General features: G+C 40.4%; 1 protein-coding gene across 1 annotated transcript; it reads right to left on the bottom strand.

Moving 5' to 3' along the window:
* Window positions 1-19,652: 19,652 nt before the first annotated feature.
* On the bottom strand, window positions 19,653-28,190 carry LOC143573638 (enhancer of mRNA-decapping protein 4-like). The gene is made up of 12 exons (XM_077058463.1): window positions 27,507-28,190; window positions 26,998-27,047; window positions 26,765-26,921; window positions 26,446-26,664; window positions 24,308-24,436; window positions 22,985-24,238; window positions 22,554-22,910; window positions 22,357-22,476; window positions 21,180-21,350; window positions 20,931-21,095; window positions 20,731-20,856; window positions 19,653-20,048 (listed from the first exon to the last, which is right to left on the bottom strand). The coding sequence occupies exons 1-12, from the start codon at window positions 28,188-28,190 to the stop codon at window positions 19,743-19,745; spliced, it is 3,738 nt and encodes a 1,245-aa protein (XP_076914578.1). The 3' UTR covers window positions 19,653-19,742.
* Between the last annotated feature and the right edge of the window lie 29,233 nt (window positions 28,191-57,423).

A 57,423-nucleotide genomic window follows, 5' to 3' on the forward strand; every position in this document is an offset into this window, starting at 1 on the left:
TTCAGATACATCTTTGGCGCGAGCTGCTTTTAACTTGTCGTTTTCACGACAAAGCAGCTCGACGCGGGGCTGCGTCCGGGCCTGGAGAACCCGAAGCTCATTGGTTAGCCTACCCTCTTGGTAGCTAGCCATGGCTTCCCCCAACGCACCATGAGGAGCAGCGTGGCGAGCCCAGTCCACGCACTCCACAGGGGTACGAAGGGTTGTTCCTCGGCGTATGTTCCATCTTGGAACATACACTTCATTGGAATCCGACACTGCAAAAGAAACAAAGGCAGTTAGGAAAAGATGATAAAAATATATAAGGGAAAAAGAACCCTACGTACCTGTAGGGTCAATAACAGGCCGATAGCCGCCAAACCCATCACCTGAACCTAAAGGAAATCCATCCAACAGGTCAGGCAGACGGGAAGGTGGCATAGATCGGCGGGAAGCCTGGCGCATACCTGATGGTCCGGCCGTCGGTGCCGGTGGCGCAGGTATAGTGGCAGCCGCTGTGGTAGCCATGTTTGGCGCCACCTCCTCAGCAACAGTAACCGCCGGCTCCGTGAAAGATGCTGTAAAAATTGCACTCACGGCCGGCGGAGACACCTTCTCAGCTGGAACAGCCTCAGGAAGGCTGGAACCAGCGGAAGCAGGCGTAGACGCCTGGGTCGACGCCTCGGGAAGGCTGACCGAGCCTACCGTCATTGGCGGGGGAATACTTGCTCCAACTCCACCCTGGAATGCGTCAACATCCACACCTGCACAAGCAAAAGTGTTAGAAAAATTTATTTGAAACAACAAATCTAGACAAGAATTATGGGGGTACTCACGGGGTTTCTTGAGCTTGAACGCACGAACGAGCGGGGGCGAACCCGATGGAGCCGGCCTCTTGACACCGGTAACCGTCGTCGTCGCTGCCTCCCCGGAGGTAACACCTGCAGCCTCCGGAGCGGTGGTCTCCTCACCACCGGGCTTCCCCGCCACCTCTGCATTATCTGACTCCGAGTCAGATAGGACTACCGGGTCGGCCGTAGAGGCCACCTTCTCCTTGCCCTTCCCGACGGCAGCCTTTTTCTTCCGCACCAGTGGAGGACCTTCTGCGGATTCCTCAGAAGAAGAAATGTCATGAACTCCAGCAGCAGGCACAGCATTGAGAGGTTCAGGGTAGAAGATAGGCTTACCTGGCCGTCGGTGGCTCAGGATCTCTTGGCCTGGCGGGTAAACCTCCACGAACCGACCCGCGGTCTGCTCTAAGATGGGCAACTCGTTCTCGTCCAGAGCACGAGTACCCATCCGCGCGGGACCATCTTCCTCCCGTGGGTTCAGGAGCGACTGAAGATCGTTCCCCTCTGAAATCAACAAGAAAGTTAGTAAAAATCGAAGTCAGCAAAATGAAACAAGACGTACCATAAGGGACAGAGTTCGAACCATATTCAAGGACGATCGGAACCTTATCCGCATTCGCCGCCTTCCACACCCGGCTCATCCCCAACATCACCATCGCCGACTCCGGAAAACGGAAAACCGGGGACTGGACCCGGGAAATCTTCGAGAACCATTCCGCCTCCTCGTAGTTGAGGGCGGGAAGGTTCGGAAGCGCCTGGCCATTCTTGAACTTCATGGCGATGGGGATGGCGCGAGCGGATATGAAGAAGAACTCTCTTCTCCATGAGCGAAGACTCCGCTCGGTGGTACAAATCTTTAAACCCTTGATACGGGTTGTAAGAGTGTACCACCCTTGGATGCACCTCCATGTATAGAAGGTCATCAGGCGATCAACGAGGGGCTCAAGGCCCAGTATCCGGCACACCCACTCAAAGTGCCGGACCTTGGCAATGGCCATGGGGTGCACCTCTGTCAGGTGCACACCGTGCCTCTCTAGGACACGGTACACAAACTTTGTCAACGGAAACCTAAGGTTCCCGTAGACAAAGAATGCAGCATAAACCCCGATCTTGCCACTAGGGGCATCGTACACAGTATGGTGGGGTTCAGGAAACTCAGGCTCGAGAGACTCGAGCATGAACTTCCTGATGATATACTGGTACAGATCGACAGGAAGAGAGCACTGGCATTCGCCAGCAGTCTTCTGGTCATCAGCATCATGAGAAGACATGGTGGAAGAAAGACGAAAAGAGATTTCAGGGTAATGCTTTACTGAACAGAAAAATTCGCCGGAAATTACTTGAGAAGAGATGAAAGTGGAAAGTGTGAATTGCAAATAACCCTCTCCCCCTTTATATAGTAATCGCAATTAATGCGGTGAATTTAATGCGGAGGAGAGAGAAATCAAATGTGCAATGAAACTATGACACGTGGCAAAAAGCAAGCTGGCAACAGCTGTTGAAAGGACGTGTGCCAGTAATTTCGCGGCCACGCGCCCGAAAAATCGCTCCCACGCGCCTGAAAAAGCGACTGGAATGACCATGTTCTGTCACGTCACCATAACTTCCTGCACGTCCTGACACAGTCAGAAGAAACCGTCGCACGACGTTTCAGAGGTTTATCTTTTCACCAACTCTTCGAATTTCAAAATTCAAAATTCGAAAGTATTAAAAAGTAAGCGGGAAAATACCCCTTACCCCTTGGCAAGCAAGTAACCGTAAGACGGATGCGGGTACAGTGTAAAGGCAAAACCCTTCACATACCTAGCACCCGCAGGGAATTGAAGCCAAATAAACCTTGGCAAACAAGTAACCGTAAGCCGGCTGCGGGTACAGTGTTAAGGCAAAACCCTTCACATACCTAGCACCTGCAGGGAATTGAAGCCAAGAACCTTGGTGAACAAGTAACCGTAAGACGGATGCGGGTACAGTGTTAAGGCAAAACCCTTCACATACCTAGCACCCGCAGGGAATTGACGCCAGGAATACCTTGAGAGTAAAGTAACCGTAAGACGAGCGCAGGTACAGTGTTAAGGCAAAACCCTTCACATACCTAGCGCTCCGCTGGGAATTGAAACCAAGAAGGATCTTCTGGGCAATGCTTGCGGAAACGGAAATAGCATCCCCGCATAGCGGGAACATCGAGAACTACGTTGTTTGAAGCTCCAGGATGGAATTGGTGGTCTTAACATAATTGATCACTATGTTCAAAACTACCAAAACCTCATGGAAAATACATACAACTGGGACTCAATGCTCCTGACTTGCGAGGAGGTTACAGACCTACCCGCATCATACCCAAAGACCAAGCAGGAAACTCGGGCATTTCTGCAAGTGACAAGGACTTCCGCGGAAAGAATCCCCATGGAAAACCTTACAAAACCCTTTTCAAAACCCTTTGCTCAAGTCCAAAAGTTCACCTCACTTCATTAAACACTCATGAGAAGAACATTGGACTGGGGGGACTTGAAGAGGTAGGTCCCAGCAGAGCCCAGTTGGACCCGCAAGACTCACCTTAAACAGGGACGTCTGCGCAGAGACCAACTGGATCCGCAGGACCAACCATGCTCAGAGACGTGACGTCCTTACGCGCAGTACGCAAGCTGGTCCCGCAGGAAATGCCTCCCAATGGTGAAGGACTCCGCCTGTCCCCGCAGCCTCGGATACAAGCCATTAGGGAAGGCCACCCGCGCAGCATGGCTACACGCACAAGGCACTTAGCTCTCAATCGTTCAGTGTCACCTGAAGGAATGAGCCAAGCCGGGAGCAATCCCGCACAGAGGCGGGAGGGGGAATACTCCCGCCCAAATAAGCCAGTCCGTATACTGAAGGATCTTTTACTGTACCTGACGAGGTATGGGCAAAAGATCTGATCAGAGATGCGACAGCTCACTGACAGCAGCATGGCAGACAGCACGCCACAGCACTGTGACCAATAGCCGCCGCCTACCCACCAACTCCTGCCATACCACGTGCCTAGCCTGTAGTTGGCAGAAGAGGAAGAGTGCACGACACGCCTGCTCTGTGTCAGCCGCCACCTATCCACCACTCACAGGCAGGGCACGTGCATAGGTTACAGTTGGTAGCGTGTTGGGCCGGCTAAACCCCTTGGAAACCTACCTTCGGCTATAAATACCACAAATGGTATGATCATCTCATCTTATCATATCTGATTACATTATCATCATAATATACCTGATATCTGCTCTAGCAATCTCTTAATATACTTTTATATTTAAAGAGCAATCTAGTCTGATTCTCACGCCGGAGGGTGGTCACAAGGAGGAACCCCCCCCTTCTCAGTGACGAGCTCACGGTGTCTGTTTTGCAGGTTATCAGAAGAACCATCTTCCAAGGGTCTAACCCCTCGTGGGAAACATCTCTCCAACCCCCAGGTTACCAGTAACCTGCCCGGGGCCCGGTTAGTGTTTCTTCAGAAATGTTATGTTATTTTACAGGTAACAATCGCAAAGCTTGAACGAAAACACAGGGAGCTACTATATGTCTTTCACCAATGATTGGTAACCCAAGACTTTGTATAATGTTAATTTACGATCTTGAACCTGAAGATCAACCTTTAAGCTCCCTCAACCACAATTATTTTCTCTCAATTCATAGTATTAGTGAAGAACAATGGAGATCGTCAGGAAAAATGAAGTTGGTGGTTATCTGATACAATCGGCTCGGAAGACCCAACAACCAAATCAGGCCCGGCTACAACTGGAAGACCCAAACGTGCAACTATGATTCCAAAAAGGCTCCAAGATTGAAGCAATCATATTTTACAACTATTTTATTTCGTTTCCTAATTTATTCTTTGTATATTTTCCCAGTTCTTATTTCTTGTTTTCCAAGATTTATGTTCTATAAGTACTCTTTTAATTTTGAATAAAAAGATGAGAAAATTGTCCCAAATATTCTGTTCTTCTCTGCTATTTTTCTTGGAGATTGACCGTCTCGAACTAGGTCGTATCAATTGGTGCTTTCATTCGCTTACACCATGCCTCCCCGCCGTGACCCGAATACCGACGAGCACACCCTTGCCGGCCTTAATGATGCCTAACTAGCCGCTAGCCGTTAGAACTCTCAATGTTTTGAGACTCTCACCGCCCAAATCACAGCCCAAGCCGAACAGTTAAACCTCGTTCTTGCCGCCCTTAACAAAGTTGAACCTAAACCTGCCACAACTTTTGACAACCAACCAAAACTCTTCCTACTTTTGATGGCACCAACCATTTGGATTGGTTGTTTCAAGCAGAACAATATTTTACTTTTTACCAAATACCACCAGCCAACCGACTTATCATTGTATCGTTTAGCATGGCCGGTGACGCACTCAGTTGGTACAAATATTTATCCAATAACCAACTTCTCACCACGTGGACCGATTTCAATCGCCAAGTAGAGCTCCGGTTTGGCCCATCCTCATACGAAAACCATCGAGTCGCCCTTTTTAAGCTTCGCCAAACCACCACGGTGCTCGCCTATATCACCGAATTCGAACGTCTAAGCAATTGCGTCGTCGGGCTTCCGGCCCCTGCCTTGCTTGATTGTTTCATATCTGGACTCCGTAAGGATATTCAACAAGATTTGACTATCCTCCGCTTCCATAAGCAATCGGTCTGGTTCGGTTACTCGAAGACAAGCTTAATGACCAACGATACTGCTTGAAACCAAATACACCTTATCGTCCCACCCCATCGGTTGTCCCAACAACAACGGATCTTACCGCCACAACTAAAACTGTGTCCGCACCGCTTTTACCAACGCCCACCGCTACTACTACTACTACCCTATCGATTAATCGCCTTACACCCGAAGCCATTCAACAACATCGTGCCGCTGGATTATGTTTTCGCTGCCCGGAAGATTACCACCCCGGCCATAAGTGTAACCCACCTTAGTTTCACTTGTTCGTTGACTACGACGACACCCATATTGAACAGCCTTTGATAGATCTTAATGACGACCCACCTGATCCCATAAAGCCGAATGATACCACAACACCGCCCGAGTTCCTTTCCCTATCCCCTGCTGCCCTACACGGGTTCACCTCTCCAAAAACCTTACGTCTCACGGGATATATTTCCGGTCATCCGGTCACTGTCTTAATCGACTCTGGTAGTACTCACAATATCATCCAGCCAATGATTGTTTTGTTCCTCAAGATAGCCATGAATCGCATCTCACCACTCTCGGTCATGATCGGTAACGGTGATTTTCTTCAGTGTGCAGGTTATTGTCCACAAGTTGTGTTGCTAGTTGCTCAAGATACATTCGATATTCCGGTTTATGTCCTGCCGATCGAGGGAGCGGATGTCGTTTTGGGTATCGCGTGGTTAAGCTCATTGGGTCGTGTAACACCCCGGCTTAAGCGGAAACGCCCGAGTGTGACGTACAGATTGCTCAAACACACGTGGCACTATTAAGTGACCATAATAACATTAATTCATTAAATAGCCAAGTACACAAGTTCAATCAAGTAAACAATACGAGTTTAAATCAAAGATAAACAATAATCAAAACAAATGTCTCGTTTATTAAATAACCTAGGTATTCTAAGTGTCTTCTAGTCCTTCATCCTCTAATCACGGTACCTGTAACATATGTATAAAATATGGTCAGCTATAAATATTGCTGGTGAGTTTCCACAGTTTAAATACGTACATAAAAAACCATACAATTCATAGACATGTGGTAAACGAGCAAGTACGTCCTTTCCAGTTGGTACAACCAACGTACTTGGATAATCGCGCAAGTGAGGTCCTTTCCAATTGGTAACAACCAACGTACTTGGATAATGAGGCTCTTTGCCACTCGATACAAATGGACCGGAGTGCAAAAGGGGGCGTATGATCATACTTAATGAGGCTTCCTAATCGTGCAAGTAATATTCGTGCAAGTAATACAAGTAACACACAAGTCCATATACGAATTGTAGTTTTCTAATAGAAGAAATAATACTTGAATTTTTTATAAGGATACATATGCTACCCCAAAACATTAAAACATTAAAAGGGGTGGTGAAAAACTCACCTTATGAATAAGGTAATAAAAGAAGCTTGAAAGCATTGAAGAATGCAACAACCGAACACGTCACGCAAGCCGAAGCGTGTGATCAATACCAACTAAAATAGATAAAAAAATAAGACTCAATCGATAACCTTTATTGAATATTTCATGTTATTTTGTATTCTTTAATTATAATATTAACATTTAAGTTTTAATGAAAATTTGGTTATTAATATGATTTAAGTATCTTAGCGGCGAGAAAACGAAGTTTATATGTTCAAAAAGCTTGAACTATTGGTTATAAGTTATAATTATAATTATTACGTTGACTAAACGATTTCTAGGAATTTAAAATTTACCTTACGTTTATTAAACGAGTTTTAGTTACGGTTTACGAAAATGAAAAACTCGGTTTTTAAGTGTGAAATGGTGAGATATATTTTATAGTTAGTTTACATAATTTTTATTTAACTTAAAAAGGTTTCTATAATTTTATTTTGATTTTTAATGATTAAAAAGGATTTATTAATTAGGTGAAAAATTAAATAAAAGTAATATGGCTGACCCAGGTTTCGAACCCGGGTCTTGAGGTTTACATGTGCAGTGTGTAACCAGTTGAGCTAGGATGAACATTTATTTAAGCTTGGTTTCCCTTGTTTAAATATAATAACAGTTTCCAATAATTTTGGGTTAAATAGTAATAATAATATGTTATCAAAAAAAAAGAAGGAAGGCATATGTGACCCGGGTTTCGAACTCGGGTCTCTTATTTGTTATCCTAACATGTTAACCAGTTGGTCTAAAGAGCAATTCAGATTAAGCTTGAAAAATATTATATATATATATAATAATGAAAGTTCATATTCTTCCTTTATCAAGAACATAAACCCTAATTTTAACAATTGGGGTTTCTGTTCTATGTTTGTTCAAATTAGTTTAGGGTTATTGTTTATTGGTGTAACGACATTAAAGAGCATATATCAATTACCTTTAGATGTTATGATTTGGTGAAGAACACAACGATGCCGGAGCCGAAGCTTTGAAGAACAATTATGATAATTATAGAGTGATTTAGAGAGAAAGAGAAGTATGAGCGAGTTGTAAAGGTTGTGTAATGTCCTATTTATACTACTATTGGAGCGTATACACGTTAAATGCTTTAATTTTGATTCCCGTAAAATCCGGCGAGTGTCACGGGATTTGATTCGCGAATAAGTTTGTTATGATGTAATTAATATGCTGATTATCGTGTAATATTGATGATACAACGCGTTAAACAACTTTTTCGGGTCAAATTTTAGAGTTTAGAGGCTGTTTGGGATTTGTCGGTGCCGCCACCGGCAGCCGGCCGGAAAAACAGGGAAGGAGGGAGGGGGGGGGGGGGGCGGGTAGGGTTTTGTTATAATAATTTAAATAAAATTTACAGTTTCAGCCCCTTATGTTTAACAAACTTATTAAATGTAATTTAAATTCTTTTAAGTTAAAATAAGTTTTCAAGTTTTACACTTTTGACCCTAAACTTAATAATCGAATTAAATGGTTTTCGGTTTTGGATTATTTACGCGTTTTAACTCGCTTAACGTTTGAGGCTCGGGGTTTCATAAATAAATTGAACATAGTAATAGATGAACGAACATTGAACGTAAATGTCGGGAATATTTTATTAAAATATTTAATACATCGAAACGACCCAACGGGTCGGGTTTACAAATACGAAAACGAATCGAAAATTGACAAATGTCACAGGTCGTATAACAGCAGACTTCTCGATTCCATCCATGTCCTTCACTGTTAATAACCAACTTATAACCTTCACCGGTGAGCCTGTCGCTTCACCCGCAACCTCAACCACTATCCATTCTTTACTTACCAAAGGGTCGGTCGCATCCATGCACACGTTAATATTTCAACATGATACCAAACCGGCCACATTGATCCCTCCTACACATGAGGATTTGGCTATTCAGACTCTCTTACAACAGTTTGCAAGTATTTTTCAACCACCCAATACTCTTCCGCCGCCTCGGCCGCAAGACCACCACATTCACTTGTGTCCTAATAGTCAACCTGTCAATGTGAGGCCCTATCGATACCCACACTATCAGAAAGAGATAATGACCAAGCTTATCGCTGAGATGCTTGCGGATGGTATAATTAAACCGAGCACCAGTCCTTACTCTTCCCCAGTTCTGTTGGTCCGCAAGAAAGACGGTACCTGGCGCTTCTGCGTCGATTACCGTGCGTTAAACGCCATTACGGTACGAAACCGTTTCCCTATACCAACTGTAGACGAGTTCATTGATGAACTGCATGGCGCAACAATTTTTTCCAAATTGGATTTGCGGGCCGGTTATCATCAAATCCGGGTTAACCCAGACGACATCCACAAAACGGCTTTTCGAACGGTTGATGGACACTAAGAATTTTTAGTCATGCCTTTCGGGCTCTCCAACGCCCCGTCTACTTTCCAAGCAGCCATGAACCACCTTTTCTGTCACGAACTTCGTCGCTTTGTGCTCGTTTTCTTTGATGATATTTTGGTCTATAGTCGATCACATGACGAACATCTTCACCACCTTTGCCACGTCTTTCACATCTTATCATGTAATCAATATTATGCAAAGTTGTCTAAATGTGAGTTTGGAGTCTCTAAGGTTCACTATTTGGGTCATGTGATCACATCTGAAGGTGTCGCAACAGACAATGACAAGATCTTAGCCATTCAAGAGTGGCCCATACCTACATCACTAACCGCGTTACGGGCTTTTCTTGGGCTAACCGGCTATTATCGACGATTCGTTCAACGTTACTCTCATATTGTAGAGCCACTAACTGACTTGTTGCAGCACTCAAAAAAATTTGCTTGGTCAAAAGCGGCCCAGGAAGCTTTCGACAAACTCAAAGCTGCTATGGTTACCCTTCCTACCCTCACATTACCAAATTTTTCCCAAGTATTCGATATTACTACGGATGCGTCCGACTATGGTATCTGCGCGGTTTTGTCCCAAAAAGATAAACTAATTGCTTTTTTTAGTAAGAAACTTCAAAAAAACATGTTGGCCTCTTCGGCATACATCCGTGAGTTGTTCGCTATTACCGAAGCGATTAAAAAATGGTGTCATTATCTTCTTGGACGCCGCTTCCGTGTGTTTACAGACCAGCGGAGCCTCCGGCACCTGCTCACCCAGGTTATCCAAACACCCGAACAACACAAATGGGCCAGCAAGCTGCTCGGTTATGATTTTGAAATTCATTATAAACCCGGTAAGGAAAATAAATTAGCCGATGCTTTGAGTCGCATTGACGATTTGCACATGCTCACGCTTTCTACCCCGATCTTTCCTTGGTTGCACGAATTACGTGACTACTACACGAACTTTCCAGCAGGTCGTGCGCTCCTTACGGGCATCGTTGACTCCACTAATACATTTGATTACACAGTTCATGATGGGTTGGTTTATCATAACAATCGCTTGCTAATTCCGGATATACCCTCCCTTCGCCACCGGTTATTGCATGAATTTCACTCAAGTTTATTAGGAGGTCATTCGGGTATTACAGCCACTATCAAGCGGCTTAAAGCTAACTTTTCATGGCCTAATATACGATCAGAGGTCACAAAATTCATCTCCGAATGCATCGTTTGTCAGCAAACCAAATACTCCACCCACAAGCCGTACAGGTTGCTACAGCCTCTGCCCACTCCACATCAGGTTTGGGAAGATATATGAAGAAACACTAAGTGAACCCTGGACAGATTATAGATAATCTGGGGTTTACGTAATGTTTCCCACGGATGAGATCTAGCTAAGGCTGTTCTTCAGGAGACCTGCAAAACAAACACCGTAAGCTCGTCACTGAGAAGGGGGGGGGGGGGGGTTCCTCCTTGTGACCACCCTCCGGCGTGAGAATCAGACTAGATTGCTCTGAATATAAGTGTATATTAAGAGATTGCTAGATAACTGGATAGCAGATGATCTTACCATTCCAAGATGTTGGAGTATTTATAGCCGAAGGTAGGTTTCCAAGCAGGTACAGCCGGCTGAATAGTGTTCCTGTTCTACCAACAGTGGATTATGCACAGGCCATACTGGTTGGTGGATAAGTTACGGCCAACAGTAACAAAGTCGGCTGCACTATTCCACCAACTGTAGATTATGCACGTCCCACCTACTGTGGATTATACGCAGGCCATGCTGGTTGGTGAATAGGTTACGGCCAACAGTAATACTATTCTACCAACTGTAGGCTACGCACGCCCGTCAGTAAGAGTTGGTGAGTAGGCAGCGGCTAATAGTGACAAACAGTACTAGAGGGTGCTCCTCCTCGTACTGTTGTCGGTGAGCTGTCACCCTGTGATTGGCTCATGGGTTGTTCTGGTCAGATCATCTGTCCTATCCATACCTTGGTAGGTATAGTACAAAAGATCTTTCAGAATCATACGGACTGGCTCATTTTGGCGGGATTGTTCCCGCCTTGCTCATTCCTTCATGTGACTACTGAAGTAGCTATTGCCTTGTGCGTGTAGCCCTGCTGTCTGCGGGTAGCCTTCCCTGATGGCTTGTATCCGCAACTGCGGGAACAGGCGGGGTACTTCACCATTGGGAGGCTTTCCCTGCGTGTACAGCTTGCGTACTGCGCGTAAGATTCTATGAGCATGGTGGGTCCTGCGGGAGTAGATGGCCTTTGCGCAGACGTCCCTATTCAAGGTGAGTCTTGCGGGACCAACTGGTCTCTGCTGGGACCTACCTCTTCAATATATCTATGGATTTTATTACCAGTTTGCCCCCTTCAAATGGCAAAGCCGCTATCTGGGTCATCGTGGATCGGTTCTCCAAATTCGCCCATTTCATTGCTCTTCCAGCCCATTACACGGCTCAATCCTTAGCTACTATCTTTCTTGACCAGGTTTACAAACTACATGGGTTACCTAAAAGTGTTTTATCTTATCGTGACCCCATATTTCTAAGTCGGTTTTGGACGGAATTATTTAAAACGATCGGCACAAAATTGTTTCATTCTAGCGCTTATCACCCTCAAACCGACAGCCAAACCGAGGTTGTTAACCGCACCTTGGAAAGCTATCTTTTGTTTTGCGTGTGATGAACCGAAACGATGGACCAAATTCTTATATTTAGCAGAATTTTGGTATAATACATCTTACCATAGCGCTATTGAGATGTCCCCGTTTCAAGCGCTTTATGGCCGGCTACCACCATCCATTCCCAGTTACACTCGGTCTGATTTACAACCTAAATCCATAGATGATACTCTCTTGGAACACCAACAACTTCTAGCAGTGCTCAAGACTAATCTTCAGAAAACCCGACAACGTATGGCTGAACAAGCTAACCGCCACCGGCAAGAGTTGGAATTTTCGGTTGGCGATCAAGTATTATTGAAACTTCAGATGTACCATCAAAAATCTGTCGTTCATCAGGGTGTTGAAAAGCTTAGTCGTCGTTTTTATGGGCCGTTCACAATTCTGGAACGCGTTGGCAAGGTTGCATACCGCCTCGATTTACCGATTGGTTCTCACATTCATCCAGTATTTCACATTTCACTGCTTCGTCCTTGCAAAGGTGATTGGTCTTCCTGTGCCAGTCCATTTCCACAAGATCTCCTGGACAAAGTTAGTTTACCACTTATGGCCGGCCTTGCGAACAATGCCGTTGTTGAAGGGGGGAATATTGATACAATTGGCTCAGAAGACCCAACAACCAAATCAGGCCCAGCTACAACTGGAAGACCCAAACGTGCAGCTATGATTCCAAAAAGGCTCCAAGATTGAAGCAATCATATTTTACAACTATTTTATTTCGTTTCCTAGTTTATGCTTTGTATATTTTCCAAGTTCTTATTTCTTATTTTCCAAGATTTATCTTCTATAAGTACTCTTTTAATTTTGAATAAAAAGATGAGAAAATTGTCCCAAATATTCTGTTATTCTCTGCTATTCTTCTTGGAGATTGACCGTCTCGAACTAGGTCGTATCATTATCTCAGTATTAATACTTTAATTTTTACAAAATTGTAGTTTGATCCTTAAATTTCTAATTTTCTATTGGTAAAAGAAATTATTGTAACCCCAAGTCCTTTCGAAACTAACTTTTAAACCTCTACTCCAATTTTAACTTCTAGAAAGTACTATCATATAAAAGAATTCTCAAAAGATAAACCATCGCACATTCGCACTTCTATTTATTTATTTATTATTTATTCTTCCTAATGTGACATTATTGTCCTGAAAAGGGCTTAATAAGAAATTTATAACTAACCCAACTAACTTAGAAGAAGGTAAATAATAATCACACTTACCATTGTTTATTGTATACAATCATGATTCTTCCACAAACAGAAACCAAATGTTATAAAAGAAAAATTTAAAATAGTATAGTGTGAATTATCATAATGCATCTAATTTCAACTTTAAATCCCAATAAGAAAAGATAACTTATAATTAAAATATATAATTTTTAAGAGGTACCAAACTTGTTGTTTTAGTACAAATCATAATACACAGGATTAAGACATTTTAGGGGCATTTTTGTTTTTTAGCAAAATCATGTATGGTTAATTCTAATTTATTCAATAATAATTACAAGTTGGTCCTTTAACTTTAATCATATTTTGTTAATTTCAAAAATAATTACATATATATCCCTTATTTTAAACCAACTACCCCCTCGACGTTTAAACGTTTATAACTTTTTTACACGTTAATATTTTATACAAAAACATTATACCATAAAAACAAGTATTTTATTCTCTTTAAATTGAGTATGGTATTGCTATATTTTCTCATTTTAAAATTTTTAATGTTTTACGTGATTACCATTAAAGGCCGACAAACGGGTCTGGCGGGTTCGGCCATTCGGGTCATGGGTCTAAAAGGTTAAGGTTGGAATGGGTTGATACAAAAAAAGGTATTCCAACCGATACAAAAAAAGTTAAGGTTGGAATGGGCCGGGACGGGTTCGGGTCAAAAGGGGTCAAGTCAGAACGATTTCGTGTTAGAACAGTGTCAGACGGAACGTGTTGCGGGTCAAGATGCGCTTAATGTAGCGTTACGTGTGCATCGACACTTGATTGCGCGCGTACAGTCGTTGTGTGACGTGCTTACTAACACCGGTTAAGCTTCTAATGCCCTGTTATGAGCATATTATTGCCAGGTTACGTACGCACTGTTGGGAAGTCGCGCACTTACTGAAACAATGAAACAGTAACACCGTTACGCGTTCGATGCCATGTTTGTATACATACTCCGCTACATGGCGCGGGCACATGGCTAGTAATTAAAATAACCATCAAACTATCAAAGTTAACCTTGCTAACACTTCAATATCATGTGTCCCTTAAATGAATGGATTTCATGCAAAGTGTTCCCTTTGCGTGAACTAAACAAGTTACCCTTTTCCAGGAAAGTAGGCATGGCCATTTACAAGTACACAAGGCGTGGGTCCGGTGGGGCAAGTTTTGATAAAAACTATGTACTAAAACGTGAACTTATATTTGAAAAACGATATACCAAACCGGCCTGCTAGATGTAGCCAATTTTAGCGATTTGACCGATTTTTAATTAAGATTTTCAAAATAGTAGATCAGTATTAACAATCTTCAAGGAATGCTATATCTGGAAACCAAGCAATATATCCGGACATGCATCATGATACGTATATGTCTATACGGGTTACATAAGGACAACTTTCATCAGACATCATCATATTCAGTTCCTATACCCTGTATAGGTGCAATTTATGATTTTTATTTTGAATGTTTGTTTTATAAGATCCTATTTTTAATTAATTAAAACTTTTTACAAAAGAAACACAAAATTTAAGAAATAGCATCTCACATAATTCATAATTGTAAGATAAAAACACATAATTTATAAATAAAAATAAACATATTTAAAAGTGCTCCATACTAATTGAACAACCTACGAACAATAGGTGATTTGAGGTATCTAAAGTCGCCTTCTAAAGGCCGATACCTCAAAACGATCTTATTCATAGGTTGTTCAAATTGCATGGAGAAAAATATACACCTCTAATTATGTATATTTTTATTTAGGAAAATTGAATGTTAATAATCCAAACTATTAACCATTGACCAATAAGAATCCTAAATAACAATTTGACCAGTAGCAATCCCAACTTTCAACTTTGTTACCATTAACAATCTCGGACTAGCTGACCGTTAATTCTGTTTATTTTTTGATGACGTGTCTTAGTATTTGGCAGTTATGTGGCATCGAGATGGATTTTTCAGGTCTGATGGAAAGAGGTTCTGTGAAAGTGAGAGAGAGACTGGCTGGATGGTGGCCGCGGCCGGAGATAGTAGTGGTGGTTTTCTGGAAACGATGAAAGTAGTGAGAGTAGGACTGTTTAAAGGGTAAGACCCGACCCTTTTAGCTAATATCCTACTCGGACCCCTTATCCTTTTAGGAAGAAACATGGACCCGAGACCCTACCCTCTAAACAATAAAAGGACGGGTATAAATAAGGGTTTTAAGGGTTCAACCCTTTACCCTTTAAGGTAGTAATCACGTCTCCTTTTCTGCATTTACTAGTTACATATCTCATATATGACTTTATATATAAATCCTAGAACAATTATACCTTCATTTAATAACATAGTAAAGTTTAACTTTGAAAGTTTATCAACCATTCAACTGATGCAAATTCAGTGATTCCCATATATATGTTTTCAGTCACTAGTACGACCCTTTATTTTTATTTTTCTTAGTAGTTGGGAAATTCCGTATGATACACATATGAAATACAAATCTCTCTTAAATTTCAGATTAATCGCGAATTTGATGTATTTCTATCTAAAAACTAGTATAAGGGTCAAGGGTTTTAAAAAGGGTCGGACCCTTGAAAACCTTTACCATTTAAATTGAAATTTAAATACCCTTAACCCGACCCATATTATAAATTCGGGTCTAATTAAGGGTTTTGCGAGTTGGGTAACCGGGTTTTAAGGGACCAACCCTTATCTTGCTCACCCCTAAGTGAGAGTGAGAGATGATGGTGGTGGCCGAACGGTTGTGATGGTGATGGCGTTAAAGAGAGATGATGGCGGCTGTTTTTTTGATTGCGGTGGTTCCAAGTGATGGTTAGAGGTGGTAGCGACAATGAAGATGAAAGACTTGTTGTGGTGGTGGTTTGTTTTGACTTGTGGGTTCAACTTTGGTTGATTATATATTAGGGATGAGCATTTGGTACTTGGTACCGGTACCGATTTCGGTAATCGGTACCAAAGTTTTGAGTTTCGGGATTGGTACGGTACCAGTATGTAAAGCCCCGAACCCGGTAGCCTTACTTTAGCGTCGGATTTACTCATAAACACAGTTCTTGCAATTCAGAGTTCATTAAAACTTTCGCGGAAACGTTTACTTGAAGCATTCGTTACAAAACATTAAATCCCTTCTTTGATATTATAAAACAAATCATTATATTTAAACATCTTTTCTTCTTTCTTCAGATGCCAGCCGTTCAATCCATGCCATGCGTCATCCTCATGCTAACTCTATAATCAGCTCACCTGCGTGCATACTAAAAGTCAGCTATGCTGAGTGAGTTCTAGTTAATCATACACTATACAATACACATAAACTTATATTCTTTCAGTCATACTTTCATACTTTCTTTACATACATAATCATACGTTTTAAAGAGCCTTTCGCCCTATAACCTCACAGATATTATAAGGGTCTGGTCCCTAACATCACAGATATTATAAGGGTCTGGTCCCTAGTTCTCGAATATTAGTAGGGTTCGATTCCCTCTTCGTTACCATACAACCATACATCATACTTCGAGTATTATTAGGGCTCGGTACCCTTTTCGTAACCATACAACCATACAACCATCATTCCTTCTTTTATTAACTTTATCATGTTCATACACATAAGCATACATATCATACTTACCTTATACATAGCGTTACAACCTGACAGTACGTGCAATATCCGAAGATCGTTCACGTACCATCAAGCAATCATTCATACATATCACATATATCACATATGGCATACACTTATCACTTAGGATAAATGTATTAACAACACATCGAGTATGCACACAGCCCCGAAAACATAACGAGGAATGGGGCTAGAAACTCACCTGAACACGGTTACGTTCACCGTTAATCGTAATCCCTTTCTTCAGTTGTGCACGGCTGACTGTATAACAAGTATACGTATCAATCAACTATCACTACTCATATTGTATTTCTATCTTTGACCCACAACGAACGGGGGTCCGGGGGGCAGCGCCCCTGGCAGCGGGGTCTAGGGGCGGCAGCCCCTAGCAGGGTCCAAGGGGCAGATCCCCTGGCTGGGGTCGAGCTGCCAGGTCAGCTTGGAAAAATTTTATTTCCATTAACTGTCTTAACACATTTTTCATTAGGTTTTTAATTTATTTTCTAATCGAATTTGACTTTAAGCGAAGTTAAACCTTAAGCGAACTTAGCTTTAGGCGAAGTTATCAGTTAGGCGAACTTGGCCGTAAGCGAAGTTATCAATTAGGCGAACTTGGCCTCAGGCGAAGTTACCAGTTAGGCGAACTTGGCCGTAAGCGAAGTTATCAATTAGGCGAACTTGACCGTAAGCGAAGTTATCTATTAGGCGAACTTGACCTCAGGCGAAGTTACCAGTTAGGCGAACTTGGCCGTAAGCGAAGTTATCAATTAGGCGAACTTGGCCGTAAGCGAAGTTATCAATTAGGCGAATTTGACCTCAGGCGAAGTTACCAGTTAGGCGAACTTGGCCGTAAGCGAAGTTATCAATTAGGCGAACTTGGCCTCAGGCGAAGTTATCGCTTTGAAGGCGAAGTTATCGCTTTGAAGGCGAAGTTGCCCAGTTCGTGGCGAAGTTGCCCAGTTCAGCCACTGTTTGGTTTCTATCAACCATTTTGGCGATTTTAACACCCTTGTTATGGTTCGACATCACCCACTACGTTCCCCAACCGTTTTCGGTCGTATATATACTATAAAGCTTGGATCTTTAAACTTCAAAGATCAAGAATCATACCTTTTTGTGCTTGTTTGGATCTCGTTTAACTTGTTTAATCACAACTAATCGCTCACTCTCTCTCGGATCTTGTTCGTTCCTCTCCCTCGGCCGCCGGCGGTGCGTGTGGCGTGTGGTGTGTGTTTTGGGAGTGTTAGAGGATAAGATGGAATGAATGATAGTTTAGGGTTTAGGGGATATTTATATCCCTTAAAGCCCATGGACCTAAGGCCCATTCTCATTTAACCCATCTCAATTAATCTAAGTCCATGATCTGCTCCTTACTAGATATTAAATAATTAATAACGCGAAATCACTAAACGTAACTTTCTTTATTCAACATTATAAATTTTAGGATGTTACACAGTATTTCCCGAACTTTTGCCTTCAATACCGGTATCGAACCGAATATTTCGGTACCGGTACCGGTACCAAGATTTGGTGATTTTCGGGATCGGTATTTTCGGAACCGGTACGGTACCGAGCTCATCCCTATTATATATAACATAACTGACAAATATAAAGAAGGGTATATTTGTCATTTCACAACACTTTAATATTACATTTAAATTTTAAATAAATTGAAAAAAATCCATGTCATTGGCACATTGCCATATAACAAGCCACGTCATCAAAAAATAAACGAAGTTAATAATTGGTTAGTCCGGGATTGTTATTGGTAACAAAGTTGAATGTTAGAATTGCTACTAGTTAGATTTTTAGTTGGGATTATTATTGGCCTATAGTTAATAGTTTGGATTATTAACATCTAATTTTCCAATTATGTGGAATGTTATTTCTTAAATTTTATGTTTTTATTTAATATTTTAATTAGTTAATAACGAGATCTTAAAAAATAATTTAAACAAAACTCAAAAAAATAAATAATAATAAAAATTTGTGTATGTTTCATGTCTATATAAGTTATATAGACTTTCAGGGATACCATAGAGGTGGTGTCCCAATATAGCATCCATCTTAAAATGCCTAAATAACTAGTTCGGCTTACACATACATTTTCAAGTCCCGAACCAAGTAAAGCCCTAAACCACAAAAACTCGATCGTTAACATAATCACGTCTATCTCAAAACAACCAAAAGCGACTGGGTTGCTTTGATTTGGACGGTTTGTCAGTTTCAACGGTTCAAATTGATTTTGTTTATAACGATAATATAAGTTTCTCGAAAAGTTATAAATGGCAAAAGTATCCCAACTTTTAATTCTTTTATCACGTTTAAATGCTATAAAACAATATATCATCATTTTGCATCTATATGCAACCTTAGAGGTGCAAAACCAGGGCCGGCTCAACGTATTTAGAGGCCTATTTTTATCTTCTTTTTTTTCCCATTTTTTCTTTGTTTTTTTCTTTTTCATATGTAAAACACTATGGAGTATCCAAGAATTATAAAGTATAAATATATATAACCCCAATATTTGGCCTAAAGCGTTCACTTGATTTAGCTAGCCCATAGACCGGCCCTGCAAACGCTAAACTTAGAATTAAATGCTTGGATCTAGCATCACCCTTTTCTATATTTAGCCTGCCATCATCCAAAGTCAATGCAAGAAACACACTTTCGTTTAGCTTTTAGGCCAAAAGAATGAAGTTGACACTTAACATTTTCAGGTTAAAACAGTCCATGGTTAACACCCGTTGTTTATCGATGAAAAACATCAAGAAATGCGGTGTTGAGGGAAGAGGTTAAAAACTTAAAACGGAAAGTTAATACATAAGAATTACTATAAAAAAAGTTCTCAAAAAGCAACAATTTAGAACAAAAATGTGCAATTCCCATTACAAGATTTCATGACTTTATACAAAACAATAATCTCTGAATTACTTACACGCTCCTTAACGTCGAGCTTATAAGTCTCATAACCACACGAATACTGGAAAGCTCAGCAACCGAAGTTGTGGGAACACTCATCTGATGGTTTAGAACCGAGTGCACTTGTTCAAATATGTGTCTCACATGCAATGCAATGTTCCCGTCCGTTGGTTTGATCGCCACCACCACATCCATCATCCAATTAAGTTTCTTAGATGTATCGTTCCCAATATCACACGCCAATTGCTGCAATAGTGACAGCAGTACCCCTTGGCTCAGAGGAACAGGATTACTCATTAATATCCCCTGTAGATTAACCTACAATTTTTAAACATAAAAAATATCAAAAGATCAGCACAAGGGCTGTTCACAAAGCTCGTCACTCGCTCAAAATTGGATCCTTCATAAATGAGCCAAACTGAGCCCGCTGCGTGGGCCACACACACACACACACACACACACACAACTAAAAGCTGTATGTTATTTTTAATAACCTTAATATTGAATACTCTCGTTTTGAATCCATTTAAAACTTAAGCCTTAATTTAAAACCCAAGTTTTGGTATTTATAAATTATGAATTCTATAGTTTATGAATTCTGCATTATTTTATGTTACAAATATTATTTTTAGGTTTTATATATAGCATGTGTAAAAGTTAAAAACTAAATAAATAATTAAACAAGCTCAGCTCGAGCTTTTGGTAAGCCGAGCCCAAGCTCCCCATTTCAGCTTGTTATATAAACGAGCTGACCTGGTTCAGCTGAACTTATCGACAAGCCGAGCCCGATCCAACCCATCTCAGACACCACAAACATACAAGTGAATAAAAAATGGGTAAAAGAAAATAAAGAAAATGCTGTATTTGTAACGCACAAGAAGACCTCCTAAAAATGATTTTAGGAGGTGCAGTTACATTTGACATACTATTTTATTGCTTCAAAGAAATTTGGAGAAAATATGGTTTTGGTGAACTTCCTGGTTTGACTCGTTAAATGTACCTGAGAGCATAACCAGGAAACGATGTGAACATTGGTTCTTTGCAGGGCAGCAGTAAAAGCCTCCTCAAATTTGTGCTCATATGCTAACCTAGATAGCTCTTTTGTGGGGTCCACTGGTGCTTCAATCTATATAAAGAAAAGTACAGTAATTATAACATGACGTTTTGAGTGTCTTAATAAAATGCAAGAGTAAAACCGACCTTTTCATGGAATACGCCTGAAGGCCCATTACTTAGTTGGCTTATTAATGGATTTGTGGATTTAGAATTTGCTCCAGCAACCGCAAAAGACATTAACTTCCTTTGACCATCAGCAATTTCAGTGGTTAATGTTTGACTTAAAGATGATGCTGAATTGATAGTATCCTGAAAGAACCATCAAAACATCAAACAACATGTATTAAATCATTTTACAAATAAATAATAATGTTTAAGATGGTGATTTCTTACCCTCAAAGTAAATGCCAAAGTAGAATGCACGGACTCAACTTGCTGCTGAATTGCAGTTGTGTGTTCCATCATTCCCTTGTGAAATGTGGAATCAACTTGGTCAAACATTGACTTGCAAGACATCTCAAAGGCAGGAACAACAGAAGCCTCCATACTTGACCTCAGTGCTTCCTGCAACATCATAAACTTTCACGATCATATATTTTAGAGGAAATTATACGGTGGTATGTCAACATTATGGTTTTGGTCCCTAGCTTTGGAAAATTACACCTTGGCCCTCATTGGCTCATTGATTCACGAGGGACCAAAACTGTCATTTCCTGAAACTAGACTCCGATAACAAATGCCTTCACAAGTTAGGAATCAGACTTTTAATTCTGACTTCTCCTGCATTCAGACTTTAAGGTAATATTAAATAATCACAAATCAGTATTCGAATAATCGATTTGCTTCCACTAACTGTTTCTAAGCAATTGTACTCAAGATATTCATTTAGCACATTGTTGAATGTTATACTTCAGGCAAAAGTTGTTAACTATAATTATTACTATTATGCCATTAGAAGTGAAACAGAAGCAACATCATAACTGACCATAACAACCACATTATTATATTCATACACCATTTGTCCTAAGTTTACAAAGAAAAAATAGTTAAATATTAAGACTTAAGGGTGTATAAATTTATCGATGATGTTGAAATGCACTGTTTTGTTGTGCTTTATTTCACGTTTCATTTTCAAATGGAGTGATGGTATAATTGTAATAATTAAAACTAACCACTTATGTTGAAGTATAATTTTTTTTTAAATTTGAAGTTCGGTGAATATTCAACAATGTGTTAATGGGATATTTCAAAAACTATCGCGTAACAGCACTCAGCAGATGCAATGGATTATTTAAACAGCGAAATGTGAGATTTTTAATATTACTTGAAAGTCTAAATGCTAAAGAAGTCAAAAATGAAATCTAAAATTCTTACAATATAATACGTATCGATCCGGTTCAGTTTTTGGTTTGAAACCAAATAAAGAACACCCCCCTAGGGACAATCCGTGCAATTAATTCTATGTTATATCAAATCACGGCTAACATCTTGAAAACAAAATCCTAAATATCCGTAAAAAAGGCTCTTTAGAATCTAAAAAGTAATGATTGTATCATTATCATTATCATACCTGTAGAGCTTGTTTGCCAGAAGTTTGAAATTGACTTTGAATTTGCCTAGATACAGTAGCTTCCAGTTTGGAATTAACCGCTTTATCCAGTTGGTTAACAGCTTTATCAGTTACTCCCCTCTACACCAAAATTCAAATTACAATTTCATCAGATTATAATTGTAATAATAAAGTTCTTTGATGTATGATTTAGTAACCTGGAAGGCCTCTGTGACAGCCGTCGAGACTGATTTCTCAATAATTGGAATTACAGAGCGTCCGACAAGTGGCACCGCTGCAGCCATTTCTTTCTTGAGCATTTTTTCTGATGATACAAGAAATTCTTTGTGACTGCTTGAGGCGGTATTTGATATTTGTTGATGGTGATCTCTGTTTGACTTCTCTTGTTTTGCAAACTCTTCTTGTAAACGAGCCCAATAAGCATCAGAATTAGCTTTATGAATTTTCTCCATGCTTTTACCAATGGCTGATTCTATCCTTTTGCTTTCTTTTGTTATTGGTACTGCAGTAATCACTGGAATCTGCTTCTGGATTTCCTTTTGATTGATCAAAATCTGCAGAGTTAAAAGAAAAATAACTGATCAATTAGTTTCTTTAAAAAGTTAATTAACAGATAGATATATATTACCTGATTAATTGTTTCTTGCATGGATTGAATTTGTGAAAGTATACTGGAACTCACTCCTAGCTCATCACAAGAATTAGTTGACTTCAAGACACTTGAAGTTTGACCTGATACTTGAGCATTCTTTTTCTTCTTCTTTTCTCGTGAAGTGGGGCCCGCAGATTGAACTACACCAGGCCCAAACATCTCAACAGATCCAGCTAGATCAGTTGCCACATCATCAACTTCATCCTGGGCATCTGCGATTTGATCCAATTGTTTAGACTCATTATCAAGTGCCATATCAAGCCCTAGCTCTAATGCCTGTGATGAGAAAGTTCTAGATCTGTCCTTTTCTTCATATGCAGAACTATTAAGGTCACCCACAACCTTAACCTCCACCTCAGCATTCTGTGTATCAGAGTTGACCGCCACGTCATGCATACCATCAATATGATTCACTTCAGAGGATGACGTGGCCATCAACTCAGCAGGAGTTACTAGATGAGTCGGATGCTTAAACTTAACCGTCCGATCATCATCACCATCCAACGAGGCGGCATTCGACATATTTGAACGAGCAGTTTCCAAATGTATGTCCCCCATAACTTTCTGAGCATCATAACCGTTAAGTTGCTGACGAGGCTCAAATCGGCCAGATGGACTTTTAAAGTCAGAAACTTTTCCCGACAACTTAGGGCTAGATTGAACTGTTGGCGATACAATATATGAAACATTGGTATCGGTATCCTTCAGCCAATTAGGGCTCAACGTTGGCGCCACATCAGCCTGAGCCATCTCATCCAAACCAAGAACCGTTGCATCAATGGTTGAACCAGATTTCTCAAACACATCATAAGCGGGAGGTGGTAAACATAGAGATAAGTCTAGAGCATATTGTTGAATGGCTTGTGTTTGAACACAGTAAACCTGAATGATGTGAGACCCGTTTGGTAACAGATTACTAGTGCCTGTAAAGCTCAATATTGGCATAGTAACAGTGAACTCAGCAATGTAGTCCAAACAGGTTGTTTCCGGATTGGGCCCATAATCCAAGTGTACAGCATATATAGCGTTTCTCTTGGCATTTGCTAGTAAAAGAAGACCTGATTGAGGTAATGCAACTACTTGATTAAAAAAAGCATCTTGGGGTCTTGATTCAGTAGAGCTTTTTAATTCCAGTGTTTGAGTACAACGCCATGAGTCAGCATCACTAGGAAGTAACCATCCTTCTTCACTATCAGAGACCCATATTTTCACTTCACGATTCAACGGGCCCTGTAAATTAGTAGTTTTTAAACATGTTTAACACATTGATTTTTAAAATATATTTGAGTTAGCACATACCCCTGTGATAAGTATGATGTGATTTGGGCGATGTGGAGCGGTTAAGAATGTAGCAGAACTAACAGGAAGGCCGTCATGTGGCCTCAGTACTGCAATAGGTGACGCTTTGCGATCCTCCCAAATCTTTATCTGTTTGGTCAAAAGAGAACTTCCTGTTACTTGCGCATTATTAATAAAATGGAACAAAAAAGGAATCATATAAATTAATCTTCAGTCAACTCGCGCTTCTTTTAGTAACTTTATACTGCTGTTTTTAATATGTTTTGTTTCCTTATTTGATGGTTGCAGTTTATGTGTCTGCTTTTTAGTAGAGTGTACACATAAATAAATAAGCAATTGTTTATGTTATGCTTAATGCACATTACAAGCATTATATGGTATAGTTACAATATGTAGGTATTCCAATCATATAGAAATTTGTCGGAATTCTTCACTTAACTTATTAATTTAACAAAATGAGCAAACGTAGACGCTACACGTGAAATCAGACATCTTAGACAAACTTTGTATTTGTGAAGAGGACCAGGTGTATACTCTTCTAACTATTTCATAGTTTCAAATGCAATAAACACCATAGCTAATAATGGATATTTTAAGCCAGCTTTAATGCGATGGAATGTGCATATTATTGCTGAAAATGAACAATATGGTAATAATAAACTAGATATTTAATTGACTGCATGCATCACTTGCACATTAAAATGTAAATGAAGCAACGAATGGCATATAAATATTTAATGACCTTCTTAATATGGTCTGTCCTCTGGCTGAAGCTTCAGCTAACTTAAGTAATTTCTTAGTTGATTCAAAAAAGATGCACACACGATGCATTCATATAAAGAAAAAAAATTATAGTGGTTTTAGCATAAAATGCGCGTGAAAACATAACAAATCTACATAACGAAAAAATGATGGTAGTTTTCGCGTGTTAAATGAGGTTAAAATACTATATATTCAACTCCCGTTCTTCAAAATAGGTGAACAAGCAAGAACACTTTTACACTTCAGGGTCACAAGGCAAAAAAATTACATTGATTGATTTTCAATTCCTGCAGTCAATGTAGTCAAGGTATTAGAATTGACATCATATTAGTCAACTTTTGGTTCTGGAAGCTCGGTTTATTACTGTAGACTAACACTGCATTCTCGCCATCTCGGGTTTAAAATACAAGGAAAAGAAATGATAAGATTGGATAGGGGAAGAAAGGAAAAGAAATTATATACTTAAAAGGCATTCTAGAGTTAAAATAAAAGAAAAGAGAAGAAAGTGTGAAGTCCATTCAGGAGTTAGATAGGAAAGAAAAGATATGAAAAAAAATTGTAACTTCACCATTATGCCCTCATTCTTGAGTTCGATATGAAGGAAAAGATAGGGTAAATTAGTAATATTGTACATGGCTATAAACTTTTCCTTCACAATCAGGCCATATTTGGCTGGAAAGTTTTGGAGGAAAAAAGCCCTAACTTTTCTTTCCATTCTCTTTCTTTCTTTTCTTTTGAAAGAAAAACTCAAGAATGGAAAAAGAAAAATTTTCTTATCTTTTCTTTTCCAAACCCTTAAATAAAAAACTCAAGAATGCAGTGTAATATGTAGACTATGGTAATAAACCGAGCTTCCATACCAGAAATCAACTGATATGACATCAATTATAGTACCTTATCTTTCAATAAATAAAACTACAAATAAAAGTTTGTGGCCAATCATAACTACTTAGAGGTAAAAGCACCAACTTTTCACAGTATTTTGTAATCCTTTACATGATACAGTGATACTGATAGTTCTTTAGATTGAATATTAAATATGCAATATTCTAATAGGGGAATGTCATATGTTAGTGTTAAATTAAATAAAAAAACTACGGTGTAGCCAACCGTAACTGCTTCAGGCTACAAACAAAACTTGGTACTTTGTGATGACATTGGTTACATAAAATGTTCATGATGTCACGTCTTAGGGGTAAAAACTAAGTAGGTTATTGTTAATGTAATGAAAATGCTACTGATGAATTCCTATTCATTATCCCAAACAAATGCATGTCAATTAAACAAAATCATAGCTCATTAAAGACAAGTACAGAAAACATATAAATATTTGGTTTTATATAAATTTGCACAAAAAGATATCTTTAAAAACCCACCGTGCCGTCTACTGAAGCAGAAACTAGACGCGAAGTCATCCATTGACACATGGATAGATCTGTAATTTCACCATCATGCTTACCAACATAACTAACTCCATCAATCAACTTATCAATAGGGCATATGAGAGGATCATCTGCTGAATATCCTTTACCTCTCCCAACCTTTGTAGTATCAAATCTAAGAATACGATTCTCGATTCCCACTACAAGAACTTCCTGCAATACATCAAAAACCACATTTTCAATTTTGATCCACGTATAAACATGTCAATTTGGTTATCTTCCATTTCAAACGAGTCAAAATGGGAAACATTACTTGTTTATGACAGTGCCAACAAACCCTAGGATGAACATATTCTCCAACTCCTAGAATTTGGACTGCAGTAACTATCTTTCCTGTTATCTGTGGCTTATCTTCCTCATCAGGACCTTCTAGAATCTTCCATACATAAACTCCTCCATCCATGCTCGCACTGCGTATACGAACTTCAGTATAACACAGAGATCAAAACAAAAAAAATAGATAACTTATAAAGTAACAAGCTCTACCTGGCAAGAAGATGAACATCCTCTGCAAAGAAAGATATGTCTATAACCCTCTGAAAATGAATAATAAAACTGTTAAATGAATAGATCGCATAATATGCTAAACTATGGATGTAAACAAGCCAAAAGCTCAGCCCGTTTTTAACATACAAAAGCTCGAGCTCAGGTCGTTGATTACTTACCAATTAATAATTTGTATACACTTTTTTATTATTTTTATATACTTGAAAATAACCTTAAAACGAGCCTAAGCTCTGCTCGAGCTCATGTGCAGTACCTTGAACAAGCCAAATCTCAGCTCGAGCTCGACAATGCAGTGTGAAACTAATACAAAAGAGTTAAAATTTAATACACAAGGCTCAAGCTCGGTCTGGATAAGTAAATCGAGCTCGATACAACTCGGCTCATTCTGAGCTATTTATCAGTCCGATCTCAAGTGACTCGCGGGCAGCTCGTCTCGTTTGCACCCCTATGCTAAACCTATTTAAACTTAAAATAATAACAAAACTAACCTGAACAGGACCTTTAAGCAATGATCTCAAAGCAGTATTAATATTAAGCACCCTAATTGTCCCTGTTCTCAATCCATAACATATATAACTTTTATTAACCGCAATCTGCCGTCCCACCACCAAATTCGGATCCGACCCGTACTTAGTAATCGGCGTAACCTCAAGCTGAGGCTGAACCTCTCCGTCCAACCTAACATCAATATCGTAAACCACTCGATCACCGACCAAATGCCGGCCCTTCGGCAGCTTACTGCTCGGCATCCTCACCGGACCTGAATTAACGTTCAAATTAGGGTTGAAATTAGGAATTGGCGGCAAAGGCATGGATGATTGAGACTGAGATGGAATGATAATATTATCCGGAGGCGGTGGCGGTGGGGTTAATAGCGCCATTAATCGAGCTCCGTGGTTAGTATTAGGGCTTGTAGGGTTAGGGTTAGGGTTAAGGGGGATGGTGGTGTACGGCAGGGATCGCTGGTGGTGCAGATTGGAAGATGGTGGTTGGTTAGGGTTAGGAGGCGGTGGGAAGTGGTGGAAGATGGGGCTGCCGGTGACGGTGGGCGGAGGATACGAGGCGGCGGCGGAGGGTGGTGGAATGTGGTGGTAGGGGTTAGGGTTTTGTAGTGGTGGGTTGAATAAGCGTTGAATGTCGAATGGCTGGTTGTTGTTTGGTGATGAAGCCATTGGTTAGGGTTTCAATATTAATCGGCGGGATTGATCGGAAGGGAGAGTGGTGGGTTGTAGATTTGTTCTCAGAGTGTGTGCTGCTTGATGAGTGATTTGATTATTATTATTATTATTATTATTATTATTGGGAAACCAAAACCATTGATGAAGGCGGCTGAAATATTTTATTATGCTAATAAACTACGGCTAAATGGGTAATCTAATCATAAAATGTGACATCATATGTCGTAGATAGTGTTTGGATAGTTATTAAAGCCTGTTATTTCCTATTATGGGGGAAAACCCGTCATCCAAAGATCCATTGTGATAAAACCCGGCTAGAATCGGAGTCGACATTAACACCTTACGACCTCCGCCCAAATCTTCACTTCCCCTTCAATAAAATCAAGCTATCAATACTAATAGTTGAGTTATTATTTAATTAATAAACATTAAAATTTCCTTTAACAGCTACAAACATTTGGAGTCTGGATGGAGTTAAAGGGGGTTAGAGCATACCCTATGGCCTAAATTACAACAAGGTTTGTATAGCTTAAGCCAAACTATTAATTAGATTTCTAAGTGTTAAAATTTATGAATACAGTATTCGCTTACCAGAGGGAAGCATAAAAGATTCATAAGACATCTGAGACCCATCAAACTAATTTATTATTATATAGGGTCCGTTTGTGGGCACAACATACGGATACATTCGGGTATCGGGCCGGGTCCGAGTATAGCGTTAGGTATATAGAGAATACCCGTAAAATTTATTAGTATTTCAATTGAAAAAAATAACCAGTTTTATAAGGAGAAGATCGTAATCAGTATCTAAGCCTAATTATATCATTGTTGCCATTCACATATGATGCCAATAGGTCACACACCAAGCAAATATTCCACGTATACCGTTAAACTCGATTTATTGCATATTACCCTAATATCATGTCAAGATTAATATCATTTAGTTTAATGGTAGTATGATTATGTAATATGTATTGTATATATTTGTTTAAATCTATAAAACTAATTTAAAGTGTAAGAAATTAAAAACTAAATCTTATATTGGTTTTAATATCAGCAAATATCATGAAGACATTTTTGTCTTTTATTCTTTTGTTGAGTCAGTGGATTCGAAAGAAAAGAATTAAAGCAAAAGAAAGAACTTTGAATGCTTTCATGTTATTTGATTTTTGAAAGTTGTCATTTACATGCAAGTGTTCAATAGTCCTTATCAAGCACAAATGAAGCTAGGAACAAACTTGCTTTAGCTTAGTTTGACTTTGGGGTATTACCAACTTTATATAAGTCCTTATCTCCATGTCACATGCATATACATAATTAAAAGGCGTATATGTTTCCTATATACGTATGCACTGAATACTCTCAAATCACTGGTTCTTTTAGTGTTTTGAGTTTATTCTACAAGTTGGTTTAATTCCATTTGGCATATACAAAGGGTGCAAGACTAGCATCTTGGAATCCAAATTGCTTGGTGTGTCACTAGTTGGAGAACATTCAAGTTAGAAGTTTTCATTCTTTCACCTTCTTGTTAAGGTTATTCTAAAACTTTCTATGATTGCTTTATTTAAAGAAACATACATATGGATCCTTGTCCATGGGTTTAGATTTTAAAGTTTTAAAACTGAACATGCTTAAATACGCTTCCGTTGCCAAAAATATTTTGTTTAAGGCATGTCAAAACATAACAATGGTATCTATAGCCACTTATGTATGGTCTTGAAATTTTAATTTATGAGCGTATTTGGTTTTTCAAGTCATAAACCAAAAGTATATTATTTTTTATGTAAGAAAAATAATATACAAGAAGTAACTTTATTTTTATAAGTTTTAAAGTCACCATCATGCACATGCATGCGAGATGGTAACATGTTGCTTAATATGGCAAGAATGTTTATTTTGTATCATATATGCAAAGCAAGTCAAATTAGACCTTATTGTTATGATTGTGTTGTTTGGTGGTTGTTATGGTTGTAATATATTTATTCATCTGGGCATGTATTATTATTCTATCAAATAATTTATAATAGGATAGATTTAATTTTTTTTATCTTGTAACAATTATTAATAAGATGAAGATACAAAGATGATGTCCAAATGGAGTTCTTCATGGTGGCCATGGGGTGGATCTTGAAGCTAGTGGAAGCTTGGTGCAAGTTCAAGTTCTATATATATTTATGGTGCCTTTTGTGTTGGCCCATAAAACGCCATATTAGGCTTATTAGCTTGGCTTCGCATTTAGATTATTTGCTTGTTTGTGGTTGTGTTTACTTTTGTTCAGCAAAATAAAACTATAAAATGGTATAAGCAAATAAAATGAATTTTTGGTAAAATCGGATTTTATAAAAGGCTCATGGCACATGAAAGTATTTTAAAATGAAATAATAAGAGTTTTTGATAAAAAAAAATAGATTTTATAAAAGCCCAAGATCAAAAAATATTATTTCAAAATATGAAACTAAGAAAATTATAAATTTCGTAAGTTTTATAATGTTGAGTTTTTAAAAGAAATAATAACGAAATTTTATCTTTTGAAAATCTCAAGGCCTAATAATATGAATGATTTATTAAAGTTTAAAATCGGTGGCTTGATCAATACCCACGTATTAATATCTAGGATATTATAATTAGGTCGTCATTGAATAAATCTTATTATTAGACAAACAAATAAAAGTCGGTTTTATTTTAAATGTAACGTCTTGTAGGCACGCTATTCGTTACATAAAACGTTTTGGAAACATCACTTTCATCTAAATCGTGAATACCCCTTTTCCAAAACATAAGTATATGCCACCCTATTTAAAACACTTACGCATCATCGAGATTTTTCCTTGGAGAGTTGCCCTGGGCCATTCACCTAAAATATTTTTTATGAGGTAAGGTGGTTTGTCACAATCCATGTGGAAAGATCTTAGGACAAACACCTCGGTTGGGTAGGACATCACCAGTTTTAAAGTAGGACAGCTTATAACCCGACTTTGTGAAAAGTGCTCAGGCCAATCACAAAAGGAAGGTTGGCATAAACGGGATTAAACGTGCCATAGTTAACAAAGTAATGTTAATGAATCCCGAAGGATCTAAGAGTTGCAAGGAGGCAATTGGTTTTTCCAAACCTACCAATCGACTTAAATTCTTATGGTAAGAGCGTAGGCCAAGCATAGGAAATTAAAGGTGATATGGATCTTAGTCTTTTAATTAATTAAAGTTTTATTTATTAAAACATTTGGGACTAAATGATTAAAAGAAAATAAAGTACTAAAATCTTAAATCTTTATCTTGTAGATGACAACTACAACGACCACCAACACTTCGTACTGAATGTCTTTCGGTCTACGCTCCATTCTAGACCGAGACAAACTTAATGACACAAATTTCATGGATTGGTGCTGCAATCTTCTGATTGTGTTAACCCAAGACGAGAAATTGTGTTCTTGAAAGACCTTTTCCCGAGGCACCGTTAACTAACACAACTAAGGCTGTGAAAGGTGCATGGTACAAGCATTCAAAAGTTTTGTAAAATCTTTACAAAACCACCATGAGATTATATAAGGGATTATTATAGGAAAATTGGTTTTTATTCGTCCCAACTATTTCATTTCCGTCTGCGCTGGTCCCAACTTTCATTTTGGCTGGCAACGGTCCCAACTTTAACATTCATTTCTTCCACCAGTCCGCGACTGACGGAGTACAAACTCCGTTAAGTATTTGCTGATGTGTCCATCTGAGTTGTCAAAAAAATATTACATGGCAGCCAACGTGGATATGGTGTTATACTTAACATATTACATTCATAATTCATCCTTAATTCTCCAAAGGCACACCCAAATCAAAATCCCCAATTTATCTCAAGAACCCTAATTGAATCATCGAATCAATTACAATGTTTGACCGTCATCACCGTCATCGTTCAACTTCTTCCGCCGCATCGGCGTTCAACTCCCATGCCGTCGTCCTCCGGTCCGGATGACGTCATTCGTTAGGGCTTTCTCTTCCGACGAAACGAATGAGGCTACGATTAACGGTGACAAGGTTGTGAATAAACCTCCGATATGAACTGCGGATGAGTTGCATTATGTTTCGGTTGATAGTTCGGATTGGAGGCTGGCGTTATAGCGGTATTGTCCGAGTCCGAAGGTAGTTTGTTGACGGAGATTGAATTCGGTTATGTATTGGTTTTGGTTTTGGTTTATTATGCATGTTTGTTGATCGGAATGTGTGGATTTGTTGATTGGAATGTGTGTATTGATTTAGGATGATGAATGATTCAATTAGGGTTCTTGAGATAAATTAAGGATTTTGATTTGGGTGTGCCTTTGGATAATTATGGATGAATTATGAATGCAATATGTTAAATATAATACCATATCCACGTTGGCTGCCATGTAATATGTTTTTGACAACTCAGATCGACACATCAGCAAATACTTAACGGAGTTAGTACTCCGTCAATCGCAGAGTGGTGGAAGAAACGAATGTTAAAGTTGGGACCGTTGTCAGCCAAAATGAAAGTTGGGACCAGCGCCAACGAAAATGAAATAGACGGGACCAATAAAAACCAATTTTCCTAATAATAATAATAATAATAATGGTTTCACAAACCTTTTTATCACCGTTCTTAGCGACTCTTAAGGTTTTTAGAAAGAAAGATTTTCGGATACACTTGGTTTATTAGCTATTTCTTATTGGGTTAATGAACCTTAAGATTATTTTACTTTGTAAAATGTTTATTTTTGTGTTAATGAAACTATTTTACTTTGTAATATGTTTATTTTTGTATTCCTAGTTCATCTTTATATATATCTACTAGGCCTTATATAATCGAAACATGTTATTTAAGGCTTACACTAGCTTAAAATGTTATAATATATACAAACAACTTTACCAAGATATCAATGTTAAGTCCATAGCATCACAATCACCATGCAGATTCATTCTGCTCATATAGCAATGCATTTTTAGTTTATGAATAGTGAGCCATACGACGGCAATATAAAATAATTGAAATTGGGCATGTGGGATTCAATAAAGATGTAATGTGTTTATCGTATTGTAGTTAAGGTTATTATAACCGGTATGATTTGTTGACAAAGTTGGGTCTACATAACCATGATTAGGGTATAGTACGAGGAATTATTGTAATTGAGTTTAAGTTAGCTTTTAGATTATAATAATAAGAGAGTTCATCTTAAACTGTGTTTCGTTTGTGTTTTCATTATCAAATTGTTCTTAAATGACCTCTTAGTCATTAGAATACAAACTTAAAATTCTATATAATGAGCTGGAGTTCTCTTAAACGTTAGAATCTTGATCTTAGCATCAACATTAGGATTTTGATTTCCTCTCCATTAGACCTTCCGTTGTGGGTGTATCAGGGCGGGTTGCGTGGCGAACACTGCCTAGGGCGGTTTGAGGTTGGGTGGTGTAACACCCCGGTTTTAAGCGGAATACGCCCGGGTGTAACGTACAGATCATTCATAAGCTCGTAACGTTATTAAAGCGACATTAATTATAATTAATTCAGTTTATATCATCAAAAGTACACACCTTGTTCATAAATAAAAGAAAACAATAACACTTCATCGAAAAGTAAACAAGTTCTTTATTTCGTTATCCTAAGGCATATTAATGATCTTCGTCCTTAGCACACCATCGATTCAACCTGTAACACGTTGAAAATAATATATTTTGTCAACAATTAAGTTGGTGAATTTACATAAGTTTTTTGCGTATACATATATATAGAAAACTCGCGATTCAACAATCATCGTGCAATAAGTATTCAAGCGTAAAGTAAATGAAATCAAATAGTGTCGTCCTCCCGTTCATTTAGCCGAAGGCGTTGAAGTCGGGGAAATGAGAACCACCTTACGTAAGCAACTGAAGTCGTAACGTTAGACGGCGCAGGTACGTCCCGTCGGACCCTCCCACTATGTGTATGCGTTTACGTTTGCGTAACTTCCCCCATAAAAACAATAAACACGTTGCAAGCAAGTTCACGTATAATCATAAACAATATGCACGAATAATATTAACATGTACGATATAAGTGAATCGGTTTGTAAACAATCACATAACTAACGAAAGAAAAATTTGTAACATTCTACCCCCAAAATATTATAAAATGTTAAAATGGGGTTATGAAGAACTCACTTGGAATGAGGAATAAGGTATTAAGAAAACAGTAAAGATTAGAGTAAGCTAATTGGTCCCGCGAGAATTCCCGACAATTTGTCCTAACTATTAAAGCGTAAATAAAATAAATATTTAAACAAACAAAATGAACAAGACACAAAGAAATGGGTTTGCAACGGATTTGGGGTCATTAACGTATTAGTTATACTTTATAGAATATTGATAAAGATGTAATTAAATTTTAATCATAGAAAATAATTAACAAGTCATATTTGGTTATTAAAGAAAATCCTTTATGTAATAGTTTTTAACGGGGTTCAATTTAATTAATCAAGGAAAGAAAGCTAAGAGCCGCATTTATTATTATGGTTTTATTATTATTATTATTATTATTATTATTATTGTTATTTTTAATATATATAAATGATTATGTGTGTTTATATATTTATATGTATATATATGTGTGTGTGTGTGTGTATGAAATTTATTTTAGAAACTGATCGGAGTTCGTTTCGTTTAAACTGGTATTACAAAAATATGGGTTTAATATAAATATATAGTTTTTATATTAATAAAACAAACAAGTAATAAAACAATACAAAAAATACCAAAACCGGACAAGGGGAGAATCGAACCTGTGCCCCTGGCCGGTCATGTGTTAGTGTAATGTGCACTGGCCATCTGAGCCAGTGTCTAACTCGTTAATAAACACCAAAACAAATATATTTAACCAGTTAATCAAATAAACCCCAAACTTTTTGAACCCTAGAATTAACAATCGGATCTTACACCCTCTGTCAATCAAAATTGACAGAGGGGTTTGTAGAGTATGAATTCGTGACCCATATGCGTATTACAATTACCTGAAATGATTAAGGATTGATCGAGATATAAGAGTTAGGGTTTTCGGCCAAGGATGAGATCACACTAGTCTAACAACTGATACAATAATGCAATTAGGATGGGGCTTAGTTTCGTGATAGGGAGGTGGTGGTGCAGAGTCTTTTAATTGAGTTCTTATTACGTATTTATAACGATACAAGGTCGGCTTAGTCCGCGGCTCTAGAGTTAAAGAAATTGATATGAACGAGCTGCCAATTAACGAACTTTCTATAACGTTTGATTTCGCGTTGAACAAGAAACGAATATACGCTTTTAATTCCACGATTCCTGGCTGTTTTAATGGGTCAATTGAATCAAAAGATTGAAAGGGAGGGTGTGCCGGCGGTTGACGGGGGAAGGAGAGAGGAGGAGAAAATATTTTTCAAAACTTTTGCAATTAAGCCCCTGATCTTATGTTGAAGGGAAAATGTTGTATAAACTATAGTGTAGAGCTAAAAGTGAAATTACTCGATTCTTTAATGTTTTATTAATGCAATACGGACAAAATGAAAGACATAATAAATACGTTGACGTCTTTAATAAATATGAAGATCCGATTACAAGACGGGTAATAAAACAAATACATTTATTGAAACGAAAATGACGAATGTCACAGCACGAAATTAGAAATTAACATCCGTAGCAAAAAGATGCGAATACTTAGGTGGTGTTTGTTTTTTGTCTGAAGATCTTCCTGGCCTCTTATGTTTGCTCCGCGCAGACCTTTAGCCTTGAATACTGTTTGATTTTTAGAAGACGTTTCATTAAAAAAAATGTCTGCGCGTCCTCTTTTTCATGCAGACATGGACCATCCACTTCTCAAACCTTCTAACATCTTCTAATATTCTTTCATCCCCTCATTTCATCAGGTATTTCAAAACCCTAGCCCTCTTTCATTCCATCCTATCACCCACTGCCCCTCCACCTCCGATGAGCCGCTGCCGCCACCTGCCCCCTCCACCTCCGGTGCGTCGCCGCCACCTGCCCCTTCCATCTCTGGCCACCTCCAGCCGACGCCGCCTCCGCTCACCTCCGCCCCCTACCGCCGTCAGCCTCTCTCTTTCCAGCAAACCGTTGTCGGCCTCTATCTTCTCCTCTTTGGTTTGTTAAGGTTTGATTGTTGTTAATTGGTTTGTTCAATTAGGTTATTAGGTTTTTAGTTGAAAAAAGTTTATGTTTAGGTTTGATTTGTGCTTTGGAAAATTGTTTATGTTTAGGTTTGATTGTTGTTAATTGGTTTGTTCAATTAGGTTATTAGACTTTTGTTAATTGAATTCTTGTTAATTGATAATTGATTTGTTCAATTAGGTTCTTATTAGGTTTTTAGTTGAAAAAAGTTTGTAAATATTGATTTGTTGAATTCTTGTTAGTTTTTAGTTCAATTATAATTTTGCATAATTGTTCGATTATAATTAGTTTTTAGTTGAAAATACTTTGTAGAAAGTTTAGGTCTAACGAAGATCTTGTTGCTTGTTACTTGGAATTGATTAATATGTTTTAATAGAAATGTTGTTGAATGTTTTTTTGTCTATGAAGATCTTGTAGATATTGAATGTTTTGGGTTTGTTTTTGTCATATACATCAACGTGTTTATTGTTTGTTAGTTTGTTATATTAACGTAATATTACGCTTTGTTAAGCGGTTACTAAAGTTCAGGTTGCAAGAATAAAGACATCGATTCGGGTTTCAAAAATAAAGACGTCGGTTTGGGTTGCAAGTATGAATACGTCGGTTCGGGTTGCAAGTATGAAGACGTCGGTTCGGGTTGTAATAGTGAAGACGTCGGTTCGGGAAGTTATTGTATATTACTTGAAACGTATGTTATTTTTAAACATATATACATTTGTTGTACTCTGAAACTTCTTTTGTATACTTGAAACATCTTTTGTATATTATTTGTATTGGAGTTTCTGGAAATTATTTGGTTCTATAACACTGGAATACTGGTTCTTGGAAAAATCGGTTAGTTAAATTTCAGTTTATTTTAGCAGTTTACAGACGTTAAAAAACAAACAGTCTTTTCCTTGCAGACTGTAGAGGTTTTGGTCCACCTCTTCTGCTACAGATGTCTGCAGATGTGGTCCGCAAACTGCAGACATTTTACCTTTTAAAAAACAAACAACACCTTAGTCTTCATTTGGTTACACGTTCCCAAGTGAATTCTGCACCGCGCTTAGGTTCCCAACGAACATTGACCAAAGGGATTCGGCTACGCTTGGTTTCCTTATCTATTCGATCTATTATTTCCACCGGTCTCTCAACGAAGTGCATTGTCTTATCGATACGCACTTCGTCGAGAGGGATATGAAGGTTCTCATCGGCTAGACACTTTAGAAGGTTTGAAACATGAAATACGGGGTGAATGCCTTGAAGTTCTTGCGGAAGCTCGAGGCGATAGGCTTCGTCTTCAGTTCGTTCAAGAATCTTAAATGAATCAACAAAACGAGGTGCAAGTTTACCCTTCATACCGAAACTGACCACTTCTTTCCAAGGTGAAACTTTGAGAAGGACAAGGTCACCAACTTCGAATTCCAAGGGTCATCGTCGCTTGTCAGCGTAAGACTTTTGGCGACTTCTAGCAGCGAGCAGGTTATTACTGATTTGAGCAATTTTGTCGGTGGTCTCTTGTACCATTTCGGGTCCGGTGAGCTGTGATTCACCGATCTCGTTCCAACAAATAGGAGAACGACATTTGCAGCCGTAGAGTGCTTTAAATGGAGCCATGTTGATGCTCGAGTGGTAACTATTGTTGTACGAAAACTCAATTAACGGGAGATGAGTGTCCCAATTACCACCAAAGTCAAGTCACAAGTTCTTAGCATATCCTCAAGGGTTTGAATGGTTCGTTCTGATTAACCATCCATTTGAGGATGATAAGCGGTGCTAAGATCTAGGTGGGTTCCCAAAGCGATTTGAAGTGATTTCCAAAAGTGGGACACAAAACGACCATCACGGTCAGAGATGATACTCAAAGGTATACCATGGCGACAAACAATCTCGTTGACATAGATTTTAGTGAGCTGATTGATTGGAAGTTTCTCTCGAATGGGAATGAAATGGGCTGACTTGGTTAATCGATCGACGATTACCCTAATGCTATCATGCTGCCTTTTTGTGGTTGGAAGTTTTGTGACGAAGTCCATCGCAATGTTCTCCCACCTCCAAACCGGAATAACAGGTTGCACGAGCAAAACAGAAGGCTTTTGATGCTTGGCTTTCACTTTGGCACAGGTTAGACATTTCCCAATGTAGATAGCGATATCCTTTTCATGCTGGGCCACCAGAAAGTAGTTCGAAGGTCAAAGTACATTTTATCTGCATCGGGGTGGACAGAATATCGTGACTTATGAGCTTCGTCCATGATAACTGTGCGAATATTGTCACGATCTGGGACCCAAAGACGATTAAGGAAGTAAAGCAAACCATCACGCTTGGTTTCGATTTGGAGTTCAGCACCACATGACATCTCTTTGTACATATTGCCTTCGGTGACCGAGATGTGTTGGGCTTCAAAGATACGTAGCTGAAGGTCGGTTGTAATACCAACGCTTTGGAGAAGAATGCTCTTAACATGGGTCTTGCGACTAAGGGCATCATCCACTATGTTTGCTTTACCGGGATGGTAACGTATTTCGCAATCGTAGTCGCTAAGGAGTTCGGCCCATCGTCGTTGCCTCATATTTAAATCCTTTTGGTCGAAAATGTGTTGGAGGCTCTTGTGGTCGGTGAATACCACACGTTTCATTCCATACAAATAGTGTCTCCATATTTTCAACGTGAATACAACAGCACCAAGCTCAAGGTCGTGTGTCGTATAATTCTTCTCGTGAACCTTAAGTTGTCGTGACGCATAGGCGATAACCTTGCCTCGTTGCATGAGAATGCAACCGAGACCTTGATTCGAGGCATCACAATAGACAACAAAATCCTCGTTTCATTCGGGAAGGGCTAGGACAGGAGCGATGAAAACCATACGCTTTAAGGTTTGGAAGGCTTCATCTTGCTTAGCCCCCCACTCATAAGATTTACCCTTATGAGTTAAAGCGGTGAGAGGCAAAGCAATCTTGGAAAAGTTCAGAATGAAATGACGGTAATAACCGGCAAGACCAAGAAATGATCGAACTTCTGTGGGTGAAGTCGGAGTCTTCCAGTTTTTAACAGCTTCGATTTTAACGGGGTCGACATGAGTGCCTTTTTCGTTAACGATATGGCCAAGGAATTGGACTTCGTTTAACCAGAACTCGCATTTGGAAAACTTGGCAAAAAGTTGCTCTTTTTTCAATAATTCGAGAAAGTCATGCAAATGCTTTTTATGCTCAACTTTAGGATAAATTAACCAAAAGGATAAATTAAGAAACATAATGTATGCTTGCATTATCTTAGATAATATGATTTTGGAGAACTCAGACAGAATTATTTGTCAACACGGGTACAAAGATGTATCGGTGCAAATCTCAACGCCAAACACTGACGAGAAACTTGTTATTTTATTAAAAAACACAAAAAGGGATACAAATCATAGTCTTTGATCGGATTTGGTTGAACATATTTCGAGGAACCATGAAAATAATGGTGACGACCAGGGCCATCTTAACATTTGTGGAGGTCTAAAGCGAACTAAAATGGTGAGGTCTTTTTCAAAAATCTATTTGATATAAATCCTCTTTCTTTTCTCGGGCTTGGGACCGGCAATAATAAACTAATAAGTTTATAGTTTACGAAATTATAATTCTTTTTGTTTCTTTAATGTTCTAGAATGACCCGATTCAAACTTTCAAATTATGTTTGACATTATTAAAAATCTAACTATAAATAATCTAAGATTATCGACCACCATTAGCTTATGTCCTTATTTTTATTTTATTTTTTGTACCATAATACAAGGATGAATTATTAATGATATGGGCCTCACTTTAACTTGTGGCCCATCAACAAGTTCTTAATACAAAAAACCCAGTTTTATAAAAGATATGCATAACCCATACAAACTTGATGCCTAGAAGACTAGAAATAATGGAGGCCCAAAGCCACTGTCTTATTTGGCTGGCCCACGGGCCGGGCCTGGCGACGACAAAAATAGTTGTAATTTTTTTATTCAGCTTGTTTTTATGTTTTTAAATTTAATTTAAGTATTGTTATATTATTATTTATTTTTAATTTTATTGTGTTGGTTAAAAAAATAAAAAGCTTAAAGCCCCTTAGGGTTTCGAACTACATCTAGTGCTCACGTGTCATTGACGTGACAGTGTGGAGGGCCTTTTGTTCCCGAGTCTCATTTAACGAGGGAAGGGGAAAGGAGGAGAATTAGGACAAGAAAGAAAGGTAGGAGAAGGAAAATGTGTGTCTTTATTTCGTGTTCCCGAGTTTAATGAAAATGAAAGGAAGAGAAAGGATATTAAACATTTTAGGTGTTCCCGAGTTAAGAGGAAAGGAAAGGAAAGATGTAATTTTCCTATTGTACCCTTTAAGTAAACTATATTAGAGAGTTAGATATGAGGGTAATTTAGAAATTAATAGGAAGTTATTATAAGACATAAATATTTTCTCTCCTAATCTCTCAAATTTGGAAGGATGATAATATGGTTAAATTTTCCAACATTTTCTCTCCCTTCCCCTCCCCATTTCTTCTTAAAAAATCTATGAAACATGATTTTTTAATATTTTTCTTTCTTTTCCTTCCCCTCCTCTTGTTAAATGAGACTCGGAAACGTAGTGTTCCTCATCCACGGTGAAAGGTCTAACCTTAAATATAGATTGAAATTAATTTTTATTTTTTCACCAATCGTATACCTTCCACTATATTCTCGATATGTTAGACTACCAATATGCTGACTTGCCTCTATGATTCGTTCTGTTATCTTTGTGAAACCATCACCAGTCAAATTTTCTAAACTAATGAACGATTACAAATACTTTTAACCACTTAAATGACTAATAAAATGATGGTGTGTCCCTTGTTCATTCTATTTATGTAGTTGTAAATTGTATGGTCACCATCATCATTAACTTTCCTCTCAAACTCACTTGTACAAACTCCATCTTTGTAGGAGCAAATTTTTAGGATTCTATATCAAGGATTAAATCAACTGGTTTGCCATAAATGAAGACCTGTTGTTTGATGTTATGCATCACATGCGTAGGCATTATCGTGGTGGGGTTAGCAATTGGGGCAATATTCGGTTTTAACATATATAATGAAGGAATTCGGAAGATCAAGAACGTTGTTCATTATTCTCAGCCTCACCAATATTCATATGTAATTAGCGGAAGGTCCTTTCGCTCTCCTCCCCCGTTCTAACTGATCTCCGTTGAAGCATAGAAAAAAGGTTACAATAGGGGTCTAATGTGTTTATTAAACTTACTAGGTTAGGTACCCGTGTAGAACACGGGTTAGAATAAATAAATTTGTTTAAATAATAGCACAATGTGAAATATAAAAAATATGTTCAACATATAAAAAATATAATACAATGCAGAATAAATTACACAATACTTCATATTTGTAATTTAATTTATAACTTCATCCATCATATTAAAATTAGTAGTTTCACTTTATTTTTTGTTTCAACTCTAGATAATGCAACACATAACTGACCATGTGTTAAAACAATTTGTCTAAAAAAAACAAACAAACCATCTAAAACGATTGGCCTTAGATTCTATTAATCTTCATTGTAAAACAAACATTAAGTAAAATTTCTTTATGTGAAATTTGAAATTAATTAATTTATCTAAATCAACGTGAAAATTCCCCTATAAAAGCTTAATATTGATAACTAATACATATATAATGAAGGAATTCGGAAGATCAAGAACGTCGTTCATTATTCTCAGCCTCACCAATATTCATATGTAATTAGCGGAAGGTCCTTTCGCTCTCCTCCCCCGTTCTAACTGATCTCCGTTGAAGCCTAGAAAAAAGGTTACAATAGGGGTCTAATGTGTTTATTAAACTTATTTGAATCAAAATGAACAATTGTATCTAGGATTAAGGCAAGCTCATTTAATTGTTTAATTTTGTTATTTTCATATAAATAGATTTTAATGTATTAACAAAATTCGTCAACACGGTTAATATTAAAAGATTTATGGTTGGTTCGTTGAATTCTTTGATCGAGTTTAGGTTTTTATTGCTCCAATGAAGTCCTTGCACCGTTTTCGATGTGAAAAATTGTGGTTGAAACCGATAAACGAACCGAACCGATTTATGAAAGTTCAAAACCGAATTGAATAGACAAAATAATTAATCTTTTTACCATTATTTGTTACCGGATTGAGTCGGGTTAAATAAAATTAGGCTAAAGATAGAACTAGATTCGGCTAACGAAAACACTCCTTTGTACATTTGAAGTTATATACATGGGCACAAACAAGTGGTGTTTGCTCATTTTGTTCACAGCTCTAGATTACATCAAAGTTAATGTGGTGATTAGTGACATATCAATGAATTTTCATAAAGGAAATAAAACATTGGTGCGATCAAAATAACGATCGGTCAAATAGAACAAGAAACCACCATATTATAGCATGAAAACGTTTTACTATAACTTGGAAAGGTTAACTTGTTAAATACAATATAATAAATTACATTTTATATATTTCCTTTGTGTGTTTTTATCCTTTTATACATCTTGATCTTAGTTACATTTCCATAAATAACAATAAAAATAGCTGCTACTTTTATGATTCATTTAATCAATAACGATATCGAGCAAACCAAACATCTACAAAACATCTATATCTATATTGATATCTATATCTGCATAGCCGGCAGTAAAGGAACAGTATACAGCCGGCCTTGTCACTATCGGCCGCAGCCTATCCACCAACCAGCATGGCTTGTGCGTAGCCCACTGTTGGTAGAACAGGAATACTATTCAGCCGGCTGTACCTTCTTGGAAACCTACCTTCGGCTATAAATACTCCAACACCTTGGAATGGTAAGGACATCATCTGATATCTCATTATCTTATCTTCTCTAGCAATCTCTTAATATACACTTATATTCAGAGCAATCTAGTCTGATTCTCACGCCAGAGGGTGGTCACAAGGAGGAACCCCCCCTTCTCAGTGACGAGCTTACGGTGTCTGTTTTGCAGGTCACTTGAAGAACAACCTTCTTTGCTGGACCTCATCCTTATGGGAAACATCTATTTAACCCCCAGATTATCCGTAATCTGCCCGGGGTCGATTAGTGTTTCTTCATTGGCGCCATCCGTGCATAAAAGCTAGAACTAATTCTTAGTTTTTTTCAAAATTTCTGAAGAAATGGTTAACGTTACTCCGGTCCCAAAGCCAGTAAGTGACCAAGAAACCCCGGTAACCACAACCCCAGCAACTGGGGGGAACACCGGCGGTTATACAAATTTTACGAACACTACCCCGGTTACCCAAGCCGGGACAAGTGCAGTAAACAATATTTCACTTGGGTTCACTGATGCCCAGTTGGAGAAACGGACGAGGGTCCATCGCCAAACACTCGATCAAGTTAAGGCGTGGGCCGAAGCACGTCAGAAAGAGTTCCAAGCTGAGTTGGATGAACGCTTGCGTTCACTTCAACAGGCTGACGAATTCGGCAGTACTCGCCAACATCTCAACATGAACAGTGAGTGCGAGTACTCGGACGATGAGCGGGAAGAATCCGATACCGACGCAAACCCTCGCCATAAGGCAAAAGGGAAGCGTAAGGAAACGGACTTCCAACCGACAAGGATTTTTGGAGAAACCTTTAAACCAACGAACGCGGGGAGAAACCCACGTGACTTCTCCAAAACCTTTAGACCAACTGCTGCAAATGCAGGAAAGTCCAAGTTTGCAAGGGACATTGCGGAAGCAATCGCCCCGAGAAGTGCCAAACAAATGTCCAACATCGGCACTTATGATGGTCTATCCGACCCAGACGACCACTTGAACAGATTCATTGCGGGGGCAACCGTCAGTAACTGGACGGAACCCACGTGGTGTTATATGTTCCAGATGACTCTGGTTGGAGCGGCCAAGGCATGGTTCGATCGTTTACCGGTCCACCACATCTATGATTTGGCGGACTTTCAGAACAAGTTCAGCCAACACTTCAGCCAACAGAGGAAATATACTGAAGAACAGTGGACGATCCTCAACTGCTTTAGAGAGGAGGATGAATCTTTACTAGACTTCATCACTCGCTTCAACTCCAAAAAGCTGAGTCTGGGCAACATAAGTGAAGATCTTGTTCACGCCGCTTTCATCCAGGGCGCCGAATACCCAGAGCTTATCCGCACGTTGACGGGTAAGGACGGCATGCCTTCCACATGGGATGCCATCATGACGGCGGCCAAGCGCTTTGCCGAGACAGAGAAGCAACTGGGTAGGGATCTTCCCCAGAGTACACACCTCTACACGCAGAGGACCAGAGAAAACAATGTTCGGATCGCCCGGCAGAACAAAAAGAGGAAGCTAGGTATTTGGCAGTCAAGGGTAAACTTTGACACCTCATCCAGCTCTCGCCCTCTTGTTGGCGGAAGGGATAACACACACCCTTCAAGCCGAAAACACCGGTGGACGCCACTCACCAAAAGCGTCACGGAGATATTTGCCACCGAAAAACTACCATGGCCAAAAGCTCCAATGATCCGGCAGCGACCTAATGCGGATCAAAGCAAATCCTGTGACTTCCACGGGACAAAGGGTCATAGTACGGAGGAGTGTACATCCTTGAAGGATATTGTTGAAACATTCGTCAAGGATGGAAAACTTGCACACCTTGTGGCATCAATCAAGAAGGGAGGAAGGAATGATAACCGTACAGAGGCAACGGACGAAAGCCCGTTGACATCAGCATCAACATGGTTTATGGCAACATCAGAGGAAGAAAAAGGCGAGCGACAGAACCATGCGCGTGGAAGGAAGCTGAGGTGCGCTTCCCGCGAGTGCCAGGAGGACCCAACAAAGAAGGCCCTATCGTCATCAAAAGCCAGCCGGGGCACTACATCACTTCTCGCACTCTTGCTGACAACGGCGCCTCGTCAACGGTGATGTACAGGCAGTTCTTCGACAAGCTAGATGACGAAGACAAGGAACGCCTGGAAACGGTCTACGCCTCGATGGAAGGGTTCGACGGCAGCACAAACACCCCCTTGGGTATCCTATCTTTCCCCGTCACTCTTACGGACGGGAATCACTCACGCACAGAAGATGTGGATTTTGTCGTGATGAGGAAGCCACACCACACATACGACATTCTCTTCGAAAGAGACGGGATGGCAAGATTCAACGCCGTGGTATCTTCAGTCCACGGCATGATGGGATGGCCAACAGCTGAGGGTGTAGCGATGATCACCGGCATTCCCCAGGTATGCATCGCATCTGTCTCATCTAAACCCAAACCAAAGATGGCTAAACCAACCATCACCGAACCGGAAAGATGGGCCTTCAATGGCAAATACCTTGACCAGGCCGTTACCATTGGCCCAACAGTTGTTGATCCCACACGCACCTTACTCAAACGCTTACTACAGAAAAACGCTGACATCTTCGCGTGGACACCAGCTGACATGACTGGTGTACCCCGAAGTAAGGCAGAGCATAAGCTCAAGTGCGATCCGGCTGTTACGCCAGTCGTACAAAAGCGCAGAGTAATGGGGCCAGAACAAATTAACGCGTGTAGAACCCAAGTCAAGGAACTCCTTGACGCAGGCATCGTACGCGTTAGCAGATATAAAACATGGTTTGCAAATCCCGTTATGGTACCGAAGAATAACAAACAATGGCGCATGTGCATAGATTTCAAGGACTTAAACAAAGCATGCCCCAAAGATTGTTATCCGTTACCCGAAATTGATCTTAAGGTGGATTCGTTAGCACCGTTTCACCTTAAATGCTTCCTGGATGCGTATAAGGGGTACCATCAAATCCACATGGCCGTTGATGATCAGGACAAAACCGCTTTTCGGACGCCCGATGGCACATTTTGTTATCAAATGATGCCATTTGGACTTAAGAATGCCGGGTCCACATACCAACGCCTGATGGACAACCAGTTTCATGCCCAAATTGGGAGGAACTTGGAAGTCTACATGGATGACTTGGTCATCAAAAGCCCTGACGCAGAAGCGATGTTGAAAGACATCGAAGAAACTTTCAACACGCTCAGGAAGATAAACATGAAGCTCAACCCGAGCAAGTGTGCCTTTGGAATGGAAGAAGGGAAGTTCTTGGGGGTCATCGTCACTAAAGATGGCTTCAGAGCGAACCCTGAAAAGGTCGAAGCCATTATCAAAATGGAATCACCTACTACCATCAAACAGGCTCAGACACTGAATGGACGACTAGTCGCACTTAATCGCTTTTTGGCAAACCACGCGGATAAGTCGTTTCCTTTCGTGTCAACGTTAAGAAACTGTTTAAAGAAAACGCACTTCCGCTGGACACCAGAAGCGGAAGCAGCTTTTCAGGAGATTCGGTCACGCTTGATCGAACTCCCAACGCTCACAGCACCAAAAGCGGGGGAGGAGTTAATCCTATACCTTTCCGCAACAGATAGAGCAACCGGGGCGGTCCTGCTAGTTGAACGGAAAGGCATCCAGATGCCAATCTATTATGTCAGCCGTATCCTAACAGACGTAGAAACCCGGTACTCTACCCTCGAAAAATTAGTCTTAGCACTTATACACGCTTCACGCAGGTTAAGACGATATTTCCAGGGTCACCCAATCACCATTCTCTCTAACTTCAAACTTGCAAACGTTCTACGCAAACCTTAGTTATCGGGACGCCTAGCCAAATGGGCAATTGAGTTGGGGGAATACGCGATAAAGTATAAGCCAAGACCAGCCATAAAAGGCCAGGTTTTGGCCGACTTTATTGCGGAAGTGCCTGCATCGCGGGAAAAAGAGTGCCAGGAAGAGGCTCAACCCTCTCCAGCACAGGACATAAATGATGTCTGGCGACTCTACACTGATGGAGCAGCCAGTAACGAGGGTTCAGGCGCAGGGCTGAAACTAACCAACCCAGCAGGCCAAGAATACACTTACGCTATTCGACTGGATTTTCCAAGTACGAATAACGAAGCCGAGTATGAAGCATTCTTGGCCGGGCTGAGAATTGCGCGTAAGATGGGAGTGAAACACTTGGAAGCCCACGTGGATTCCATGTTAGTAGCCAACCAAATCAACGGGACGTACACGGCTGTGAACGACACAATGGCCCTGTACCTCGCACAAGCAAAAACCCTTATGCGCGATTTTAACGATTGCAAAGTCATACACGTCAAGCGTAGTGAAAACAAATCTGCGGATGCGTTAAGCAAGCTTGCATCATTAGCCTTCACCCACTTGGGAAAGGACATCCGCATTGAACTCCTCGAGGCACCTTCAGTCCCGCACAAGGAAATTTGTGTCATCCAAACCGGCACAGAAACGTGGATGACACCAATAATAAATTACCTTGCGGCAGGTACACTACCAGAGTCAAAAACACAGGCAAGAAAACTACGCTGTAAAGCACTGAATTATCAACTCATCGATGACATCCTTTACAGACGTAACTTTCTTGGCCCACTCTTAAGATGTGTGGACAACCAAGATGCTGACTACCTCCTAAGGGAAGTACACGAAGGCATCTGTGGAGTACACGCAGGTCCACACGCTGTTGTAGCTAAGCTAAACAACGCGGGATACTTTTGGCCGGGGATGCATACGGATGCGCTGGCATACATCAGAAAGTGCAGGTCTTGTCAGCTCTACGCACCCAACACGCATCGCCCGAAGAATGAACTTGTTCCAGTCACCTCTTCATGGCCATTTCAGAAGTGGGCCATCGATGTGACAGGCCTATTTCCTACAGCAGCAGGAAATGTTCAGTTCCTAGTGGTAGCCATCGACTACTTCACCAAGTGGATAGAAGCAAAACCCTTAGCCCAAACAACCGCGAAACATATCAAAAAATTTATTTGGGAATTTATTATTTGTCGTTTTGGACTTCCACAGAATTTGGTGAGCGATAACGGCACCAACTTTGCTGACAAGAAGCTACAAAAGTGGCTGGAAGAACTTCAAATCACCCACACTTTTACCTCAGTGGCGCACCCGCAGGGTAATGGTGAGGTAGAAAGAGCAAATAAGAGCATCGTCGAAGGCATAAAGAAAAGACTCTTGGAACACAGATCCGGCTGGGTGGACGAGCTTCCGCACGTCCTTTGGGCAAACAGAACGCTGAAAAAGGCCAGTACGGGAGAAACCCCGTTCAGTCTTACTTATGGCACTGAAGCCATGGTCCCGGTCGAAATTGGTTTACCCTCACCAAGGGTCTTGATTCAGCCAGAAGACAATGATGCGGAAAGACGGTTAGACCTTATGCTAACCGAGGAACGCAGAGACTTAGCCGCAGTGCGTGAAGAGAACTACAAGCGACAAATGCAAAAGTACTACAACACGCGGGTAAAACTCTGCAACTTCAATGTAGGAGACTACATACTGCGTAACAACGAGGCTTCGAACCAACAACGCCCAGGAAAACTGGCCCCGGTCTGGGAAGGGCCATACATTATCAAAGAAGTTCTGGGAAAGGGCGCGTACCGGCTCGAAAGGCTCGATGGCACTCCCATCCCAAGAACTTGGAATGGAGCTCAATTACGCAAATGTTACATGTAGATCAATTCCAAACTTGTAAAGAAAAGGCCTAGAGCCACTTCTAATTGAAATGATTCTCCTTTCACAATGTGTTGATAGCCTTACCTTTATACTTATGAACTTCCCACACTGATGTGCCGGTATTCACCGCATAAATATGGGAAGAAGTCGTTACGTGTGGAAGGCGGCAAAACCCGCATAAACACAAAACGGTAAAAATTTCAAAAGATAAGGAAAACCTCCACGCAGGTCAGATGTAGGCAAAGTTTAGCCATCCTACTAAGTGCAAGTGACGGTCTTACCCGCACAATCACGAACGAGGAAGCAAAACTTCAACCTATTATCTACCACGTTCAAAGGTTAACTTATTCTAAACACTTAGAAAATTTCAAAGGAAAAGATGAGGAAAACTTCCATGCATGTCAGATATAAGTAAAGTTAAGCCATCCTAAAGTGTAAGTGACGGTCATACCCGCACAATCTTGAAAGAGGAAGCGAAACATAAACTTATAATCTGCCACGTTAAAAAGTTAACTTATCTAAGTACTAAAGAAATTGCTAAGTTAAATCAAAACATGCGTAAAATAAACAAGGCAAGGAATTAGCACATAATCTTTATTCCATCAAAATTCAAATATTACAAAGATTGCTGGGTGCATACCCGCATACAAAAGAAGCTATACAAAAATAAAAATCTACTCTAATGGTGGAAAGGGATCTTCAGGATCAAGCTTCAGGACCACTTCCACTTGGACCCGCACCATCAGTAGAGCGTGGCGGTTCAAGGAAAGCTTTAAGGATAGCTAGCCCATCATCAGCAGCAGCAACTTCGTTCACCTTCTCCACCACCGGATGCGGGAAGGCGGCATACTGGTTCACTGCTTGGTCATAAACAGCTTCAGTATCCACATCATACAAAGGGAAGTTGGAAGGCGGGATGCCTTTCTCAACGAACCCTAGACCAAGCAGGAAGCCGGCCTTTTCCCCATCCTCATGAGAAGCGTTGAGGGCTGCGCTCATGGCATCGTCGTATGATGTGTCCGTGAAGACTCGATGCACAACCTACAAGAAAAAATACAAGTGTCAGAACCTTTTCTATGTGCAAAGGAAAGTGTAAAGATATGAAATTACGCATACCTGAGACAACGCTTCTCGAAGAAGCCATTCCTTGGTAACCATAGCTTCCTGGAGGGCAGCTTGAGCTTGGTTACGGGCGCGTTCGGCTTCACTTTTGTTGAGGTTGGCAAGCAACACTTCTTTAGCCGCAGCCTCTTCAACGCCCTTTAGCTTCCGCTCAGTGTGGTCAAGCACCCCCCTCTGGTCCAAGATCTCTTGGAGCTTCTTGGCGTCTTCCATCGCCAAGGCATCATGAGCCTGTTGGAGCGCCTCTAGTTTGGCTTTAAGTTCCTCATTCTCGAGGCGTAGAGGCTCAGCAACAGCTTCAGCCTTGGTGGCCCTTTCAGTTGCGTTCCGAGCAGTTTCCTTCGCCAGCCGAAGCTGTTCGTTAACAGCTTGGGCAGCCTTGGAACGGGCCTCGAGACGGGCCTGAACTTCAACTTCAAGGGCCTTGAAGGCCTTCTCCTTCTCCGCAGCAACGGCGGAGAGCCTCCTATTCTCCTCCCGGACAGCTCGCGCCTGAGCTACTTCTTGGATACGAGCTGCTTTTAACTTGTCGTTTTCACGACAAAGCAGCTCGACGCGCGGCTGGATCCGGGCCAGGAGAACCCGAAGCTCATTGGTTAGCCTACCCTCCTGGTAGCTAGCCATGGCTTCCCCCAACGCACCACTGGGAGCTGCGTGACGAGCCCACTCCGCGCACTCCACAGGCGTGCGAAGGGTTGTTCCTCGTCGGATATTCCATCGTGGAACATACACTTCATTGGAATCCGACACTGCAAAAAACAAAAAGCAGTTAGGAAAAGATGATATATAAAAAAAAAAAAAGGCCAAAAGAACCCTACGCACCTGTAGGGTCGACAACAGGCCGATAGCCGCCAAACCCATCACCTGAACCCAAGGGAAATCCATCCAAGAGGTCAGGCAGATGGGAAGAGGGCAGAGGTTGGCAAGAAGCCCCAAGCATACCTGAAGGATCGGTCGTCGTTGCCGATGACGGAGGAGGCATGGTGAAGGCCGCCGCGGTAGTAGAAACCAACGGAGGTGAACTCACCGTAGGTGAACTCACAACCGTGGTCGCCGCTGCGGAGGAGCCCGCAAAAACAGTCACCGCCGGCTCAGTGAAAGATTCAGTAAATATGGCACTGACAGCCGGCGGTGATGTCATCACAGTTGGAACAGTTGGCTCAACTGGGTGAGCAACTGAACCAACTGAAGCAGGCGCAGCCGCCTGGGTCATCGCCTCAGGTAGGCTGACCAAGCCTACCGTCATGGGTACGGAGGTGCTCCTCCCCGCTCCACCCTGGAATGCGGTAGCATCCACGCCTGCACAAAGAAGATATAAGTATAATGGCGGAAAGATATGAAATTAAAAAGTAAAGTTTGTACTTACGGGTTTTCTTGAGCCTAAAAGTGCGAACAGGCGGGGACGAACCCGATGGAGCCGGCCTCTTCACGCCGCTCACCGTCGTTGTCCTGGGCTGCTCGGAGGTGACGGTCGTCTCAGCCTCCGGAGCAGTGGTCTTATCACCACCAGGGTTCCCCGCCACCTCCTCGCTCTCGGTCTCTGAATCAGACCGAGGCACCGGATCGGCAGTGGAGGCAACCTTCGCCTTCCCCTTCCCGCCGGCAGCCTTCTTCTTCCGCACCAACGGAGGACCATCTGCGGATTCCTCATCAGAACACAAGATTAGAGGAATTCCAGCAGAGGTTTCAGCATTGAGGGGTCGAGGGTTGAATAACTCCTTACCTGGCCGCCTGGCGCTCAGGATCTCGTGGCCGGCGGGTAGACCTCCACGAACCGATCCGCCGTCTGTTCAAGGATGGGCAACTCGTTCTCATCTAGAGCACGAGTACCCATCCGAGTGGGACTATCAGCTTCCCGCGGATGCAGGAGCGACTGCAAGTCGTTCCCCTCTGAAATAAAAGAAACAAACAGTTAGAAGACAAACCTATATAAACAAAGAAGACAGAGCATACCATAAGGGACAGAGTTCAAACCGTATTCGAGGACGATGGGAACCTGTGACGCCTCCTTCCACACCCGGCTCATCCCAAGCATCACCATCCCAGACTCCGCAAAGCGGTATACCGGAGTCTGGACCCGGGAGATCTTGGCGAACCACTCCGCCTCCTGGTAGTTGAGGGCGTGAAGGGCGGGGAGTGCTCTCCCATTCTTAAAGGTCATCGCAAGGGGGATGACGCGAGCGGAGATATAAAAAAACTCACGCTTCCACGACAGAAGACTGCGCTCGGTAGCGCAGATCTTCAACCCCTTGATCCGATTGACCAAGGTGTACCACCCCTGGATGCACCTCCAAGAATAGAAGGTCATCAACCGGTCAGCATGGGGCTCCACGCCCAGAATGAGGCACACCCACTCAAAGTGGCGGATCTTGGCGATCGCCATCGGGTGTACCTCCGTCAGATGCACGCCGTGCCTCTCCAAGACATGGTATACAAACTTCGTCAATGGGAACCTGAGATTCCCATAAACGAAGAATGCAGCGTACACCCCTATCTTGCCCTGGGGGGCATCGTACATCGTCTGGTGTGGCTCCGGAAACTCAGGCTCGAACGACTCGAGCATGAACTTCCGGACGACGTACCGATAGAGGTCGGCCGGAAGAGCACACTGGCACTCGCCAGCTGTACTCTTATCGTCCTTATCAGAAGTGGACGAAGGATTCTCGACGAACACGTCAGATTCCTCGGCAAAGGAAGACATGTTTGGAGGTACAGAAAAACGATTTCAGAAGAATGCTCGACGGAATAGTGAGTATTCGCCGGAAATCGTTTAGAAGATGAAGAGAAGTGAAAGTGTGGATTGCAAAGGACCCTCTCCCCCTTTATATACTCATCGCAATTAATGCGATGAATTTAATGCGGAAGAGAGAGAAATCGCAGGTGCAATGAAACTATGACACGTGGTAATGAGCAAGCTGGCAACAGCTGTTGAAAGGACGCGTGCCATTAATTTTGCGGCCACGCGCCCGAAAAATCGCGCCCACGCGCCTGAAAAAGCGCCTGGAATGACCATATACTGTCACGTCGCCATAACTTCCTGCACGTCCTGACACTGTCAGAAGAAACCGTCGGACGACGTTTCAACAGTTTGGACTGTTCTTATCCTTTCACCAACTCTTCGAATTTCAAAATTTCAAAAAGATTCAAAAGTAAGCGGGAAAATACCCCTTACCTTGGCAACCAAGTAACTATAAGACCGGTGCGAGTACAGTGTTAAGGCAAAACCCTTCACATACTTAGCACCCGCAGGGAATTGACGCCAGAAATACCTTGGAAGTAAAGTAACCGTAAGACGAGTGCGGGTGCAGTGTCAAGGCAGAACCCTTCACATACCTAGCGCTGCGCAGGGAATTCAAACCAAGAAGGATCTTCTGAGCCATGCTTGCGGAAACGGGAATAACATCCCCACATAGCGGGAACGTCGAGCACTATATTGTTTGAAACTCCAAGATGGAATTGGTGGTTTTAACATAATTGATCACTATGTTCAAAACTACCAAAACCTCATGGAGAATCCACACAAGTGGGACTCAACGCTCCTGACTTGCGAGGAGGTTACAGACCTACCCGCTTCATACCCAAAGATCAAGCAGAAAAGTCGGGAATTTCTGCGTGACATTAGGAAAACCGCGGGAAGAATCCCCACGGAAAACCTTATAACTAAAAACCCTTTTCAAAACCCCTTGCTAAAGTCCAAAAGTTCACCTCACTTATTAATAATTCATGAGAAGAAAATTGGTCTGGGGGGACTTGAAGAGGTAGGTCCCAGCAGAGCCCAGTTGGACCCGCAAGACTCACCTTGAAGAGGGACGTCTGCGCAAGGACCAACTGCTTCCGCAGGACCCACCATGCTCAGAGATGAAGACCTTACGTGCAGTACGCCAGCGGTTCCCGCAGGGAAAGCCTCCCAATGGTGAAGTACCCCGCTTGTTCCCGCAGCTGCGGATACAAGCCATCAGGGAAGGCTACCCGCACTGATAGCAAGGCTACACGCACAAGGCACTAACTCGATACTTCAGTAATGTCACCTGAAGGAATGAGCAAGGCGGGAATACTCCCGCCCAAATGAGCCAGTCCGTATGCTTCTGGAAGATCTTTTGTACTATACCTGCCAAGGTATGGGCAAAATAGACGATCTGACCAAAACAGCCCATGAACCAATCACAGGGTGACAGCTCACCGACAACAGTACGAGGAGGAGCACCCTCTAGTACTGTTTGTCACTATTAGCCGCTGCCTACTCACCAACCCTCACTATGGGACGTGCGTAGCCTACAGGTGGTGGAACAGTGCATAGCCGGCAGTAAAGGAACAGTATACAGCCGGCTTTGTCACTATCGGCCGCAGCCTATCCACCAACCAGCATGGCTTGTGCGTAGCCCACTGTTGGTAGAACAGGAATACTATTCAGCCGGCTGTACCTTCTTGGAAACCTACCTTCGGCTATAAATACTCCAACACCTTGGAATGGTAAGGACATCATCTGATATCTCATTATCTTATCTTCTCTAGCAATATCTTAATATACACTTATATTCAGAGCAATCTAGTCTGATTCTCACGCCGGAGGGTGGTCACAAGGAGGAACCCCCCCTTCTCAGTGACGAGCTTACGGTGTCTGTTTTGCAGGTCACTTGAAGAACAACCTTCTTTGCTGGACCTCATCCTTGTGGGAAACATCTATTTAACCCCCAGATTATCCGTAATCTGCCCGGGTTCGATTAGTGTTTCTTCAATATCTATATCTATATCTATACTTATATTACTATATATATCATACACGAAAGAACGGACAAATTAAGTCGCTTTTAAATTAAGGTGGTGTTTGTTTTTTGCCAAAAGATATTCCTGGCCTCTTATGTACTCTGCGTCGCGTAGACCACACGCAGACCTTTAGGCTTGAAGACTGTTTGTTGTTCTGAAGACATTTCATTAAAAAACGTCTTCGCGTCCTCTTATCCCTGAAGACATGGACCAACCTCTTTTCACATCTTCTGCATCTTATTTCAAACCCTAGCCTCCTTTCATTCTACCTTCTCATTCCCTTCATCTCCTCCCCTACCATCTCCCATTCTTCTCATCCCCAACCTCCACCACCGCGAACTCCACCACCGCCGCTGCTCCACTGCCGCACCGCCGCTCCTCCACCACCGCGACCTCCACCACCGGAATCTTTGTCGAGGTAAGCTTGTATTAGATTTGTACATTGAAACAATTATTGTGTTTTGGTTTGATTTCTTGTATTAGATTTGTTATATTTATTTTGAATATTTATTATGTTTTGGTTTGATTTCTTGTATTTTGAATATTTATTATGTTTTGGTTTGATTTCTTACATTAGATTTATACATTAAAACAATTATTGTTTTTTATCTTAGGATCAACCCGATGTGTCATTCAGAAATACTCATGTGCACGTTGCTGATGAAGACGAGGTTGAAGCGCATGACACTGCATCAGATCGTGAATATATGACGCAGTTACGAGATGAAATTGTGGAGCAGTTAATGAAAAGTACCGAACAGATTATTTGAAAAAATGTTCTTGTTGTTTTATGAATATTAATGTACTGTTATTTGACTATTATTTAAATTTCGATATTGAATGACTTTTTTATTTAAGTTTTAGCTTATTTAAATATTTCTGTTTTATTTTAGTAGTCTGCAGACGTTAAAAAACAAACAGTCTTTTTTTTGCAGACTACAGAGGTTTGGTCCGCCTCTTCTGATACAGATGATTGCAGATGTGGTCCGCAGACTGCAGACATTTTACCTCTGTAAACACAAACAGCACCTAAGTAATTAACAAATTAACAAGCATATTGTACAACATACAAAGCATGTTAAAGAGGAATAAAATGGTCTAATTGAAAATATTCAACTAATTATTAAACATAGTTACAATCTTATCCCTTCAACTTTAATTAATTTTTATAAATTTTAATAGTAGTTACAAACTTGGCCCTTTAACTTTTAATCATATATTTTCCTTTTAATTTAACATTTAACTCAACTTCTGCCCGCGATTTTTAAACAGTCATAATTTTTTCATACGTTAATATTTTTTCTAAAAAATGGCACCATAAAAACAAGAATTTTATTCTCTTTAATTTGAGAATGATATTGTTATAGTTTTTTTAGTTAAAAAATTAACATTACGTAGCAGCGTTTGCAATCCGGTTTCGATGGTTTTTGTATTAAAATTTAACCATTAGTAGCAGTTTTTTGTCATAAAAACCCAAAAAATAACCATTAAAATTGAACCCAAACCATTATCAATGATCTGTGTGTTCCCATTACATCGCGCATGCACTTGTCTGGTCATTCTTTATTTATCTATTTATGACTACATAGGCATCTTTAATTGGTGACTGCTTTACAGACATTTTTAAATTTTCTAATTTTAAATTTAATAAGGTGTTGCATACAAATATACAAATGTGTATGCTTATATTCATTTAACCGATAACTATTTCAACCAAATAAAACTAGGAAACATCATTCTATATTTCTTTTGACTCTAGAAACATGTTTAATTCGTGATTGCTTGTGGGACATTTTTAAATTTTCGGATTTCAAATTTAATAGTTTGTTACATACAAATACAAATGCATATGTTTATAAATTTAAGAGGTCATCAAACTTATATGACTAGAAGGGCTTATTTGTAAAAATAAGAATTCAAACATTGGATTCCTAATTATCAACCGCCTAAGCTGATTTGTAAATACCGTTATATATACCAAGAACCCCATAGAAACTCATATTGCTATTGAATTACCATCCAGCGTCGATCAATCCTGCTAGGGTTTCCAAAATCATTGCGGCAAACGTTACCGGAATATCCACCGAACAAAAACGTATTATTACTCTACTCTCCGTTCTTGATTATTATTCTCATTCAAACAACTTTTGTAATTTGATAATATTTTGCAGATTCTTGATCGATTAATATGAAGGACGGTAAATCTACCCGACTCGTTTTGCCGTGTACCGACGACTACGACAACTTCATGTGTTTCTTGTGTCACAAGTATGTTGAATCCGGACACACCCTTTACCGTCACATGTGTTTTCACACCTCTTCGGAATGGCGTGAGGTGTTGCCCGAAACCCTTGAAAACTGCAGTGAGATTATCGTCCGAAAAATGCTATTTGACTCAACATCTGATTCTGATGAAGAAGCCTCTTCGGATGATGGTTTGATTATGAACGAGGGCGAATGTAATGGTTCTGCGGTTGATTTGACATTGACGCTACCGCAATGGAATGCAAAGGGCAAAGCGAAAGACAAAAGAGGCCGACAAGTTTTCAAGAACGAATCGACAAAGAAGTTGAAGGTGGCGGATGTCAAGGACAATGAAGTTGTACCCGAAGGGGGCGGTTTGTCGGCCAAGAAGGATGTTGTGGTTTTTGATTTTGATCTCAATGAGGTGATGAGTACTACTGAAGATGAAGCTTGTGCCA

This window comes from Bidens hawaiensis, unplaced genomic scaffold (assembly GCF_021521415.1).
Source record: "Bidens hawaiensis isolate Kalapana, Puna unplaced genomic scaffold, B.hawaiensis_p1.1 tig00026606_1, whole genome shotgun sequence".
Classification (NCBI taxonomy): Eukaryota; Viridiplantae; Streptophyta; class Magnoliopsida; order Asterales; family Asteraceae; genus Bidens; species Bidens hawaiensis.

What these genes read in the sequence shown, in the direction of transcription:
- LOC143573638 (XM_077058463.1), bottom strand. Translation starts at nt 28,190, where the DNA reads ATGGCTTCATCACCAAACAACAACCAGCCATTCGACATTCAACGCTTA. An exon ending in ACATCATACTTATCACAGGG is followed by an intron (nt 24,239 to 24,307) that starts GTATGTGCTAAC and finishes ACTAATTTACAG; the next exon opens with GGCCCGTTGAATCGTGAAGT. An exon ending in CTGGCAAACAAGCTCTACAG is followed by an intron (nt 21,351 to 22,356) that starts GTATGATAATGA and finishes ATGATGTTGCAG; the next exon opens with GAAGCACTGAGGTCAAGTAT.